Source organism: Colletotrichum destructivum, chromosome 1 (assembly GCF_034447905.1).
Source record: "Colletotrichum destructivum chromosome 1, complete sequence".
Taxonomy (NCBI): domain Eukaryota; kingdom Fungi; phylum Ascomycota; class Sordariomycetes; order Glomerellales; family Glomerellaceae; genus Colletotrichum; species Colletotrichum destructivum.
Window position 1 is genome coordinate 6,817,449 of NC_085896.1, and position 66,957 is coordinate 6,884,405.

At 52.2% G+C, this 66,957-nt stretch overlaps 13 protein-coding genes across 13 annotated transcripts; 9 read left to right on the forward strand and 4 right to left on the reverse strand.

The window, feature by feature from the left end:
• Nucleotides 1-7,727: 7,727 nt before the first annotated feature.
• Nucleotides 7,728-9,011, reverse strand: CDEST_02050 (uncharacterized protein; the record flags this gene model as incomplete). The annotated part of the gene is made up of 1 exon (XM_062918209.1): nucleotides 7,728-9,011. One exon carries the CDS (start codon nucleotides 9,009-9,011, stop codon nucleotides 7,728-7,730), a length of 1,284 nt encoding a protein of 427 aa, XP_062774260.1.
• A 2,990-nt stretch (nucleotides 9,012-12,001) lies between these two features.
• On the forward strand, nucleotides 12,002-12,578 carry CDEST_02051 (uncharacterized protein). Its single transcript, XM_062918210.1, has 2 exons — nucleotides 12,002-12,202; nucleotides 12,257-12,578. Exons 1-2 carry the CDS (start codon nucleotides 12,104-12,106, stop codon nucleotides 12,350-12,352), a joined length of 195 nt encoding a protein of 64 aa, XP_062774261.1. The 5' UTR covers nucleotides 12,002-12,103; the 3' UTR covers nucleotides 12,353-12,578.
• A 5,938-nt stretch (nucleotides 12,579-18,516) lies between these two features.
• Nucleotides 18,517-19,434, forward strand: CDEST_02052 (uncharacterized protein). The gene is made up of 3 exons (XM_062918211.1): nucleotides 18,517-18,705; nucleotides 18,792-18,921; nucleotides 19,011-19,434. Exons 1-3 carry the CDS (start codon nucleotides 18,641-18,643, stop codon nucleotides 19,116-19,118), a joined length of 303 nt encoding a protein of 100 aa, XP_062774262.1. The 5' UTR covers nucleotides 18,517-18,640; the 3' UTR covers nucleotides 19,119-19,434.
• Nucleotides 19,435-20,119: 685 nt separating this feature from the next.
• CDEST_02053 (uncharacterized protein) lies at nucleotides 20,120-21,188 on the forward strand. Its single transcript, XM_062918212.1, has 2 exons — nucleotides 20,120-20,698; nucleotides 20,798-21,188. Exon 1 carries the CDS (start codon nucleotides 20,141-20,143, stop codon nucleotides 20,687-20,689), a length of 549 nt encoding a protein of 182 aa, XP_062774263.1. The 5' UTR covers nucleotides 20,120-20,140; the 3' UTR covers nucleotides 20,690-20,698; nucleotides 20,798-21,188.
• An 8,111-nt stretch (nucleotides 21,189-29,299) lies between these two features.
• Nucleotides 29,300-30,261, reverse strand: CDEST_02054 (uncharacterized protein). The gene is made up of 3 exons (XM_062918213.1): nucleotides 29,793-30,261; nucleotides 29,554-29,740; nucleotides 29,300-29,491 (listed from the first exon to the last, which is right to left on the reverse strand). The coding sequence occupies exons 1-2, from the start codon at nucleotides 30,020-30,022 to the stop codon at nucleotides 29,614-29,616; spliced, it is 357 nt and encodes a 118-aa protein (XP_062774264.1). The 5' UTR covers nucleotides 30,023-30,261; the 3' UTR covers nucleotides 29,300-29,491; nucleotides 29,554-29,613.
• An 843-nt stretch (nucleotides 30,262-31,104) lies between these two features.
• Nucleotides 31,105-31,722, forward strand: CDEST_02055 (uncharacterized protein; the record flags this gene model as incomplete). The annotated part of the gene is made up of 1 exon (XM_062918214.1): nucleotides 31,105-31,722. The coding sequence occupies one exon, from the start codon at nucleotides 31,105-31,107 to the stop codon at nucleotides 31,720-31,722; it is 618 nt and encodes a 205-aa protein (XP_062774265.1).
• A 964-nt stretch (nucleotides 31,723-32,686) lies between these two features.
• CDEST_02056 (uncharacterized protein) lies at nucleotides 32,687-33,865 on the reverse strand (the record flags this gene model as incomplete). The annotated part of the gene is made up of 1 exon (XM_062918215.1): nucleotides 32,687-33,865. The coding sequence occupies one exon, from the start codon at nucleotides 33,863-33,865 to the stop codon at nucleotides 32,687-32,689; it is 1,179 nt and encodes a 392-aa protein (XP_062774266.1).
• An 846-nt stretch (nucleotides 33,866-34,711) lies between these two features.
• CDEST_02057 (uncharacterized protein) lies at nucleotides 34,712-34,987 on the forward strand (the record flags this gene model as incomplete). Its single annotated transcript, XM_062918216.1, has 1 exon — nucleotides 34,712-34,987. The coding sequence occupies one exon, from the start codon at nucleotides 34,712-34,714 to the stop codon at nucleotides 34,985-34,987; it is 276 nt and encodes a 91-aa protein (XP_062774267.1).
• A 5,315-nt stretch (nucleotides 34,988-40,302) lies between these two features.
• Nucleotides 40,303-42,111, reverse strand: CDEST_02058 (Putative major facilitator superfamily, MFS transporter superfamily; the record flags this gene model as incomplete). The annotated part of the gene is made up of 4 exons (XM_062918217.1): nucleotides 40,303-41,019; nucleotides 41,074-41,509; nucleotides 41,574-41,887; nucleotides 41,941-42,111. 4 exons carry the CDS (start codon nucleotides 42,109-42,111, stop codon nucleotides 40,303-40,305), a joined length of 1,638 nt encoding a protein of 545 aa, XP_062774268.1.
• Nucleotides 42,112-42,739: 628 nt separating this feature from the next.
• Nucleotides 42,740-44,482, forward strand: CDEST_02059 (uncharacterized protein; the record flags this gene model as incomplete). Its single annotated transcript, XM_062918218.1, has 1 exon — nucleotides 42,740-44,482. The coding sequence occupies one exon, from the start codon at nucleotides 42,740-42,742 to the stop codon at nucleotides 44,480-44,482; it is 1,743 nt and encodes a 580-aa protein (XP_062774269.1).
• A 2,525-nt stretch (nucleotides 44,483-47,007) lies between these two features.
• On the forward strand, nucleotides 47,008-48,094 carry CDEST_02060 (uncharacterized protein). The gene is made up of 2 exons (XM_062918219.1): nucleotides 47,008-47,184; nucleotides 47,274-48,094. The coding sequence occupies exons 1-2, from the start codon at nucleotides 47,035-47,037 to the stop codon at nucleotides 47,859-47,861; spliced, it is 738 nt and encodes a 245-aa protein (XP_062774270.1). The 5' UTR covers nucleotides 47,008-47,034; the 3' UTR covers nucleotides 47,862-48,094.
• A 113-nt stretch (nucleotides 48,095-48,207) lies between these two features.
• CDEST_02061 (uncharacterized protein) lies at nucleotides 48,208-48,864 on the forward strand (the record flags this gene model as incomplete). Its single annotated transcript, XM_062918220.1, has 1 exon — nucleotides 48,208-48,864. The coding sequence occupies one exon, from the start codon at nucleotides 48,208-48,210 to the stop codon at nucleotides 48,862-48,864; it is 657 nt and encodes a 218-aa protein (XP_062774271.1).
• An 11,128-nt stretch (nucleotides 48,865-59,992) lies between these two features.
• CDEST_02062 (Putative NmrA-like domain, NAD(P)-binding domain superfamily) lies at nucleotides 59,993-61,566 on the forward strand. The gene is made up of 5 exons (XM_062918221.1): nucleotides 59,993-60,147; nucleotides 60,196-60,427; nucleotides 60,520-60,792; nucleotides 60,866-61,201; nucleotides 61,263-61,566. The coding sequence occupies exons 2-5, from the start codon at nucleotides 60,329-60,331 to the stop codon at nucleotides 61,533-61,535; spliced, it is 981 nt and encodes a 326-aa protein (XP_062774272.1). The 5' UTR covers nucleotides 59,993-60,147; nucleotides 60,196-60,328; the 3' UTR covers nucleotides 61,536-61,566.
• The last annotated feature ends 5,391 nt before the right edge of the window (nucleotides 61,567-66,957 follow it).

Genomic DNA, 66,957 nt, shown 5'->3' on the forward strand with positions numbered 1-66,957 from the left:
CCTTTGTGGCTGCAGGATTGGCGCTGGCCAAAGGAGACTGAATAGTCCCAAGAGTTGCAACGCACTTGATCGATTGACGTTGTCTGAGTGACAAATCCTTGCCTCTTGGCTGAAGGGATCAATCAAGATGACAGTCGCTAGAGTCGACTGGGCTCATAACTGACGGTTTGTCAGGGTGGCCAGCGGAATATGCATATATGAGTGAGCAGAAAAGAGTGTCTGTTTGTGCTAAAGAGTGGATGGAATCACCACCGGCTTGTGGGCCTAGTGCTATCCTAATAAGTGTTACAGAGCTAGGGCCAGGTGGAAATGACAGGCTGGCCTGTTTAAGTACAGTCCGACCATTCTGGATGGGTTATGTCCATGACTCGCATAGAAGCATGCAAGGATTCTGTCACTAGACTACTGGAGGTTTTCAGTAGACGGTCTGTACCGCTAGCCTGCATATCCCATCGGGTGCGGATGGACGCCATTTTCGCCAAGGGCGGGGTGGAGCCAATAAGGGCCTGGAAACCCTTTGAGTTAACCAATAGATCTCTAGTACTTCCAATCTCTACAGATTTTGGGTGTGCCAGAGGTACCAGCAATCTCTATCTCAGTAAAGGAATCCTTACTTAGCTCTGATGGGGCTCTTCCGGCGTATCTCCATCGCGGTGGTAGGGTTTGACTGCTGTTGACCGGAAATTGACTGGGCCGTGAGGGAGCTCGAGGGTGCACCTCTCGCCGTCAACGGCGATCAGGCGATAGGGCCCTTGCCAGCCGTTGCTTTCGCGCCATACGCGGACCAGCGATTGCAAAGGGAGGTCCAAAGTACTCGTTGTGATAGGCCCATTCCGCGTCGCGAGCCCATCGGCTATTTGTCGTTGCGCGTAGAGCTTTTGCACTTCCCTGGTTGCCTTCCGAATCGCTTCAGCCCGCGCGGTGATATCTGGTGATGGGGGTGATTCCTCGGTCATTCTTGGATATGCCCCGAAGACCAGTAAAGTGGGCACTATGCCTTCCGGGCCTGCTGTATCGTTGATGGCCTTGAGGGCCGATTGTAGGGCTGCCTCTGGCGGTGTTGAAGGCGATTCGGCCCGGATAATCTCATATGCCCGGCGGAGGGCTGCGTGATATCTCTCGACCTTTCCTATGCTGTTATGGGCCTCCACGGGGACCTCCTTGATGGATATTCCCATTGACCTGGCCGATTGTCTGAATTCTTGGGCATGGAAGTTGCGGCCAGCGTCTGTTGTTATCCAATCAGGGGGCCCTTGGTCAGCGTTGCTGTTAAAGCAATCAATCAAATTTAGTCTCAATGTTGATTGGCTAGCGGAAGGACAGCCTCAAGTTTCATTGATCAAGTTGGTTAAGTTGATTGATTGATTTGCTTTACCGGCAACGCTGCCCTTGGTAGACATCAATCCAACACAACCGTAGGGCTTCCCACGTGTGCTTGGCGGAGACGTCTTTGAGAAATCGGGCTGCTTGGAAGGTTGTTGCAGTATCAACCACGTGAAGTACGGGCTTGTTGCCTTCGAGATACATCACATCGACCACTATCTCGTAGTTGAAGTGATGATCGTCGCGAAGGGTGAATTTGAAGCGATAGGGGGCCCGGCCGAGGAGTTGGCAGTGATGGCAGTATTTCGTCAAGTGCTCGATAGCTGCGATTTCGACGTCGTTGCCAGCCTGTGATAACACCCGATACAGCCGTTGAACAGAGGGGTGTCCGAATCGGCGATGGAGGCGGCGTAGCTCGACGTCTGTCAGATGGTTGTAGGCCAGGTTTTGCTCTTGTGACAACAGCCACCAAGGGTGCCCCCATTTGCGGATAATAGGGACGATCCTATCCCCTTGTTGGAGGATGTTGTCGATATTGTCGAATTTAACGCCCATCTCGTCCATGTCTCGTAAACAGAGGAGGAAAGGAGTTGTTGTTGTTGTTGTTGTTGTATTTAACGCCATGGCGGCAAGGTTGGAACCCTTGTCGCAGACCTCCCGAAGGGTATGTGGCGTGGAGAGCCGTGGGCTAGGACTATGTACTTCATACATCGCCCTTCCTTTCGTCCTCCAAATCCTGCCTGATGGCTACTATGCCTTCTATCTGTCCCTGGTTCCCGCTGGTTCCCCAGTTTCATTGCTTCCCGTCTATTTCCCTTTAGGGGTTGAGTTGGCTGTCTAGATCCCGTGCCGAAGCCCGTTCCCTAGTAGCGTGGACAGATCTTCCGGAAGAAGTTTGTCACGTGCAGGAAGGCCTCAAAGCCTTTTGGGTCAGTCATTAGTCCCTTGAAGTATCGTTCAAGAGACCCCATAGGTCCTATGGGGTCGAGCGGACCAGTTGGGTAGAGGGTGGGCCACTGCTGCCTCCTCGCCAGGGTCGCTGGGCAGTAGACCAGATGATCTACTTCCTTTGCCTCCCCGCAGGAGCAGGTTAGCAAAGCTTCGGTGTGGTTAAAGCGTCGGTGATAGTGTTCAAAGTCCCCGTGGCCCGACCGGGCCGCTAAGAGGTGGTGAAGGGTGCTCCGTGGTAGGGCGAGTTCGGGAGGGCAGGAGAAGTGTAAGCTCAGTCCAAGCTGGGTGTAGCGTTCTGTCGCCTCTTTACCCCACCACTGTCTGTACTGGTTTCGCAATCGTTCTCTACCAAGCCTCTTGATCCCGGAGAGTGTAGCTAGTTGGCCTAGCGGGACTGGCAGCGCTGTGCCCTCCTTGGCTAGCCGGTCCGCCTCTTCGTTGCCCTTAATCCCCTCGTGCCCTGGCGCCCAGTGGGTGTGGATGTTGTATATCCTAGCAGCAGCTTGGATCTCGAGAACCGCTGCTTGCGAGGTGTCTGGGGCCTCGCCCCGTATTCCTTGGATGACACTGGTGTTGTCGATGCAGATGTGTATGGGTTGGCCTTGGGAGGTTAAGAGGGCCCGCCGGAGTCCTATCCTCGCCCCTTCAGCCTCAGCGTCGAACACCTCTGCTAGACCGAGTCGGCCGCAGCCCTGGGCCACGCGCCTGTTGCTGCGGTAGATGACAAACCCATATCCTGTGGCTCCGTTCGTCGCTTTGGAGCCATCGGAAAAGACAACCATGTGGCTGTCTGGTACGGTCTTTAGCCAGGCCTGGAAAGCTTTGGCTGCTTCTTTCTTAGTCTGCAGGACTATGAGGTCTTGTGAGCCTGGGAGGTGCTGCGGTTGGATGAGTGCTGGTCTCGGGCATTTTGGTGCAAGGTCTGCAGTCCGTTGGAGCTTCGTCTGCTGCCGCCCTCGTTGGGAGAGCCTCGGGACAAGAGGGTGTTGTAGATCGACCTTCTTTAGACGTGCTGCAAAGCGTAGGCGGACTCCTTCTAGAGCCACCTTGCTTGGTGGTAGTCCAGCATCCCTAAGGAGGCTGCGCGTTGGGGTTGTTTTCCAGGCCGGCAGGATAGCCCTTGCTGCCGTCGTGATGACCCTTTCGAGCTTGATTGCAAGACCCTTCTGGCCTGTAGTGACTTCATCTATCGGGAGAGAAACATTGCGGCCGCTATCGATGGCTCTGCCAGGGGCTGGCTTGGTCATGCCTCCATACCAGGTCTCAGCCCCGTAGAGGGCGATTGGCAGGACGCAGGAGATCACAGCCTTGCGTACAGCAGCGGCTGGGAGCCCGCCTTTTGTGTTTGTCAGGTGTCTAAGATGTTGGGCCGCCTTCGTCGCCGCAGCCAGCTTTGTTTCAACATGGTGTCGGAAAGAAAGCCTCTTGTCGAACCAGACCCCTAGCCAACGTATGGGCTTCGTTGATGCTACGATTCTAAGGTGTCTCGCCTTGATCTCTGGCAGATCTCTTTGCTGATTATGTTTCCTTGTGAAGTGGATAGCCTCGGACTTCTTTGGGTCAAAAGCGACCTTGTTCTCCGTTCCCCAGTCGAGGATACGTGTGATCTCTTGGCCGAGGCTCGCAGCATTACTCTCAAGGGAAGGGCCCATAGCCAGAAGGCCGATGTCGTCTGCGTACCCGAACCGAAGCTTCGGGTCTTCTGCTAAGATGTCTGCGATGTAAAGCAGGAAGAGAATAGGAGACAGCGGGGAGCCCTGGGGCAGCCCGCAAGCCAGGGGGAAGTCCTCTGTTGTTGCGTCCTCCAGCCTGACTCTGGCTGTTCGGTTTGAAGCAAAGTGGAATATCAGTTTGGCCAGGCTGTGAGGCCAGCCTTGTTGGCGTAGCCGGACAATCAGCCGGTTCCGAAGGACAGAGTCAAAAGCCCCTTGGACGTCCATCGTCACCAATGTAGCTGTGAGCCCTTTGTCAAGGGCCATTTCGATGTCGTGGGCGAGGCAGGTGGTTAGGTCAACCGCTGACCTGCCAAGTAGAGCCCCTATTTGTTGTGGGCTGGTCACCCCTTCTAGGATGGTAAGGTAGGACATTCTTCTGGCTATCAGCCTCTCGAGACCTTTCCCAAGACAAGATAGCAGGGCTATTGGCCGCCAAGATCCGGCTTTTGAGAAGTCTGCTTTCCCTACTTTCTGGATCATAGCGACCTCTGCTCTGCGGAAAGGCTGGGGGAAGTAACCCGTCTGTATGCAGGCCTGGAACAGTTGTCTGACAGGCTCGGATACAAGGTTCCAGCAAGCCTGAAGCAGCCGTGTTGTGATCCCGTCGATGCCAGGGGTCGTGGTCTTTGTCAGGGTAGCCTCCCTCAGCTCTTCTTTACTGATGGCATCATGCCAGGGTATCCGTCGTCGAGAGACCGTAGGGACGTCGAACGGGTCTCCGGGCAGGTCATCCTGTGCACTGAACCTCTGTAGGAGGGCTCTTCGGAGTGCCTGGGCCTTAGCCTGAGTGTCGTTGATCGTCTGGCCCTCCACTACCAGAGGGGGGGCTTTGAGCCCTAGGCTAGCCTTTCGCCAGCCCATAATCTTGTAGAGTTCTTGGTCCGAGGTAACTCCTTCGATCTTAGCAGCCCAGTAGGCCCGCTTAGCTTTCCTGACTGTACTCAAGAAGACCTTCTGCTCTTCGAGGGTAGCGAGACGTGGGGTCTGCTCTAGTTCTTGGGCTTGTCGGCAGCAGGCCTCGCGGTACGTTCGGTGGGCTTCTGCGCACTCTTGTGTCCACCAAGGGGCCCCCTTCCCATGCTTTCCTCGATTCTTTCCTACAGCCTGGACAGCCGTGGAGAGAAGGTCGACTAGTCGTTCCGCTTGGGTGTCCAACTCGGCAGGGGTAGGTGCGTTCTGGAGGGTAGGTAAGACTAAGACTCCTGCTCTGATCAGGTCTCTAAACCGGGGTAGGGCCGAGTCTGGGACTGATAGTGACCGTGGTTGATCTGTCTGTTGTTGTCGGTGCCTATGAAGCGGGATTGTTGAGACAATTGCTTGATGATCGGCCCCTGGGTGAAGGTGTGGGCTGACCACTGCGTGTGCGAGCGGAATGTTCGAGAAGGTAAGGTCAAGTACATGGCCTTGGGCATGGGTCGCAGTCCCTGTCTCGCCGATGAAAGACAGGCCGTGGCCATCTGCCCAGTCTGCTATGTCGTCCCCCCTATTCCTGTTCCTCGATCCGGGCTCCCAGGAGTAGTGATGAGCGTTCACGTCCCCTGCCACAAGGACTCTTTCTGGCGGCCTGTATCCTAGGAGGGTTGTGGTCGTGTGACTGTGGGGATCTCCTGGTTGCCTGTATACGTTAACCACAGTAATTTCGTTGTTAACTGTGATCCATAAGATGTCCCTTGTCTGTGCGGGCCTCTGCTGCTGGGCCTTCCACTTCCTCCCTTTCCGTATGTAGGTCATTACCCTAGGTCTGGTCTCCCTGTCCTTCCAGGAATCCACTGGGACGTAGGAATCGAACCCTGGGTGTGTGTTGATTTGCATTTTGTCAACATAGCCTATCCAGGGTTCCTGGACCAGTATAATGTCGATCAGCTCAGCCCAGCAGAGCTCCAGGAAAGCTGTATGTGCTGGCGACTGCTTCCCTACGTTGCACTGAGCTATGCGTAGCACCTGTGGAGAGGCCTGCTTCGGCCTACGTCTCCGAGTCGAGTTCCAGGTGGGTGTAGGCATTAGCAACGTTGTAATCCGGTTTCTGGGCTACCCTCTGACTCCTGCTCAAGAGAGGTAGGATAGCGCGGTTAGTCTGGTTAGTCTGGGGAGGACCCTCGGCATCCTCGGGCTCATCCTCACTCATGCTGCTACTATCGGTGTCCCTGTCCCCGAGGCACACAATTGAGCTCTCGGAAGGTGTCCTTTTGCGTGGCCGCTTGGAGCCGGGCGGTTGATCCTGGTCGGTGGGAGGGAGATCCCCAGGCTGTTGGGTGCTGTTCCGAGAGGCGCTTAGGCCGGCCTCATAGAGGGCGTCATAGGCCTTCTGTCCAACCTTGCGGATCCGAGCCCGCTCCTTCCGGTCTGGGAGGGCAGGGATGCCGTTCATCGTCATAGGCCTAGCTGGGCAATTCTTGTGGCTAGCCTGGAACGGGCCGCAACAGTTCGCACACTTCGGTTTAGCTGTACAGGGCCCAGTCTCGTGCGAGTCTGAAGGTCTGCTGCAGTTGTTGCAGAGCGGCTGTCGGTTGCAGTAGCTGTTTGAGTGGTAGCCCTGGCAGCCGGGGTCGTGTCTGATGAGCGTCTTCCTCTTCTGAATGAGTTGGGACCTGCTGCTTTGGTTGAACAGTCTGAAGGGCTGTACCTCTGTTAGGAATGAGATGACCCAAGAGACTTCGTTCGTAATGGGGTTCGGCCCAAGGCGGGATTGCCGGGCCCGGGTGGGCTTCAGTCTTGTCTGGGCAAAGACCTCGTCTTCGATCAAGGTGGCTGGGTCCAGGGCGTCCCCATCAACGCTCCACAGTTTGGCTGGGCAGCGCGGGACGACGTAGGTAAACCACTTTATCGGGGTCTCTATCTTGTAAGCCCCTAAGCAGCCCGCTAGTTTTTGCTTGTCCGCGAGGAGGCCTTGCTGGATCTGCTTGTTTGACGGCCTCAGTGAGTATCCGGTCGCAATGTGGTAGATATGAGGGATATCTGCCAGTTGGAGGTCGAAGGTTCGGCAAACTGTCTGGCGGAGGGCAAAGGGAGCGTTCTTTCGGGCAGCCGACAGGCCCTCCTCCGGGATGCGGGCGAAGACCCGGAGGTCCTCTTTCGGTTGAGGTTGGGGCTGGGGTGGGGCCTGGGATCTTGTCTGGGGTCTGGCCTGCGGGCGGGTCGGAGCCCGGTGGGGGTCTGGAGCTGTACCTGGTGCCGAGGCCGTGACGGCGGCCCAGCTCCGGCTCAGTGGCGGAGCATGTTCCTTGTTGATGAGCTTCTTTAGGGCTTGGATCACATAGGCCGTAGCCTCTTTCGCGATCTGCTTCCTGGGGCCCTCAAAGCTGGAGACGACATTATCAACAGACTGCGCGATGGTTAAGAAGACGTCCTTGCGGGCCTCATAGTGCCTGGCCTCCTCGTCCAGGGCGGACAAGACAGAGCCAGTGGCGGTCCTACCAGTGGCTGGAGTTGAGATCGGAGTCCCCTTTGCCGTTGGGGGGGCTGGATTGAAGGTGTTAGGCTGGCTTCCCGCGAGACTGGGCCGGAGTGGCTGAGTCTCGGTATTGCGGCGGCGTTTAGCCCTTGGTGGAGAGGTTGGCTCTGGAGGTGGCCCAGAGCCCCGATCGGGGCCGGCCGGTGAGGCCGGCAGCGGTCCGATGCCCGCCGGAGGCTGTGAGGCCATCGCGGAAGGGCTCCGGAGCAGAGAAGTGAAGAGTTTTCGGCTGTTAAGGATTCTAGTGGTTCATCACCTGATTCACTAACAGCGGATGCCAAGAAAAATTAGGCGAGAGAGAAGTTGAGGAGGAAAGGAGTGTTCACGGGAACAACGTGAAATCGGATAATGCCGAAGGGGGACGGAACATCTGCTGTCCCAATTGATGCGATCGGATCGCCGCTGCCGAAGCGAATGTTGGCCTCGCCGGCAGTGGAGGTATCCAACGTTATCGAGGGGTCGATTTTGTTCAATGCCATATATTGAGGGTGGCCAGCAGTAGAGTAGTTCGAGGCCCCTGTGTCTGGCATTATACCCTGGAAGGTTGTTGACGAGTATCTCCCTTCGAGGGTGAATATGCCCTGCGATTCCGGTTGTTGGCCCTTGATAGCCTCCTTTGTTATCCCGTGACGAATTGACTGGTCGGCTAGGATGGATGTGAGGGTGTTGCCGTCAACGGTTGTGCCGAAATAACTGACAAAGAATTGGCTATCGTCGTTGTTGTTATCTTGAGCTAGAGGACTTGAGTGTGTCTGATCGTAGAGCTGGAGGTAATATTGGATATCCTCGTTGTCCTCATTATCATCGATATTGCTATCGAGCTCTTCGCATCCCTCATACTGGGCCAAGAAGTGATAATATCGTCCTCCTGAGGAGTCTTTCACAAGCTTATTGCTTTTGAAGCGGTTGTATGCCTGTTGGCGGTCCTCCTTCGAGTGTTTCGTTGACCAGCAGCCGGGCTGACCGCAGACGTAGCACTTCTTCAACGGCACTGTGGCTGAATGTGGCGTAGATGTCGTGGGATGTGGTCGCTGGCTGCTGCTACGATATCCTCCTTGTTGTCTCGGGAAGCGGTTGTTCCGACCGTTGCCGTTATATCTCCGGTCGGTCCAGAATTGGTCACCTTCAGCCTGATAGGTCTGATAAGCTCCTGTTGCTTGCAACCTTGTTGCAGTAGAAATCGCTGTGCGAAGTTGGTTGCAGACGCCTTCGTACGTTGCTGCTGGGTTGAAGAGGCTGAGCTCACACTCCCTCACATCGCGGCAGGCGTTGATAACCTGCTCGCGAAGTGAAAATTCAGCTTGACTTGACGATGATAAGGCTTCTTGCAACGTGGCGAGTTTTTCGAGCATTATCTCGAAGGCCTCCAATTTGGTCTTTCCTGGGTGCTGTTGGATAACCTTTATCAAGGCGATGTCTCGCCATTCTGAAAGATACGCCTGGCGGCTCTCTTCGGTCTCGAAGTGTTGTTTCATGAGGCGCACGATGGTGGGGAGGTCTCTGGGGATATCGCCAGTTGCCTTATCGCAGATTTCGCGAAAGTAGTGGGTTGCTGCCTTGCCCTTCAGCATGATTGAGAAGGCAGCTGCTGCTCTCGATTGGGGTATCCCGACTTTATAGCAGTTGTCTCCGAAACGGCGTAGCTTCGTGTCAAAGATATCGTACTTTTCACCACTGTATTTCATCTCCTCTGTATACAACTTCATGAGGTCGGTTAGTTGCTTTGATTGCAGAGGGTCAGTCAGAGTGGTGACTGATGGGGCAGCTGGCTGGGTTGCCGGAGGTGGATATCCCGTCGTTGCTGTTGTTGTTGGTTGCTCCGAAAGGGGGGTGTAGTTGCTTGAGGGGGTATCGCGTACGCTGATATCGCGAGGTTGCTGTGGCCTTTCACGTTGTTGTTGGATGCGCTGAATCGTTGTTTCTGGCAGCTCTTGCAAGTTGACGAGGAAATCTCGGTAATCTGTGCGTTGCCGGAAAATAGCACTTCTTGCTGCCGCTGCATTGACCTCTTGGTCGCTCCAAAAGTGGTAGTTTTCTTGTTGTAGGGCTTGGGCGATATTTCGGCTGATCAATGCGCCGTCGAGGGGTATATAAACACCACGATATAATAAGAAGTCCCGGAGGAGCCTCACAACGATAGGTTGTACTTCTTTGAGGTGCCCCTCGGACCATCCCTCAAAGTCTCTCTGGGCAGCACTCCAGAGGTCCCTGCCTAATAGGTCTTCTTGTTGGTATATGGCAAGGTGCCAGAGGATGAAGGTAGAGAGGTCTTTCTGTGGGATCTCGCCACTACCAGCGATATCGATGTTTGCAACATTGTCCCATAGGGCTGGGTTGACGTGGGGGAGGAATTTCTGAGGTATTGGTATCCCCTAGGTGGTAGTTGTTGTGTTGGTTGCGCTTGCCGTGCTTGTATCCGGGTTGCCTTCGGGCTCTTGAGTCCCGTTGTTGCTCATCGTAGTTATTGCAACAGTGTACCAGTCTAACTACACCTCGATCACAGGCGTTTCTCCTAGGCTGAGGTTTGTTGTTGTTTGATAGACGGGTTCTTGACTCGCGGAAGGCAGGTGTTGTGAAAAATAGTGTTCAACTCGACAGAAAACTTAGTTGGCTTGACTCAAAGCTGTCAATAACCTTGACTCGCAAGAAAGTATCACAAAAGAGGGGTAATTCGACGAGAAAGATGAAAACCAATTTGTAGGAGAAAAGGTGATGAAGTACGAGGTTTCTCGACGTTGCGAAGAGAGGGTTATTGATGGCGAAAGTGGGATAATCGCGGTTGTTGTTTTGTAGGGAAAAGAGAATAAAAGAGAGGGTGTTGTGCGAAGAAGTGGTCGAAAAGTAAAGAGAAAAATAGAGGGAGAGGCGAGGTTGTTGTTGGGTTAACCGGGCGGAAGTCTGCGGTGATCGAGGGTTGCGTGATGGACGCTCTTCTGGCTAGGCAACTCACCAGCTATTAGATAGCTGCGTTTACTTCTTCCGAAGATTTGAGGGTATCGCGAGGTCCTTTAGGCAACCTGGCCGAAACAGGTTAAATAGGTTCGCGATAGACTCATTAGCACGATTTAGACGATATGCGCTGTCCTTACGGGGAAGGCCTAATGGTACCGTCTTCGTCGTCTCTTCTGATATCCCTTGCTAATCTGCAGTGGTTAAACCAACCACTGATCAGTGTTGGTAACTATACCAGGTATCCGTATATACGGCGAGGTGAAGCAACGAAGACTCGTTATATTGGTCTACTTATGATATTGCTTAGTGTGTGGAATACAAAGGGAGGTTATTGCCACGGCCGTTAGAGGCCGATATGTAGCCTTCCGGGCACACGAGTCATCCGGCCGGCGGCCGGACAGCTAATGTTCCGACAGAAACTATTCACAGAGCTGGATAATGATGCCTCTACTCAACGCCTTCTATTTAGGAAGGTAAAAAAAGGCTTCAGCGAGCAGGCATATGAGCTGGCAACTGCACATCACAAGCTGGAGCTTCTGCAGGCCCAAGTAACCAATACTGCAGTGAGGAAAAGGAAGGCAGTCCAGCTGGATCCTAACACCAAGTTCGCCACTATCTCAGACGTGCAGAAGGCGCAGGTTGAAGCTGGTGAAAAAGAGGATACTGCAGGTGAATCCAGCGAGTCTGAATTACCTAGTGAAGCTGAAGACTGTATTGTGGTGGCATCTAGAAGAGGGCAGTGATTAATTGAAAATAGTGGTGATGCTGGAGATGCCTTCATTTTTGGGGTGTCCGCATGTGGGGGGTGTCCGAAAGTGGGTATGCTGACTTATATAGTCAGGTTGACGACATGTGATCCGTAAATAGGGACGGAGAGAGCAACGTGTCTATCTTACAATATCACTGTCTAGATCTGACGGCATTCAATCTCACGGAATGGTTGCTAGGCGAAGCTTAATTGATTGATCTATTCCTACACGGTTATCAGCCGCTCTTATGTCAGCAGCTAGGCGAAACTTGCCTACTCTGAGCCAAATAAGCATTGATTTAGTACGGAGACTAATACTGTAGACTTCGGGTGCGTTGTTCCTTCATCAATTAGAGTTCTGATGTTAAGATGCTCCCTGCTGGTTAAGAATTCATTCAACACAGACCAACTAACACCTCGAATGTTGAGGCACCAAAATTCTAACACTGTGTTTCGTCACTTTCTTGCTTCCCTAATAGGCAAGTCTCAATCTGGAAACTACCGCATTAGTTAAAAAAGGGTTGTGATTAGGTTGCCCACAGAATAAGATTACCTGCCTAATCTCGAGTGCGGATCATCTGCAGTCAAGCTCACATGATCCTGCTCCATCGAATTTAAAGCACGTCCTACGGGGACTTCAAACCTTACGTACATGCTAGGCCTGCTCGCACGTTCCTATGATCCAGCAAAATAGGAAAATGCAGGCAGCGGCTCATCGGTAATCACCGATTGAGGGCTTTTCTCAGATATCTACTTGTCGGCGATCGTGAACGTCGTTTATCGAAAGAGCATCCCTACAAAAGTCTCAGCGAGATATCCCTAGAAAGGTCTCCCGCAGAACTATATATTCAGCACTTTTCAACCGCGCGAACTTGGTATGTCGGCAGTTGTAAGCCACAACTATCCAAGACCACAAGCTCTTATTTTATTCTTTGCTCTAACCAAAGTACTCCACTCGATAAAATGAAGGTCGCCACCACTTTCATCACTATCATCTCCCTCGCCAGCACCGCCTTCGCTGGTGGCTGCTTTTTTTGTGCTGAGAGAAAGGGGGGCATAGTTGTTAGTGGTCTCCCGTCTTCTCAAGTATGTCGTAAACATGCTGACTTGACAAAGTGTACTACGCCTGGCCCTCAGAGCCACGGCTGCAACTGGTGCTGTGACACTGCAGAGCAATGTATTCGCCTCGTTGATACCGGAATCTGCAAATGATTCAACAGACAAGGGAATTCTGATAGAGAGAAAAGGAGGACAGTCTGTCAAGAAATCAAATAGTCGGGAGACTCGGTTCAGGCAACAGTTCAGCGATATCTCGTTTGGATCTATGACCACCAATCCGTTTTCAAACTTGATGCGGCTGTCGATAATAGAACCGTTGTTCTTATCCCATCGGGTGCTGCTTGACCCCATTTTCGCCAAGAGCGGGGTAGAGCCAATAAGGGGTTGTGAATCTATTGAGTTAACCAATAGGGTTAAAATACCTCTATTGCCTAACGTAAGTGTCGGGTCAGTCGTGCATGTGGGTCAGTCGTGCACTTTTCAGGACCTTCACATTGAATCAATCAATTACTCATCCACAACGCCTTGAATTTACTTGAACTAATCGAAATCTAAACCTCCAGATGCTTCTTTTGGGAGCGCTTAGCTGACTGGCACACAGCCCTGAGCATGGTCGGCTATGAACCTAGGAAGACCAAAGAAGAACTGGCCATCGCCTTTACAGACAGATTGGGAACATTCTCAAAGCGGGACATCGTTGTCTATACTGACGGTTCCCAAATGGTGGACGGTAGCAGAACCGCCGCCGGAGCAGGCTGGGTTGGGTACCAGGCCACACGGCAGATCTTCCGAGGATCAGAGCCGCTCGGTCACCAGACGGAGGTCTTTGACGCAGAGGCACAGGCCGTACATCGGGCTTTGTCGGAAGCCATAAGGTCTCCCACGGCCCGCATTGCGGATAATGTCCATATCTGCCTCGATAACCTCGCAGTCGCAGCTAGACTCTATACCCAGAGCGCTGGAAGCAGCCAGGCTAGGTTTAGGTCCTTTAGTAGGCTCTCCTTCTCTTGGACACAGAGAGAGCGGACAAGCTGGACGATCCCCGGCAGGGTATACATATGGTGGTGCCCTGGACACACGGGAATAGCAGGAAACGAGGAAGCAGACGCTCTTGCCAAGGAGGCCTGCAAACAAACCCCAGAATCACAGCCACAGCCCACACTGGCGCACTTGAAACGACAGGCCAAAGCAGTCGCTTTCCAAGCTTTCGCTAGGAGATGGCCGTCAATCTGCCCTCGGCAGTATGCCGACCTTGGGATAAGCCCTCATCCCAAGCCCCCCGAGCTTTGCCTTCCTCGGCATCTGCTGGGAAGGCTGTATGCAGCAAGATCCCACCATGGAGACTTCGCAGCATATCACGAAAGATTTGCTCATCAGGACGCACTGCTCAACTGCAGCTGCGGAAGACGCAAAAGCCCAGTACACTTTTACTTCTGCAAGCGTGGCCGGAAGGCCACGCCACACCATCTCCGCCAACGTATGGCGAAAGCAAGCATTGATTTTCTGCTAGGCTCTGCACAGGGAGCCTCCGTTCTATGCGAATGGATGGAGGCGACCAATTTCTTCTCGGAAATCTGCCCGAGTCATTGAACGATGAACAGGAACGTTAGGTGAAGACGGTGACCTGTAGAATAGTTTAGATTAGGATAGACCATGTCGGTATTGCCCGGCACGTCCCTTATCATTTTGGACGTTAAATATATCATCATCATCATCATCCAGATGCTTCTTTATCTTATCTCACAAGTGCGTGCATTGTGACCAATGTTTCCGCAGATGCTACAGTGCTTTCCGCGCGGTTGCGCCTTCCTCGCGCGGCTACTACCCGCACGCGTTTCCTCCTCTAATTGTGTATTGGCGTCTTTTTGGTCCAAAAGATCTTGTGCCTCGCCGATAGTAAGTGTGCCCCCTTGCCTCAGATTCGTTTTCTTTGCCCTACGACGTTTAGCGAGGCTGATGTTTGCCTCTCGAAGGGTGCGGTTCTCAGCCTTGAGGAGGGCGTTCTCGTGCATTATCGCCATCGCACCTTTCGCAAACTGGTCAACTGCTTAGATGATTGGTGTTGGAGAGCTCCCTTGGTGACGGCGGACTCGATTTTTAATAAAATCAGTATGTGAAGTCGCCTCGGTTGGGTTGTGTGGCGTCTGAGAGGCCCATGGGATGTTCGCGGCTGGAAGGCTCCCGGTCGGTGAAGGTGTTGATAACTTCACATCCAGCTTAGACATGACCTTATCTGGGTCAAGAGGAACTAAACCAGCCCCCTGAAATCCAGCCTTAATGTTGTATGGTGTAAAAACCTTTGAAACCGCAGTCTGGAAGGCTATAAAGAACTCGGTCTTCGTAATGTGGTTCACATGCGATCTCATGAACTGTTCGATTTCGCGACCGTACGCCCGCTTCAATGGACCAAAACACCCAACATCAAGTGGCTGGAGCAGATGCGACGAGTGAGGAGGCATAGCGACTGTGATGATGTCCTTCTCTTTGCAGAAAGCCTGGAAAACGGCCGAAACGTGGCTCTCGTGCCCATCGATCACCAACATCCGATAAAGGCCCTTTGTTGTTGTTGTTGTTGTATTTTACGCCATGGCGGCAAGAGCGCAACCGCCCTTGCGGCAGACCTCCCGAAGGGTATGTGGCGTGGAGAGCCGTAGGCCTATAACTACTACTAGATACAGTCCAAATCGTCCTCCAAGTCGTGCCTAGAGGCAACTATGTGTTCGAGCTGTCTCTGGGTGCCGCTGGCTTGCCCGAGACAGTGCTTTGGTCGTCCCTAAACCGCGATTCCGCCAGTATTTCCTCTCCTTCAACCCAAAGCCCGCAGGCTGCTGGTTTACACAACGTCCCAGTAGCCGTCCGAAGCATATCGTGATAGGTTATACCGCCACGAGGGAAACCACAAGGGGCGAAACCTCGTGAGGATAGATTGTAGGGTTTGCTGTTAGGCTCTGTAACAAGCACAGCCGTGTATTACCGTGGCTATACACAGCAACCCTAGTGTCTGTTTGTCTTTTCGAGGGGGTCTTCGATCGTTTGAGGGGAAAAGGTGTTGAGGGAGCGAAGTCGAAAAGTCGATCGGTGGTGTTCAATTTGGGCCCGGAAGTGCCGCTTGCGCCGGGAATGAAGTTCGCCCGGCTCCTTCGGGAGGCTAGATGGAACCTCTGCTTCCTGCCCTACCAGGAAGACTTCATCTAGCCTGCGGAAGGCGACGTCAAGTCGGCGGCGGCTCGTTAGGTTGAATAATCGTCGGCTCGAGTCGAGGGGAAAATGTGCGTTGTTAAGGGTTTGATTAGCGTATAACTCAACCCCCCTACTTGCGAGACACCCCCACATCCGAAACACTATCACCACCACTATCACCACCACTATCACCACTTATTTCACCACCACCACCACCCACCCATATGCAACTTCCGGCCTCACTGGGTAATTCGGATGCACTGGATTCATCCAGACTATCCATATTGCCGATATCCGGACTTTGCGCCCGCCGGATATCCCATATAGTGGCAAAGGTGCTGTTAGGCGATAGGGGGACCTTTTTCCTCTTGCGTTGCCGTAGGTCCTCTAACTTGCCCTCTAGCTGGCGGACCTGGTGCTCTAGAAGTGCCACTCTAGATGCCTGGTCATCATACCCCTTTTGCACCTTTCTAGATAGGTGACGAATAGTATAGGTATCTAACCTATCCTTGCCTATCTGGGTTAACTGGCGTAGTTGATGCCGTAGCTCGGTAGACCGACGAGGGGTTGACCATGGGACGATAGATAGGACTTCATCCCACTGTTGGCTGCTAGGCTGGTTAGTCTGCTGGCTGGTCTGGCTGGTCTGCTGGTCCTTAGTTACCATAGGGTTAGATAGAGGCCGCTGTATGCATATTGGCCATAGTCCAGCTGACCTCCAGCCACTTCTAACGTTCTGGGCTGTTATGGCTGCATCTCTGGCCCTTATATAACAGGCCAGAAATGCCCTCTTGCCAGCAACAGTTGAATCATTAACCCAGTCATCTAGATATCCAACCTCCCTACGATAGGCATGCTTCAATGGGCTGAAGACTGATATATCCAGTGGCTGGAGGACAGCAGAGGAGTGTGGCGGTAGATATAGTAGATATATCTTGTTCTGGAAGCATTCCCACATGAAGTCTGTAGATATATGACTGTAATGCCCATCCAAAACCAGCAGTCTGGCTGCCTCTGGTTCACTAGGCATAGTGCCTGGGATAAACACCTTCTTCAACCATTCAAGGGCAGTTTTTTCAGTCGTCCAGCCATTATCCGTATATGTGAAGTGCCATCCTTTATATCCAGATAGGTTGGATGGGAACCACTGGGCCTGGACTGACTTGCCCTTATATATAACCAGTGGGCATAGGGACCTCCCATCGGCAGCCACACACTCGATAATAGATACCCATGCCCGGGATCCTGGCTGCTTTTTCTGGATATGCTGAGATGCTGCAGAGCCCAGCACTAGCCCATTAGATCCCCTGCCTTCCATAATGCCAGTTTCATCCATATTCCATCGGTTGGATGGATGGATTCCCTGGATGGCAGGGATATTGGTCAGAGGATGGAAAAACCCCTGGATAACCTCGGAAGAATGGGCCTTCCATCGCCGGGCATCGATTGCTCTGGATCGCTGGGTCCTAATTGATGGGTTTCGCCGCAGGAACCGGCATACCCATCTCTTGCCCAGAGGTTGATGGGCATCATGGGTATCGCCCAGCATACGCTCTGCCAGGCCCTTTAGTTGTTGATGGGTAGGGCCAGCGCCTAAGGCATCCTGGATTTGAACCCATCCAGCCAGATAATCCTCCTGGGCTTGGGATAATCGCTGCATATGGGTATAGGCAGTATTTTTGCTTTGCCGCCCATGGAATCGGTGATGAAGTGATGCGACTGGTATACCCCATGCGCGAGCTGTTTCCCGGATACCCTTCCCAGCTGCTACCTCTAGAAGGGCCCGTTGGAGCTCATCTTCGGATTATTGCTTCATGATGGGTTGAAGAAGGTATTCTGAAAAAACGGCGTTGTTTGGTTATATATGGTAATTGTTATGATAGTTTAAAAAAGGTGGTGATGGTGGTGAAGGAGGAGAAATGGGGTGTTTCGGATGCGGGGGTGTTTCGGATGTGGGGGGGTTGAGTTAGCTAATCTGCCCCAGCGCGCGGCGGCAAACCGCGGGGACTGGGGCCCCTCCTTAGCATGACACTAACAGCCCGTGCCAAGCCGGAGAGATGTTTCGTGGAGGTTGAGCATATCCTGCTGGCCACCCTGACAAACCGTCACAATACAACCACACTTACCCATTCGTTATGCCGCTGCTGACCATACTGAAGATCTGTCACCTTCATAGCCCGGGACAGTTTCCATATACTCTCCCGCCGGCTCCGTATATTCAACACCTCTGAACCAGCAGACGCCGAAGAATCTGAGCCTGCGGATGAATCGTGGGTGAAGCCCATACTAGAGGCTAAGCTCGATATACGGCCCAAGAAGGGTAAGAAGGTCAATAGAGGTGGTCAACGTTAAAGCCTTCGCGATGGAATTGAGGCTGTCATTGTCGAGGCGAGACTGAATTGATTGAATTGGTGCACGGTCGTTCTACTTCAACAATAATGAAATGGCGGAGTTGGAGGTGGAGGCAACATTGATCGCCAGCCTGACCGTAGTAACTAGCTATGGTCTCAACGATAGGTTTCGCATAGCTCAAGCAGTCTTGGGGTTACAGATGTGCCGTGAGTCCAGATTTCGTTTTTAGGAAGTAGATGGCCATGGCTTGAGGCGAGACAGAACATGCTGTAAAGCTGTACAGAGATTGATACTATTACAACGAACTAGGACGAACATGGCCCACCGGGAAACTCGACAGCATCCAGTTCCATGCCAATTACTCGTCTTGAAAGCTCTCTCTCGGCCACTCCTCACCTACAAAGAAATCCAGCCCGCAAGTTCGGGGCGACAAGACAGGTCCAGAACCAAAGCCCCACCCGCAGGGGTCAAAGCATCGCCGAGTCTTCGGGTCAACAACGACAGACCTAACGCGCCTGAGCTGCGAGACAATGGCAAACACTTTTAATATTACATCGTATATCTCTCACAAATCTTCGGGTTTGACCGAATGCTTGGTTTCGGGGAGGTTAGAAGACCCCTGTTTCCATGGACAGGTGGACTAGGCGATTCAGAATCGGTTGCGCCCTTGAGTCTTGAATAGGAAGTTTCCTAGTTTGGACGTCTTACCTACTTCCACTCAAAGTATTAATTTAAACTGAGGGGGCAGAACATCGGTCGTTCTGATGGTCTGACTTAGTTCATACCTCTTTTGCTCATTCATTCAGTCATCGTCAAGTCGCCTCGGCGTGCCGATCGCTAAAAGGCAACCTTCTTTTGTGTCTTTACTGAATTTACTCTTCTTCTCCTCAGATTATTCTTTTAGCTAAAATGATCGTCTTTAACAACCTCATCATTCCCATTGTCTCCCTATCCCTCGGCGTCTCCGCCTTGCCGTAAATATTCCTTGCTCTTCACGCACTGCGCTTCTTCAATGGGAACGATTCGCTATTAAAGTTTGGTTCTGATGACACGTTCACAGGCAGGCTTTTACCGGAAGCGGCACGGATTTTGGCACGTACTTTTGCAAGACGCGGGGTGCCAATGGCCAGGTTGTCGCCAGCAACAACTTTTGCCAGGCTGCCGGTGGGAGTGTGCTTGTCTCGCAGGGTGTAAGTTTTCTAACCATCCATGGTCTTGCGTCTGTGTCAAGTCCTCTGTTTGTATCCTAGATCTTGAAGCTGATGTAATGAGGAATCAGTTTTGCTGTATCCGCAACAACAACATTAAGGTCCTCCAAGCCATGGCGAAGGGGTGCAACGATAACCAGCTGGTTTTTAGCCAGAATGATGTCCCTTGCTCTCCATAGGCGTTTCCATATGGAAATGATGACTTTGCGATCTAAGCAGTGGATGTCGAACCTCGGTGTTGTTGTTGTTGTTGTTGTTGTTGTTGTTGTTGTTGTTGTTGTTGTTGTTGTTGTTGTATTAACGCCATGGCGGCAAGGGTGGAACCCTTGTCGCAGACCTCCCGAGGGGTATGTGGCGTGGAGAGCCGTGGACTAGGACTATGTACTTCATACATCGATCGCCCTTCCTTTCGTCCTCCAAATCCTGCCTGATGGCCACTATGCTTTCTATCTGTCCCTGGTTCCCCAGTTTCATTGCTTCCTGTCTATTCCCTTTGGGGTTCAGTTGGCTGTCTAGATCCCGTGCCGAAGCCTGTTCCCTAGTAGAGTGGACAGATCTTCCGGAAGAAGTTTGTCACGCGGAGGAAGGCCTCAAGCCAGCGGGAAGTTCTCTGTTGTTGCGTCCTCAAGCCTGACTCTGGCAGTTCGGTTCGAAGCAAAGTGGATTATCAGTCTGATCAGGCTGTGAGGCCAGCCTTGTTGGTGTAGCCGGACAATCAGACAGTTCCGAAGGACAGAGTCAAAAGCCCCTTGGACGTCCATCGTCACCAATGTCGCTGTGAGCCCTTTGTCAAGGGCCATATCGATGTCGTGGGCGAGACATGTGGTCAGGTCAACCGCTGATCTGCCAAGTAGAGCCCCTATTTGCTGTGGGCTTGTCACCCCTTCTAGGATGGTAAGGTGGGACATTCTTCTGGCTATCAGTCTCTCGAGACCTTTCCCCAGGCAGGATAGCAGGGCTACTGGCTGCCAGGATCCGGCCTTTGAGAATAAAACCTAAAAGGAAAATTAAAATTGCAACGGGAACACCGAAACTCAGTGGCGGCATATTGTATGTAACTAAGTAATTAAAGAATTAGACTAAAGTTGAAAATCCAAAAAATTCTACAACTCTCTGGAATTCTTTAAAATGCTCGACTTGCCGTGCGCCATGGACAGAATCATTCCATCACTCACATCAACCCAGCTTCTTTTTTCTAACCATGTGGTTCCTCCTCCGCCTCTTTGTCTTCACTTTATCGCTCCTGTGCGTGTATGCCGGTCTCTTGGAGGACCATGGATACACTGTTGAGGAGTATACCAATGGTGTTTATTACGTCAAGTCCAGACATTACGCTGGAGGCAATGCCCCTATGAACAAGGTCAAAATCAATACGGATACCAAGGTTATGACCGTCTATCTGGCCTACAATGGCCTTGAGGAAGCTCATGAGGACAAGTTAAGATTATCGCAAGTTCTCGGAGCTCTTTGTACCAAGGAGGATCTGGACCCCGATGATCTAGAATGGGTTGTTATCGACGATGTTGAAAACCTAGAAACCAAGGATGCCATGAAGAAATACCGCCAGAAGCATGGTCTCAGATTCAAGGACGAGATCAGGATCGATCCCTCCAAAGAGGAGGATTGGGCAATATTCAGCTCTACTCCTTTCTACAAAGCCGTGTACTACATGCTTCCTAAAAAGGGTATTGATCAGATCATAGTCAAGAACTCGGGGGGTAATCAGGACATGTACTTCTCTGTTGCCTAAGTATACACAGTAAGTTCTATGTCATCCTAACTTTGAGTCGGGAAAAAACCGCCTCATAGTAAAGTTATTTGACTCGGCCAGAACTCCAAACCACTAACGACAAGCTAGTTGTTACAACATGTACCGCTAAGCCATATGTACAAAAGAGAGGACCCCTCATATTTATGAGGCTATTCTATGTACTTATGTAGTTCCGTCACCTCGGATGAAGGAACGCGTTTTCGGCCTCTGACGCGCCTGTGCCAATATACGGCATTTAGCTAACATCAACCCATACTGCCCATACTACCCACAACGCCTTCCTGTCGCTCACGACGCTAATGACGCTTGTTTCAATTTAATTGTACGCTTTTAAATGTATGGAGAACTTCCTGCCAGCCCTCAGGCGCGCGCGCACGGCGTCGACGCCTCGTTCGATCAATGCCCAGCTCCTTGCTGCGTCTGCTGCAAGTGACGCCTCGACCCTCGATCTCAACACCCGAGATACCTTCGACTCCCTTCCTGTTGCTGTATGGAGTGGCCGCCGCTTTGTCAACGCTGAGGCTGTGTCGAGGAAGGGGGCCAGGGGCCGCACAAGCTGGATCAGAGCTGAGGGCATCTTCGTCTTTGAAATCCTTACTAACAATACTCTCGGTAGGTCTCCTCTTGCCTACGACGTTACCAACATGCTAAACAGCACCCAGGCGATGCTTACTGGATCTGCCGTCACTGTGACGAAAGCGGTATGCTGAAGAAGCTGTTTGTAGCCTCAGCGACTACTGGTGCCAGCACCCACCTCAGGCTTGTTCATCGTATTACGTCAAGTTCCGAAGCCGAATCCGAGACCCCCCAAGACTCCGAAGACTCCGAACCGCCGTCGAAGCGTCAACGATCTTGCTTAGTTGCCATACCCAAAACCAAGGTCTCCAATGTCCAAGAACTGGCTATTGGATACCTCGTTGATGCCAGCAACCCCCTCACTACCTTTCAAACCCCATACCTACAGGCCCTGCTTCGTCAATTTGATTCTGACCTTTTTCAGCAAGTCAACTGGTCAGACAAGAGCCAGGCGCGCGAACTCCACCAACTCTATGAATCCAAAAGGGTTATAGTGAAGGAGGAGATGAGGCAGGCCCTCACTAAGGTCCATCTGTCCTTCGACCTATGGACCTCGCCCAATCGCTTGGCGATTATTGCAGTCTTTGACCACTTTATCAACCCTGCAGGCAATGACTCACGATACCTCCTCGCCTTGCGCCGCCAGCCTGGTGCTCATTCTGGTGAAAACATTGCTTCGACAATGTCTCAGGTAACAACCCGACCCCACAACCGAACCACCCCCACATCCGAACCACCTCCATCACCTGCCATCACCCATACTATCACCAGCTATTTCAACAGGTTTACCTCCCACCCATATGCAACTTTCGGCTTCAGTAGATAATTCGGATACGCTGAATGCGTCTGTTGTATCCGTATCGTCGCTAGGCGACCTTTGCGCCCGCTGGATATCCCATATACTTGCGAAGGTCCGGTTAGGGGATATAGGGACCTTTTTCCTCCTTCGGTGACGCTGTTCATCCAGCAGGGATTTCAGTGTATTATTTTCCCCCTCTAGAATAGTCAATTGAAATGCCTGGTTATCAAACCCCTTTTGCACTTTTCTAGATAGGTGACGAATAGTATGGGTATCCAGCCTATCCTTACATAGTTGACCCAATAGATGTAATTGATGCTGTAGGTCAGCAGACCGATGAGGTGTTGACCATGGAACGATAGATACAGCTTTATCCCACTGCTGGCTGCTTATTTGATCAGCTTGCTGGCTGGTCTGATGGCTGGATGATGCTGTAGATACCATAGAGTTAGATAGAGGGCGACGTACAGAGACTGGCCATAACCCAGCCCATTTCCAGCCACTTCTGATGTTCTTGGTCGTGATAGATGCTTCGCGGGCCTGGAAATAACAGTCTAGAAATGCCCTTTTTCCAGCTATAGTTGAATCACTTATCCAGTCATCAAGGAATCCAACTGCCTTACGATAGGCCAGCTTCAATGGGCTGAAGACAGCCACATCTAGAGGCTGAAGGACAGCAGACGAGTGCGGCGGTAGATATAATAGATAGATATGATGGATAAAGCATTCCCACATAAAGGCATCGGTTATATGGCTGTGATGCCCATCTAGAACCAGCAGTCTAGTTGTCCCTGGTTCGCTGGGCATAGTCCTTGGGATAAAGACCTCCTTCAGCCACGCCAGGGCAGTCTCGTCGTTCGTCCAGCCGTTTTCTGACGCCTTGAACTGCCACTGGGTATATCGATAGTGGTTATTGTCTGGGAACCACTGGGCCTGTAGGGATTTTCCCTTATATATAACTAGGGGATCTAAGGAGGTCCCAGTGGCATTGATGCATTCGATCAGAGTTATCCATTGACGGGATCCTGACTGTTTCTTTTGCATCTGCCGCGATGCCGCAGAGCCCAGCACTAGCCCATTAACTCCCTTACCCTCCATTATACCGGTTTCATCCATATTCCAGCGGTTAGAAGGATGGATATCCTTGACTGCTGGGTTATCCAGTCGCTGGAGGAATTGCTGGATAACCTCGGGCGAATGGGACCTCCATCGCTTGGCATCTATTGCCCTAGATCGCTTGGTTCGAATAGATGGGTTCAGGCTGGCGAATCTATCTACCGATGTAGATGAAATGTAGATGTAGATCTATGTGGGTCTACATCTATCTATCAACCAGAGGTCCATGTGGGTCATCTATCTATCTATCTGGACCTCTGGTAGATAGACGAAAAGTAGATAGATGCCAGGACATGGACCCATATTTACGGTAAGTAAAGGTACTTACTTTAGTACATTGCGTCCTCATATATCTCAGTACCGATACCTCTCCACCCAACACCAAAAAAATTCTCCTGGAACATGTCGGACTTTGATCCAGTTCCTCAATATGGCGTCCCGAGCCGATATTTTTGGTTCGCCATCCGATGCTTTCGATTCTCTAGAAACGCTTAACCAATCTGGTACTCCTGCATCATGCTCGTCGTCATCCAGCTACTCAGCGACGACGAAAGATTGGGACACAGTCCCCGAGTCCGTTCGGAGTCATTGGATCCTCTCGACTCGAACTGGGCAGGCTACCGGATGGTTTTGGGATCATGGTTATGACGTTCAGGCCAGAATTGCCGGCGGTCAGAATGGCTCATCACCTATGTGGCTGTGTTGTCATTGTGTTCGGCGAAAAGCCTACAAACCCAAAACCTACGTGTGCTCCAACACTCGGAACATTGAAGGCCACCTTGCCAAGGCGCATGGCATCTTTCACCCAAATCCGTTGAAAGCTAGGCGATACGTATCGGAACGAGCTTCGAATCAGCCAAGCCTTCATGAATTTTCTGCAAAGAAGCGGAAGAGAGACGACTTTCATGACGAACTGGTCCTTCGATTTGACAAGGGCAGATTTCAGAGACTGCTCGTCCACTGGATCGCAGACGCCAACTTATCTTTCCGCATCCCCGAGCACAAGGGTCTACAAAAGATCTTCCAATACCTCAATCCTTTGGTCCAGGAAACTTCTGCCATCCTTACACATGAGACGGTTCGCACTCGGATCGTCAATGAGTTCAACAACTACAAAGCGCACGTCATTGACACAATGCTACGAAGCCCGGGTCAGGTTCACATTGCGTTCGATGGCTGGACTTCTCGGAACAGGCATTCGTTCTTCTCAGTGAATGCCTTCTTCATCGACGAGGAAACATTTCAGCCCCGGAAAATCGTGCTCGGCCTTCCAAATATAACCATAGCTCACACCGGAGAGAACGTCTCCGCAGCTATCATGGAGGTGCTGAACGAGTTTGAGCTGATAGGGAACAAGAAAGTCGGATACCTTATTCTTGACAATGCCCCAAGTAATGATCGCGCAGTTGACGAGCTGGGTCCTACGGTTCAGTGGGAGAACCCCGAACGCAGAAGAGTCCGGTGCTTTGGACACATTCTCCACCTTGTTGCAAAGGCCATGCTTTTCGTCAGAGATGAAGAAATGCTTGAGGACCTTGACCCGGATGACTTCGACAAGTGGACGAAGAAAGGGCCTGTCGGAAAATTACACAACCTTGTGGTTTGGGCCCATCGATCCAACAAGGCTATTTCTATTCTGCGTAAACTACAGGAAGAAGATCCTGACAAGAGCTATCCCGGCACACTTGACGTGGTCCTCGATAACGGCACTCGTTGGCTCTCGCAATATTACATGATCGAGCGAGCGATCAGACTACGACGCTACCTTGAGGAGCTCATTGACATAACTTTACAATCGGGCAAAAAGTTTCCCCGATCTCGATCCAAATTGACGGAGCCGCCTAGCTCACTTCCGCCGTGTCTTGAGGAAGAAAATCTTCTTTCCGATGCAGATTGGGATGCGTTATGTTGGTTCAAAGATATACTCAGCATGTTCGAGTCTTGTCTTTTGCGGCTTGAAGGGGATGGTCAAACCAGGCTCCGCAAGAGAGGGATTGAGGCACAGTACGGGAGCATTTGGCAGGTAGCTATCGCCTACGAATTCCTTCTCGCAACGCTCGAGAAAGCCAAGATCGAGGCTATGGATCGGCCGGAACCCAGCTACTACGCGTCTTGTATCAATTCTGCCTGGGACAAGCTGAACAAGTATTACTCGAAGCTTGACGAAACGCCAATATATTATGCAGCCACGGTTCTTCATCCGGGGATACAATGGGCCTTCTTGACGAAGGCGTATAGCGAAAAGGAAGACTGGCTGCATACGGCTCGCCAGCTTGTCCAAAGGCTGTGGAATGAGGAGTATCGCGATCTTCCTACACAATGGGAGATGGCAAACAGTAGTCTTGCAGAAGCTGTGAGGGCTCGAGAGCACAATCCGTTCGATTCGTTTCAAGACGAGCTGATGTCGAGTACGAACCATGAACATGAGCTGGTTGAAGACGAGTTCGAGAGGTGGCTATCTACAAAGAACGACGTCCATTCAAAGCACGATAACCCGCTTGAATACTGGTCTGCGAAGCGATTTGAGTATCCTCGTGTAGCTAGAATGGCTATTGACGTCTTGTCAGTCCCCGCCATGGCTGCCGAGTGTGAGAGGACGTTTTCCTCAGCTGGTAGCATGGTCTCACATAAACGACACCGGCTGGATGCAAGCACTATTGCTGTTACTCAGACAGTTAGGTCATGGCTAAGAGCAGGGCTGTTGGAGGGATATGATGGGATGCTAAAGGAGATTGATGACGACGTGGTCGAGACTGTGGTGTAGTAACTGGGTCCGTGCACCATCTATCTACCGAAATCTATCTACATCTACATTTCGTCTACATATATCTATCTACATCGACCTTGCTTATTAAGCGTCTACATCTATCTACTTGAGGCCTTGGTAGATAGATGTAGATAGATTCGCCAGCCTGGATGGGTTACGCCGTAGAAATCGGCGTATCCATCGCTTCCCTATATGTTGATGATTACCCATCATACGCTCTGCCAGTCCTTTTACTTGTTGATGAGTAAGAGGGCTGCCAAGGGCTTCTTGGGTTAATATATAAGCAGCCAGTTTATCCTCCTGGGCCTGGGATAAATGCTGCATATGAACATAGGCAGCATTTTTGCTCTGCCTGCCGTGGAATCGATGTCGAAGGGTTGCGTATGGTATACCCCATTTGCGAGCAGCCTGGCGGATACTGTAACTATCTGCCACATCACGAAGTGCCCGTTGGAGCTCATCTTCCGTGTATTGCTTCATAATGGGTTGAAGAAGGTATTCTGGAAAAATGACATTATTTGGTTAAGAATGGAAAATGTTGTGATAGTTTGAAAAAGGTGATGAAGTTGATGGAAGGGGATGGATGCGGCATTTTCGGGTGGTTCGGATGTGGGGGTGGTTCGGTTGTGGGGTCGGGTTGTTACATTTCTTGGATCGGATCTCCTGAGCGATCGTGGGAGCCTGAGAGTCACATGATGCATTTCGCGCAGGCAATTGTGGAGGACTATTGGATTGCCATGGGCGGACGCGATAAGGTAGTGACATCGGTGGCTGGGAGGCCAAAAAGACATCGTCGCCGATTTCGAAACGCGGCAGCGGCTTTGGAGACAGCAGTTAACGCGCAGACGAGCGGAATGAGGCCAGAAAGGTCAACAGCATGGAAAAGAGACTATCATGGTCATCCGAGGCTTATTGAGGTGGCGGATGAGGTGGCGCTAGCGGCGTTGGAAGTCGAGACGAAGGCCCCGAGGACTGAGCGCGTCACACACGAAAGTGGACAGCCAGCGAACATCACCCACATACAGCCGCCAAGGAAGCGCCGTCGTTTATCATGAAATGGAAAACCCGCTGCGAAGTGTGGTCGTGCTTCTATCATACTGACGAGGCCTGGCATTCAGCGACGAGCGGCAGCGAGCATCGGATGTGTCTTCCTCTGGTTCAATAGTATCTTACCATGGCGGAAAAGGGATCCAGCCCCTACACACGATCGCATGATGAAATCGGACATTCGACTTGACGACCTGAATTAGCATGTAATACAGCTGGTGCCGGTATCTCATCAACAAGCAATGTTGATTTTGTATTGCACATTCATTCGGGGGCATCTAGTTCTCAATGCGTTTTATTTATTTATTTCCTTCGTGCGGCAATATGCAATCGAAATTGCTGTTATGTCCCGGAACTGCGAAGAAAGCTTTCTTGCTGCTATTGATGGGCTTCGGCCTTTGCGAATGAACCGACGGCAAGTACGACGTTCTCTCTCTCACTTGCCCCAGGGTATATGGCCTAAAGGCAGCAGTCCAATCTCAAAATCGGACAACAAAGGCCCAATGTTTCCCCTTCGAATGTCCCGAATGTCCCCGTCAGACATTCGTGCCAGTGCTGCGGACTGTGGGGCAACCGATGTCAAGAACGACACCATCACAGCGTCCCTTGCCGTATGCGAGACACAATGATGGTAAATGAGTCGAAACAAGTTGAAGGCATTTTCTTGTCGTGACAGCATCATCATGAGCCCCTGAAACGACCAGAATGTCGTGTTTTGTATGATCCAGTCAAATGAACGCGGCTGTAGCTTCGCCCCGCGCTTCATGAGCAATGCAGCCGTCGTGTGATCCTGGTGATTCTGCAACAATAGCCAACTCAGAGCTGTCCACCCAGAAGAATCCTGAATGTTGACATCTACGCCTGTGATGGCGAGGAGACGTTTTGTTGCGGAAGCCGACGTCAATGCCACATCCAAGAGAAGAGGCCTTTCGCCTATTTCTGCGTCCAGTGCTCGCACCATACCGTTCGGATTGGCTCCATGTTCGACAAGCTTCTCGATCAAGACCGTCTTCTGCGAGCTCGTCCGTCCCTGAAGCGACGTCGGCGAAGCCAGGAGAGTCAGTCGAAGGAGCTGTTGCAGGTCATCCCTACCCCCACGTTCGAGGAGGCTTGAGGCAAAAGCAAAGAGGCCCTCCTTGCAACAGTATGTCAAGAGTGGGACCATGCAGCCGTTCGACATGACTTTTTCGTTTGCGTCGGCGTTGTTGTTAAGAAGTAATTTGATGGTTGAATCAGCCGTAAGCGGACACCGTATTGCGTAGCAGAGTGGCGTGCGGCCATATGTGTCTAGCGAAGCCACCTCTTCTGGCGTCTCCTCGAGCATCCGCTTGACAACCTCATCAAGACCAGTGGCCGAGGCCACGTGGAGAGCAGTGGGATGACTCCCGGAGCGTGATCGGTCTCTCGTCAGTTTGTCCAGATACGTCGTGATTTCTGGAGCAAGCAACCTTTTCCTGTGCAGCCCTGCAGGGCCTTGTGCGTCAAGAAGCGACATGACAAGTCTATCTTTCCGCCTGAGGACAGCGGTGGCAAACAGTGAAAGCCTGGCAGCTGATAGGTGCAGTTGTCGTGGTATTCTCGGTATGTATCGCTGGGGGAAGATGTCTTTCACTGTGATGCTGAACTGTAAGGCCCAGACGTCCATTCCGGCACGAACCGATGCTTCGACTATACGTAGAACCGTGTCGTGTCTGCGACACCGGAGCACTGCCCACACAGCAGCGGAGCAGCCCTCTGAATGAACATTCCGCCGGTAGATTAGCGGTGCTAGGGCATGCCGAAACTTCCGGAGGCATGACGAGAGCCGCATCTGCGTTTGGCGGTCACCACAAGCCTCGAATATCATGAACAGAAGCTCAGGTGGCAGTCTGTCCAGCATGACTGTTTTTGCAATGATGGAAGGTATGGCGTGAAAAGAAAAAGAGGTATGATGACGAGGTGTCGAGGGACTGCTGGTCGTTGTCGACCACGTCCTGCTTATATATATGTATACTGTCTTTGGGAGCACGTGGGGGCATGTGGTGCATCAGATCTCGTGGGCCCATGTCGAGCAATACAGGCATATCAATTCAATCTATCACATTGCTACCGTGTCAATGCTGCGAAATCCTTGCTACTTGGTCACCGAGAATCAGCACCCCATTGAGTGTCTGCGGTTACATGGAGGCCCCATCGCCAGTAGGCTCGGCGTCCAGAATGCCCTGTCGTTGCATACGGAGGGGCATGTGCACATGATAGGTCGATTCTTGTCTCCATTTCTAGTAATCGATATGGACAGGTGTCTGGAGCCGTTCGTATGGCAGATGTCCCCATCCTCCCAAGCTCGGCTCGATTGTGTCTTGGCTAATAGTTGACGAGATTGGCCATGTCTCCCAGGTCCAGGTCGTCCGTCTCCAAGCCCTCCGGCACAACTGATGCTCCGGCTGACTCGAGTATCTTGAGGTAATCGTCCATCCTAGCAGACAAATGGCCGATTCTAAAAACATGTCAAACGTTACCATACATCACCAACAGCGACAGCTTTGCAAGTAGACATACTGTTCGTTGAGGTCGAACAGGGCGTGTTGGATGGCGCCGAATCCGTCGGAGATGTAGGTCCTAAGCCGCGTTTAGACATTGGCGAGCGGGTTCAACTTGATCATGAATATGAACATGGCTCGCGAAATAGAGATACCTCAATTCAGGATTGTCTTCTTGCGTCTCAGAGACTTTTCGAGAGCTTGATCTGGAAGTATTCGGTAAGCATGGAGCAGTTGGGGCAGGTCGGTTTTCCTGACATGGAGGACGCTGACAGCATTTGGGGGTTGATGGAACTGCTGTTGGGGTTGTCTTTGCCTTGCGCCGCAGACGTGACCGGACCTTGTCTCTGTGCTCTCACATCGCCACCAGCAGCTTGATGGTAGCCACTTTTATAGGGCACGCGCACATGGCGCAGCAGGTAAGGAGACTGGCGAGGTATCTGGCGCGACAGTCTAGGCGGAGCCCTCCCTGTTTGAGGCTGATACATCGTCGAAGGCGAAAATAACAAGAAGGGCACTGTGAGAGGGGCAGGGCAGAAGCGACAACGAGCGCGGCTATGGGGCGAGACTCATTCTGGAAACGTCTTACAACTGTTAGTCGGGGATGTCCTAAGTAGTCAACGCAGTTGGGAGAACAATCGGTCGTTGTGGCCGCAAGTCATGTTGGTTGCGAATTGGAGTTCATTTGGACGCAACGCGCACAAGGCACACTGATCCAGAAATGGAGTTGGGGATTGATTTGTGCTTCGGCCACCATTCTGGACCAACATCTGGTTGTGGCTCAACCTGTGCCGCAGATACGCACTGACACTTCCAGACGTGGTGAGTGGAGTGGCTGGAACGCCAGGAGATCTAGACCGATGGCCCAGAGCGGCATCTCCACAGCGTTGGAGCACTGGAAACGATCCTAGCCAAGAACGAGGTGGAGCTGTATGAAAAGCCTGCGGGGGTCACGATACGTCACAGCATCCAGGAGCCAGAATCGCCCGTCGATTGAAAAGAAACGACCACAGAGGCAGAAATAGCTCCGGATTGACTTCTTGTGCATGCCGGCGTGTTGATTTGGATCTATGCGCAGAGCCGATACAATAAAAGGCGTAACGGGCTTCGCCAGATTTTAAACTTAACATCTTTTGTAGTGGTGGTGTGGGGTCATGTCTAACATGGGATAGCAGATTACAGCTGTATTTGCCAAGTACTGGAGGAGCAGCCGCTATCAGAGTTAAGATGTAAAGGCCAGAAATGGCTTACTGGTAATCCGTCATTCTTATTATCTATTATGATTTCAGAGCCGGTTCAAATCGTGGTTTGTCGGGTTCGATTCTGGCTCTGTTAGCAAAGGCTCCACCAATAACCTAACAGCCGAAAAATGACCTTTTGCACCGAAACTTTCATCGCGTGTAAGTAAATCATCAGACCGCCTGAGTAGGCTGCGCTTCGCAAAGCCAGTTTCAGCTTCATCTGTTTCAGCTTCTTCCACCATCACGCAGAGGTAGTTATAAACCGGTGATCGGCCGACGGCTCCTACTGCTGAAGCTCCAAGAACAACCAAATCATCGTATCAACAACGATGGCCACCCCAACTGCGAGCAACGACAGCAAAGACAGCAAGGACTGGCTGAAGATGAAGCAGCTTATCTTCGCGAACGACACCTATCTCAGAACGCTCTCCAGCAACGGTCTCTTTCTGTTCCTGATCGGCATCGACCTATATGACATTCTCGATGGGGAAACCGGACGCGATTTCCACTTGCTTCTTACACTTGCACACGGCAAAGAGAGATTGTCGGAGCGGTTCCCGAAGACACTTGCGGCCGACGATGAGTTGATGCTTTCGCTCAAGACCTCGTTGAGAGATGGCGATAAAATTGACGAGACGAAAGCCGTGTTGAAGATCGATGCAGATGGTACCACAGTTCACTTGCATTTGCACGGCCTTCTTCACCCCGGCGCCGCCGAAGGAGAGATGTGCGTTTCTTCAGACGCTTTCGCCACCAACGAAGGGGAGCACCCAGAAACCGTGTTCTTGTCCACGCACGATATATCGAAGCCCGCCGATCAATTGGAGTTTTGTTGGACGTGCTCAAAGAGCGGGTCGGAGGATCGGAACTCGGTCGATGGACTTGTTGTAGATCTGTCGGCGGATGTTTGCCCCGACCACAACAGAACTTGGATTTCGAAAAAGTAGAATGTACGACGGAAAGCGCGTTGTCGCGAAGTAGACAGGAAGCATTGAAGACGGTGGTCCACTGCAGGAATGTGTGCATCCATTCTTAGGTAGATATAGGCATGGTCAGGTTCTCACAGTATGGTCTTTCAACTCGAGATACGCACGAAATGCACGAGACGATTGACAGGCCTTCATCATCTTTGCACTTGGCCGCCTTGACTTGGTGAATGATGAAACCATTGGGCTTTCTGTCCCAAATCAAGGCTGGATGTTCCGGCGTGCTGCGTCCACGAACCTGGTTTCATTTGTCATCTGGCAAAACGGTTTCCATCTCCGAACGGCTTCAAGTTATGGCTGACTCTAGAGCAACTTCTCGACTCACCGTTACATAGAGTTTCTATAGCATAACCTGCGGATTAGCTGCTACATTAACAATATGATCCATGATAGACCACCCCGAGCTCGCGGAATCTGTATGCTCGCTCGCTCAAGGCTGTTTTTTTCTTCCTTTTTTCTTTTTCTCTTTTTCTTTTTTTTCTTTTTCTTTTCTTCTTTTCTTTTTGGTTAGTCTACAGCTACACGTGTCATAAGCGGTCGCAGGCGAATGTTCATGAAGTGGAGCAATAATCAGCGCATCGGTGCCGAGTGAGTGGTCAACAACGACCGATGATTCAAATGCATTTGAGCCGTTGCACTCGTACGTGATACGTGATCTATGTCGATGCCTCAGCACTCGAAGCAGCGTTCAGTCATCCCGGTAGTCTACGCCCTGCCAGAATTTGGTGCACATGATCGGCTAGGCATAGCTGCTGCAAGTTTGGAAACGCAGTCTCGCAATCTGAATCAATTCTACCGTGACTAACAAGCTAAAGCAACGAAAACAAAGACACAAAAAAATCAGCTGACTGAGAATGAGTTGCATCTAGCGAGAAACCAAGCTTCATCAAGTACATTCCGGCCTTCTTGAGTCGCGGCCGTCTCTTCATTTCCTGGCTGCTCGTTTCGGACCGCGCATGGTGGTTGTCGTGGTCCGGAGGTCTTCATCCGGAGTAGGACTACGGTCCCTTCCTGTGCTAGGGTCATTTTTCCACTTCTCGTGACGGTCCCACGAAATAATGGCTGCAGCAAAAATTGCAAAATCTGCAGCCGCCATCGTCGTTCCCTTTTCAAGAACCACTCGATCGCCAATCTTGTAGGTCTTTGGGACGACCTTGAGCTGTTTGCCGTAAATGGAGCGCACTGTGGACCTCGTCTCGAAGGTCTTCTCGACAGTTGTTTTGCCATCGTCATGTGTAGTCACCCATTTCAACTTGATCGAGGTGAAGGGGAACGTCTTAGGTCGCTTTTGGCTCTTGGAGTCCCTTTCAGAGTTTTTTTGCTCCCAATGTCGTGGATCCATCAGGGTGATCGGGTCTTCAGGGCATTCGGATGCGACCCAAGCGACGCCTTGTATGTCCACTCGCACCTTGACGCCGTCCACTCTGATTTTGTCTCCCTTTTCATCTTGAAGAACTTTCCTATTCCCGGTGAGGTTATTGGGCGATTTTTTTTCTCCGGCCCTGTGTGATAGGACAAGTTCCAGCTTTTCAGCGTTGCGTGGTCCCCGACCCATGACGTCGTAGGTTCGGTTTAATCCTGCGCAGAGAAACCCATAGTACTTGGTATTCTCTTCTGTTTGGTCGTCTCCGGAGTGTCCAGACATGTCCTCCCACGTAATTAAGCTGGCTTCATCATCCTCATCATCGTTTGCGACAAGAAGGGTGGTCACCTCCGTGCTTTGCAAGACGAAGAGGCCCTCATCTTGTGCTACTTTCTTGACGTTTCTTCCTACTTCGCCGTCGCTCTCGTCCATGGATATATCGTCTAGCTCCGACCCATCATCATCATCTCCTTCGTTCGATACGGCTTTCTTTGACAGATTTCTGTAGGCTTGCGCGTCGGCTTCGTTCTGTTCAACACGCTGCGCCATCTGGGCGATGACCTGCTGCACGTCCTCAGAGTATTTTTGCATGTTTCTTTGCATGTCCTGAGCCACTACCTGTTGTTTTCTGACATACGACTTCCTGGCCTTTCGTATTGGGGCTGGGGCTTCTTTAACCCGCGTTTGGGCGGCTCCTTTGTCTTGGAGGTCTTGGACCCTCCGGCTTCTGCGTGGTTCCATGTTGTTTGCGAAGTGGCACGACCTACCGAAACTTGGAGGCTATGAAGGGGATCGTGTTCCTCTGGCTTAAATACTTTTTCTTTTGCACGAGAGAAAGCTGCTGTCTTCGTGAAATCTTGAAATGGCTTTTGATCGATGCCAGAAACGGCGGCAGCGGATATCGATTCCATGAAGGCAGCAGCAGGAACGTGACATGTGTACGCGGCACATTGATGAAGACCGTAGAGCGTCAACCAGTTGCACTCTGTGAGACGAGAAAAGCTCCATCGCCATCTATGGAAGAGGAAGACGAGGCTGCATTGGAAGAAGCGCACCAAGCGACAGAAATGGCCGAGACATTGCAGGCGAGATAGTGCTGTGTCTGATGAGACGTTTGCGGATTCGCACAAGAGACAGAATGCTGCGTTGCAGAGCTCGCGTAGCACCAGTCACGGACTGAGTCCTGTGAAGGATGTTGACCGCCAATTGACTGCATCGTACAAGCCGATTATTGTTGCGTTTTCACTGGCTCTTAGTGATCAGAAAGCCACAAGTGACACCGACTACGCAAAGGCGGATGACTTTCACTACCGATGTGCACCACTGCAGTATGTACGTACAGGACATTATGCTCGTCTTTTGTCCGTAGTCTTGGGTGAGCGAGACTCTTGCGGAGGCCAGTATGAGCTTTCGACAGCTAAAATGGTGCCACTGTTGACATTCATCCTATATAGATGCATAGATCGCATCGCTTTGGGTCCTACATACGCGTGCACGCCACAGTACGATACACGACTTGACATCTATAGTTCCCAGCTCGAAGCTCAACAGTTTATATATCTCTCATGCGGTCGACAGAAACACAACATGTCCGCCGCATCATCAAGCCATGAATGGGTCGCGCAGTATAACGCTGTTCAACAAGAGATGTTAGAGGCACGAAACAAGAGACGAAAAGTTCAAACACCAGAGTTCCGGGCCCAAGTTGCCAAAGCAGAAGGCAATCTGCAGTTGATCAACATGGTCCTGATGAGCTTCTCGGCTGAGCAGAACGCCTGCGTTGATCAGCGGGTGAGCCTCAGCCATCACCAGCATAGGACAGAGGAGGCTTTACGCGCCATAGTATATGAAATGAGACAGTAGGGATGCGAGCATGAACGCCGTCTCTGGTCTGCCTGCCGTTCTCAACAAGATATCTTTCAACCATCAGACCCATCCCAGCGTGTGGTGAGTGGTCCCGACAGCATCATCACAGCGTGAACAAGATCGTGCTATTCCACAATCAACGAAGCTTTCCTAGGGGTGGCATCGCTTCAATGGGATACTATGGATGCCGAAGACAGGCTTGTCAGCATCGAATCGTGGTTCTATCGCTTTATAAGGCCATCTATTGCGCGTTGCTGTTCAGTTGGTTCGTTATACCGTATTTAGTAAATAAAAATGCTTCCTTCCAGGATGTAAAGACACCTTGACGCACATGGCTTTGTAGTTGCGCTACAAGCGTGCCACCATACGTCGGATTCGTGCAGGTTCATCATATTTGATGCCCCATTTACTCACATCGTGTATCCTTATTTAAAACTACACATGGATTCACAAATCCTGTAGACTCGCGGGTCCAATTCACCGTTTTCCATGACACGTTTCATCTCTTCCAAGCTTTTTCCCTCATCCTCTACTGTCTCTTGTGGCTTGATCAGAGTGACTTCCCAAAGAAGATGGCCTTCCGACACGTGGAAGGAGCTGAATTGCAGCGGCACTTGATATGTCGACTTCACAAACACCCGTGATCTTTTATCTCCAACATTTGCACCGACAGCTTCCCTTCCATGTATACAAGAGCCATTGTTGTCAAAACGGAATTGCTAAGATGGAACAGCCAGCCAAAGCCGGTGACTTGTGTAACGCCGTGCTTGGTGAGGCATCCCGAGATGTTGATGGTCACATCGCCAACGCGGTGTTCTTTGCTGTTGCGGTCGAACTTCTGATCCGGACTTGTGAGGCATTCGTGTAGTTCGTAATGTGAATGATTGTCCGAGAACTCCAAAGACCGCAGAGCCACGTAGCTTGGCGCGTTTCCGTTTTTGAGCAGACCCTCGAGAGCCTTACCAAGGAGGGCAAATCCGTTTCTTTTTGCTTCGGGGCATGAGAATAGAAAGGATATAAAGTCCATCACTGCTATTTCCTGTTTCTTCGTCAAATTTCGGGAAGTCATTGATACAGTACTGTATACAAATAATGATTTGTATTTTGTGGATTTCGCGAGCAACAGCCAGCCGGAATCTTTCTTACTTACATCAGCTTATGCCGCTCGTGCATCGTATGCATCCAGAAGAAGCTCTCCGCATAGGTTCAGCGAGGCGGGCATTTTACAGCTGCCTTCTATTCAACCAAGCATCATTCGCTCGACTTTCTTCGTTTGAGAAAACTCTGGTATGTGGAAAAGTCTGAGGTGCCTATGGTTTTTTGGACCCGGACATGAGTTTCTGTCATGGCACCGTCACGGTGCTGATGATGGAGTCGATTTTTCAGGCCCTGGTTCCTCGTCGCAGTCTTCAGTAGAATTTTGCAACCGAAATCCGATTCTGGTTATTGACTTTTGGGGACTGGACAACGGCAGCCGTTTGTGGATCTTCTTGCTGACAAGCAATGTTGAAAAACATGGAGCCCCTGCTGTATGGCTGACAGTACCTTCTCCCAAAGCAACAATCAGTCTTTGGCACAATTCGACTTGGGCGACCAGAGTGATGATGAAGCTGTTTCTGGCTTTCACGGAGGAGTAGAGTCAGCTTCCAGCGAGTAATGCACGCTCGTCTTTGCGTACTATGTCAGCAGCAGCAGCCAGAAATTGCGGCGTCAAAAGATTTGTTGATTCAATTCAAGGGCTAGAACCCGGCTTTGGGGTTGTAGTCATAGTAGTAGTCGCCAGGTTTACCCCGCAACGAATGTCCTTCTTCTTTACATCGTTGGAGGTACAGTAAAAGGCGTATTGGGCGTCGCCAAATCCTACAGTTAACACTTTTAGTAGTGGTGGTGTGGAGTTGCTACTCACATGGGTAAGTAGACGCCTCTTGTAAAGTGCAAGTCATTAGTGGAGCCTTTGCTAACAGAGCTAGAATTGAACCCAACAAACGACGGTTTAAACCGGCTTTGAAAACCATAATAGAAAAGAGAAATGCCGGATTACCAGTAAGCCATTTCTAGCCTTTGCATCTTAACTCTGATAGCGGCTGCTCTTTCAGTACTTGGCAAGTACAGCCTTAATCTGCTATCCCATGTTAGACATGACCCCACACCACCACTACAAAAGATGTTAAGTTTGAAATCTGGCGAAGCCCGTTACGCTTTTTACTGTAGTTGAGTGCTTGATCGTAATGAAAGCGCATTTCAGCCATCAGGCCTGCAGACCAGCTTCCAATTGTGGCCAAGCTGCCATTTCTTGCATCCTGCTGGTATATTCTTGTTCGCTCTCGCTGGGATGACGCTGTCGATCCTCTTCGTCTTCTTTATCATCTCCACTGGTTTGCCGGTTTGCAAGATGAATATTGTGGTCAGGCCAGTTCCGATCACTAGGAATATCTGCCATGACGGTCTGCATCGCGTTTGCTGTATCTTCTGCTCCTTCGAGGTTCAAGCAGGACGTCGTCAAGCCTCATGTACGACTTTGGTGGGCGTGTTAGGTGCATTAGCAGCGTAGCCACATCTGCATCCATAGTTGAAATTGATTGAAGCTGGTGATTGAGATGGCTGATCCTGTAGTAAAAGTTGGGTCTTGATCAAAGGGGGAAGAGCAGTGTTATACTTGTGCCGGCTCCGTGGGTGGGAGGTTTTTGGAGAGCCAAAAACCGTCATGTGCGCTTCACACGTCTGCAGTCAGGTGCCCACACTTCAGGCGGCTCGACCTCATACATGCAACACAGGTCAAGGGCTGTGTATCTCGTTTATGCAGTGCAGCTTAAGGCTGATTGATGAGAAACATCACGACTCGTACCCTCGGCTTTGCAAACAAAGCTTGATAGCCCAGACCACTTCAAACGTCGCCAGTTCCGTGCACCCCCACGCGGCATCCGGTCCTGCCAAGTGCTAGACAAATAGGAATCAAGATATCTAGTAATAATCAGGGTAATGCGGTGTGGGCCCAACCATGGCACGACTCACAGCATAGGCCGTGGGATGACCACGCTTTTGTTCTCTCCTGATGCTGCAAACGCTGCATAACAACACAGTCAGAAGAAACAGTATGCCTGCGAGTCCTCCAATGATGCCAACTTCGACTGGTGTCATTGCGAAGAAGGTGCTTTGAAGTGTGGCAAAGAAGAGTTGACAGACACTGGCCATAGTGTTTTTAAACATTGACACAAAGTCCAGGTTTGGCTTCCTGCCCTCCCGCACATAGACGCGCTTCGGCTCAGCTCAATACTCAGCAGAGAAAAAGCCGGATTCGACTTTATGGTGGTTCATGTATCTTCCTTGCTTTAGGACTCATTCCGCGTACGCGGACGGCACATGGCAGGTCTGCTGTGGCTGAAAAGTATGCCAAATTGGGCCCCTTGAGTCGTCATGCGAGAGGTCAGTGCTGTACCAAGATACCCATCAAAGTACATGCACAATACATGCTCTGCACCCGTAAGGGTGGTCAGAGTCAAAAAGGGACCACGGACGGGCACCGCTGTGATGTAGCACGTATCCGCCGTGCTCATTGTCACAGTCAATATCGGCTGATGTTCAAGGTATAAAGACGTTGCCGTCTCTGACGCGGATGTGTCTGTCTTCGTCAAAAAGTCAATCATTGTGCGTGAGATGGCCTTTTCAGTTACTAAAGCTCTGAGCCGCTTGGCTATTGTATGCAGTCTCTTGGGACACGCAAGAGGAGAATGGACTGCAGCCCAACTTATAGGAAGAGGGGGCTTCCTCCCACCACGCGGTTTTCTATCTTCTTGCGTTGACTGGGGTACCCTCAGGAACTAAAAGAACAAGATGGCCGCGTACTGCAGGACCACAAAAGGCACCTGGCGCTGGTCTGTCCTCGATCTGAACCATTGCCTGGTCAATGATGACGGTAATTTGATGGCACAAGACCAGTGAGTACATCCCCGATAGCCTGTGGCAAAACACCAATCACTTCTAGGGGATACTTTTCTCGGTCGGCGGGCTCTTGCTCGTCCGACAACTTGACAACATCGTGGGCCAACTACAAGTGCAGTACGGAGGCTGAAGCCGGCGGCGGACATACTGCTGATCACGGCATAGACCTGAGTAGGATGCACGATCTACCGTGTAGTCGCAAACAACTGACGTTTCTCAGACGACGGTGTCGGGAACGATAGTGGTGTTTTGTTCTGTGGCCGCCAAGGCTTTCACGGAAACGTGGTCAACACAGAGCAAGTCAGCTGGTGGGGTTTTGACATTGTGATTCGTGAGCTTTCCACTTGAGAGGTGTTGATGTGTGATGTGCTTCGAGCGCCAATAGTCAAGCTTCAGGAGAAAAGCATTGGAAAAAACAAATGCAAGAAATGAGAGAAAGGGGGGAGAAAAGAGAAAAAAAGGCGGGGAAGGGGAGGGGACAGCAATAGCCACGAGCGAGTGAGAAGCTCGTCTCGATCTACTTATTGTCTCTGGTGCCCCGCGTTGACGAGCTGCGTTTCATGGCGTAGCGGCATCTTTCTTATGATCATAGCAGCTAAGATGGTTGGCGGACAGCGGAATGGCCCGTCGCATACTTGATCCGTTTGTGACCTTCTGCGATGTCTATTTACAATCACACGTCCTGTTGTGGCTTGCGATTGGGGGGTGTTGTTGGCGCACGCCCTGAGTCTCTGGGAATGTATCACAGTAATCCAATCATGAAATCAAGTACGGCAGGTACGACACTGCGGAACTGAAGACCTAACACTTGTTTGCCAACGCGACCCTTGATAATTGGCTTGCGGCCGATGCGGTTGGAATTGTGCCATTCTATTGGTCAAGTTAGCCCGTCAACAATGTGGATGTCTGCACGGCTGACTCAGCTCGGCGGAAGCCAATCGCATACGTCAACATTTCCAAATGCGTACACCTTGCCATGGGGTATGGAAACAGTGTGAAAGGATGCCCCGTCCCTGGGCATGGATCACCTTAAAGTCATCGAACTATGCTCCGACTTGTTTTGATGGGGCGCTTCCTGATTGCGACGGCCGCCAGTAGAATGCATGAGAGGTAGCACCGTCAATAGCACAGTTCTGCGATGCTGGAAACCCACGACGGCGCCGGACAAGCATGTTACTTGAAACCTTTGTGTGCAAGATTCCCACCAACCGTGCATTGCTTTTCACAAGACTGCCATTGCCATTTCCTCTTCAGATCGTACGGGGATGCTTGGTATCTAAGAATTGTTTTTGATACATAGAATCTTAGCTTCAGCTTCACAATAACCTTGTGGCACTGCAGGTGTGGGCATAAACACCGGATTAGAAGCACGTTCAATCCTGGGCTTGCTGGACTTCTCCATGCCCCGTCTCCTCAACACGTGTCCCACGTTCGGACTGAAGATCTTTGTTCATTGATACACCTCTGATCAAGAGGCTCATCAAAAGCGCCGCTCCTGACATGCCAACGTACAGGCCGTAGACGCCTCGCAAGCCGTAGACGTACGCATCCAAGATCTTGGGCCGCAGCTCGGGATCGTTGGAAGCGCTCAAAATGGCCGCGACAGCGTCGGCACCTCCGTGTACACCGGCGGCCGACAACCCGTTTTTCTCCAGCTTGAGCAGCATGACGTTCTGAAAGGTGGAGCCGCCAACGCCGACCCCGAGTGCCATGCCAAACTGTCTGAGAAAGGCATACATCGCGGCGGCAATGCCCTCGTCGCCTTCGTTGCAGATGGCATGCGAGGCCATGTTTTGCGCGTTCAGAATGGCGCCGTGGCCGAGACCAAGCAGAACGAGCGTCGGCGCCCATACCTTCGATGGCGTGTCGGCATCCCAGAGCAGCATCAGACCGGATGCAACACTGGCCAGAGTCCAGCCGACCCAGATCGGATACCGGTAGTTGTTCGTTCTTGTCACGAGTCGGCCGGTGATGATGGACGCCGGCACCAGCGTAAACATCACCGGGAAGAGTGCAATGCCGGTCTGGACCGGCGTGAAGGTCCTGACATCCATGAAATAAAGAGGCACGTAGTACAGCTGCCCGTACATCTGTGTTCATCGTTAGCACTCTATCTCGCGCACGCGACGCCATGTCAACCGTACCACAAGCCCCTGGATCATGCCGCAAGCATACGTTGCGATAGAGCTGGCATTTTGGAAAAGTCGCCGACGCAGGAACGGATATGTTGCGAAGCGCGACTCGTAGATCATCGTCCAGACCATGCCAACCGCACCGAGAAACAGAGGCAGGAGACTGCCGACGCTCCTCCAACTGTAGCGCAAGCCGCCCCAAGAGACAGCCACCAACAACAACGTTGCCGAGCCGACGAACAGGGCGTTACCGAGCCAGTCAATCTTCTTCAGTTTCTCACGTATTGCAGCAGCGGGGGGTTCGATGTTGATCAGCCAGGGCACAAGAACCAAGCCGGCGGCGCAGAACGGAAACATGATGTAAAATATCCAACGCCAAGACGTTTTCTGGGCAATGACGCCGCCCAGTATAGGGCCGATACAGTTGCCCAACGCCCACGCCCCCAGACTGTGGATGACCTGCGTGTTAGCGGACCGAAGCAAAAAAAAAGAGTTCGCCAGAAGCTGCTCACACTAGACCATACCACTTGGGCCGAAGTCGCAGGGGAACAATATCGGTGAAAATGATCAAGCACAAGACGATGATACCAGCACCGCCGACGCCCTGGAAAGATCGCCCAACCAGCATCAAGCCGATCGAGTTGGACACGCAGCAGAATATGGTACCGAGAGCGAAGGAAGCGACGGAAACGGTCAAGCACGGCCGTCGGCCAAACACATGGCTAAGGTCTGCGATGAAAGGCATCATCACGGCGTTGGCCAGCAGGTAAGCCGTGCCGATCCAGAAGCCGTCGTATGTGCTGAGACCGAGGTCCTCGATGATAACCTGCGGCTGTAAGCTTGGTATGTGATGGGAGCGGCCCTGGAGACACAACTGACATGCAACGAGGTGACAATGACACAGGCGTCGAGAGCAACCATGAGCGATAGCAAAGCCAGTGTTGCCATGATGGAGAGCTGGCGTCTCGAAGGCTTCCATTCGACTATAGAGTCTCTGCCGAGGCCAACATCTTCTGGCGCATCAAAGTGAATAGTCTGCTGGCGATGCATATTGAGAGGTGGATTCAAAAGTAAAAAGCAAAGCAAGGTTTCCCACGATGTGTACTGCAAAGAGGCACTGCACTAGCTCTAGGTCTGAGCTTGAAGGACGATACCGTCTTTATATAGCTGGGATTCATGTCATGGCACTCGCTTAGAAACCCACCTTCATTCGGCCTTATGGGCATTTTAGGCAAACAGGCACCAAATTCATCTACTGCCCCTGGACGTGAACATGAAATCATTTGAGTCCGGCCATTGGCTCCTCCAGTCGGCGGTCGACGGTCGACAGTCGACTTATGCTGTCCTGTTGTCCCGTTCTCGGGGCGGATGACTGCCAGAACTGCTGTTGGAGATCCGCCCTTTGACACCGTTCCGCTGTTGCCCTGTTTCTTTTCTTGAACTGTCGTTTGTCGCCGTCACTATTGACAGGAGACAAAAGCTGCGGTTCACGTTGTGTCCCTACGCCAAAAGCCAATTTCAGCTATGATGCAATCGTCGCGTTCGAGGGTCCTCGAATTTTCTCCGAGCAAGCCTTGGGAATCCCAGCTTGTACACAGTCCTACCGCCTGAATATAAAACTCGTCAACACTTCTGAGAGGTTGGTTGAACTGAGGTCTCACCGCGCATTCAATTCAACATGGACGAGTACGAAGTTTTCCGTCGTCTTGCTACACACCCTTTCTGCTCTGCAACGATGGAGATGCTGCAATGCGCTTTGCGGCTCATTCGAAGTCGCTACCCGCTGGCGTTCTGCCACGACGCAGAACGGACAGCTGTAGAGTTCCCACCAAGGGAAAGTTTCTCCCAGCAGGAAAACATGCCATTCCATATTACCGACGAATGGATCAACTACATGCAGACTGTGGGATGTTCTATCAATACCGCAAAACTAGGCGTCACTCCATCGTTGTGGCGTCTTGCCCAAGATGATCACGTAGATGCCGATGTAATCACCGATTATCTCCGGCTACTGCGGTCATCTTACCCCTCTTTCCGCTTTCAAGATCCCATCCATATTACGTCCAGCACCATTGAAAACCTACCAGGGCTTTGGGGAACGCCAGACGTCACAACGCTCGTTCCATGCAGCTACAACAGGACATGGTTTGCCGCCATTGTCTACACAGATTGTGTGCAGTTGTACGGCCTAGACGTTGAAAATGGCTCAAAATTAGAGCAGCAGCTCCAAGTCTTGTTTCCTCGTCGTTTGATTCGTTTCTCCCAGCCTCTCCTTGGGGCGCGTCTCGAAGATTCGGGGGTGCTGATGCTGTTGAGTATGCGAATTCTGGCCGACGGAGGGGTGCCGGTGCAGCTTGTCGACCCCATATTTCTCCGGAACGCGAGAGCACGACTGTTCATGGAAACGTTGATGGAAAGCCTGAACGTGAAGGATTCTGATGTTGTCACCCGCATTCAGGAAGCACAAGCAGAGAATTCTGTCTTCTTCGACGATGCTTTCATATGCGAAGGCAACGATCTCTCACCGGCAGGCTCGGGCTTCACAGCTGACATGGAAGACGGCGGCGATTTTACGTTCGATGCCTCTCCTGGGCCAGCAAGCCGGTCTTCTCTATCGGCCGAGGAACGCCCCTTGTCCAGAGAACGGACTTGTGAAGCGGGGACAATTGCGTCGGCACAAGCCCCGCACAATCCATCGTCGTCCTCGCATCCAACCGGCCCCCCCAATGAAAAGGTCACGTCGCTGCGCAGCGGTCGGGTCCTCGACATGACGATGCCGATGATGCCGATGATGCCGCCAGAAATGTCCCAGCAGTGCAGGACCATTCTTGACATATTGAGCGAGGCCGTGGCTTTTTACCGAAGTGTTCGCACGTCAGAAAGCTCTGAACTGTCAGTGATATGGTCTGCCATCAAGAACGGCTTCAAGAGCGAGTTCTACCGCCGTTACAGTGGCGTGCTGTTTTACCGGCAGATGGCCCGTCTCGGTAGTGACAAAGACGTCAAGATCAGCATTTCCAAGCCCGAAATAAAAGAAATGAGGTCTCTCCAGTCACGGTTTGAAATCTGGCACGATATCTGCCAGCTGCGCCACGAGTGGGGGTCCGCTCAGTATGTGCTTCTTTGTGTTCTACCAGAAAAGCCAAATTTAGAGCGTATGAGAAAAAAAGAGCGGCAAGATCAGCTCCAGCAGGTCCGCGAGCGGCTCGATAATACGCACAACGAGCTCTCGAGCTACGTAGAAGCTGCGAAAGCGCTATGCACAGCTTTGGTTCAAGGCAGTCTCCCAAGATACCGACTGATGATTGAAAACTATCATCTGAAGGCAGACCAAGAGTTAACACAGCCCGAATTTGTTGCTTACGCAGGCCTCCATCCGCGGCCAGCCATTCCAATCTCAAGGTTGGTGGGCTCTGGCTAGAGTACACGAGCTAGCCGTCTGCGAGCTGGGATGGATAGGTTACAAGTTGGGCCGAACAGTGCAATTACAATGCAAAGCAGTCACCTCAGACGGTCGTTGATGACGCATAGCGTAGAGTACTATTTGGATTAGAAGAGCTTTCATAATGATCAACTTATTGTCATAGTGCAGTCGATGCAACCTCGTGAAAGTTCATTGGTGGGGTATCACTCACAGTTCTTCATCATCTCGGCCGTTCGTGCGTCGTACAGCAATGAAAAAGACGGCACTTGCATTCTGGCCGTTCCCAATCCATTTTCCTCTCTTGTTCCAGGAACTTCATCGACACAGCCATTCATGGCTACTCTAGCTGGCGTGGTACGCAGAAGTCAAAGAGCAGTAACCGCCGGAAGCTGACGTTACTTCGTTGGGAGTTACAAAAAGTCCGCACCGTTTGTTTGCTAGGTTGGCTTTATGTCCAAAGCCGTTTATCGCTTTCCGAAAGTGATAACCCACCCACCCTATTTACGAACCACCCCCACATCCGAACCACCATCACCACCCATATGCCACTATTCCCATCCTCTATTCCTCCACCCTACCACCTACCCAGATGCAGCTTTCGGCTTCACTAGGCATTTCTGATGCGCTGGATTCGTCTAGACTATCCTCTGCTTCGCTGGAGGACAATAGAGCCTGTTGGATCTGCTCTATCCTTGCGAACTTGCTGTTAGGCGACATAGGGACCTTTTTCCTCCTACGTTAGCGTTGTTCCTGCACCTGGCCCTGCAGTTGCTGGACCTATTGCTCTAGTATTACTAGTCTAGTTGCCTGTTCATCATAGCCCTTTTGCACCTTTCTAGATAGGTGACGAATAGTATGGGTATCTAGGTCATCCTTACCTAACTAGGTTAATAGGTGTAATTGATGTCGCAGATCAGCTGGGCGACGAGGAGTTGACCATAGGGCAACAGATACAGCTTCGTCCCACTGCTGGCTGGACTGTTGGCTGGACTGTTGGCTGGACTGCTGGCTGGAGGTTGCCTTAATAACCATGGTGTTAGATAGGGGATGCCTTAAGGAGACAGGCCATAACCCAGCCCACTTCCAGCCTGTTTTTATATTCTAGCTGGTTATAGCTGCTCTTCTAGCCTTATAATAACAGCCTAGAAAGATCCTCTTGCCAATAACTGTTGAGTTACTACACCAGTCAAAGACATCTCCAACCTCCTTCCTATAGGCCTGCTTTAATGGTCCAAAGACTGACACATCTAGAGGCTGGAGGACAGCAGAGGTATAGGGGGGCAGATATAACAGATAGATGTTATGCTGGAAGCACTGCCACATGAAATCTGTTGTTGTATGGCTGTGATGCCCATCCATAACTAACAGTCTGGCCTCATCTGGCTGGGCAGGTCTAGTCCTTGGGATAAAGACCTTCTCCAGCCAGTCAAGGGCAGTCTGGTCGTTTGTCCAGCCATTGTCTGAATAGGTGAAGTGCCAGCCATCATAGGGGGATAGATCTGATGGAAACCACTGGGCCTGGACTGACCTGCCCTTATAGATGACTATAGGAGGCAAGGAGCTTCCAGCAGCCGAGATGCATTCGATTAGTGACACCCATGCCCTGGATCCAGGCTGTTTTTTCTGGATGGCCCGTGATGCTGAAGATCCCAGTACTAACCCATTGCTTCCCCTGCCCACTATAATACCAGTCTCATCCATATTCCATCTATTAGATAGATGGATGCCCTAGATGGCAGGGATGTTATCTAGGCGTAGGAACCAAGCCTAGATAACGTCAGCAGAGTGTGCTTTATATCGCCTAGAGTCCATGGCCTTAGGTCTCTTAGTGATGATGGATGGGTTTCTCTGCTTAAATCGATGTATCCATCTCTTTCCTAGTGGCTGTTGGGCATCCCTAGTGCTGCCCAGCAGACGCTCTGCTAGACCCTTCACTTGTTGATGGGTAAGGGAGCAGCCAAGGGATTCTTGAGTAGTTATATAGGCAGCTAGGCTGCTCTCCTGGGCCTGGGATAATCGCTGATAATTAACCCAGGCTGTATTTCTGCTTTGCCTGCCACTGCATAGACGATGTCGAAGTGAAGGGTATGGTATGCCCCATGCGCGAGCAGCCTGGCGAATAGGGCGCCCATCTGCCACATCTGCAAGGGCTTGTTGGAGCTGATCTTCGGTATATTGCTTCATTGTATAAGAAGGAAGGTATCTTGAAAAAAGGGCGTTGTTTAGTTAAAAACTGCAATTGTTGTGATAGTCTGAAAAAGGTGGTGATGTTGATGAAGGAGGAGAAATGCAGGGTTTTCGGATGGTTCGGATGTGGGGGTGGTTCGTAAGCGGGGTAGGTAGGTTAGCGTCAACCTTGTAGCAGGGGGCCCCGTCCTTCACAGCACCTCCTGTCAGCCAAAAAGATCCATAAACAGCGGTGACGGTGACGAATGCATGCATTTCGGTGTTGTGTACTTTTCAATGTACCCGATGCTGTCAGAAGTAGCTCTAGTCTGTCTACCTGTGCGCGCTGAGGGAGACGATGGACCATACGCGTCACGCTATTTATGCGCTCGCTTCTTAGAGGTCTCCTGTTCGCTTCTCTAGATCGCCCAAGCAAGTCTACTGGCCTTCTTTGTCACAATGATTTCCAGAGTAGCCACAGCCCTCCACGTCATCTTGGCGGTAGCGATACTTGCAGTCACCGTCAGGGTCCTGTAAGATGAACCGAACGAGAAAAAGGGCATAGTGCAGATTTTGGTGCGTTCCCCGTCGACATGAGAAGCCGTGACTAACAGTTTTTAAGCTGCATGAACAAGCTCGACGCTTCGTCCAGGTTCCCGATGTGGTTGGGTCTATTGCTACGGCGGTAAAGAGCGCGGCGTCCAGCGTGGTCACCGCCGCAGTCGCGTCAGGAGAGTCTTTGGTGGCCGCGAGTTTGCCGTCAAGCGTGTCCGTGGGAACAAAGTACGCATGTGTGGATTCTCGGTGCGCCGCCATCCCTGGCTCTGCCCTGCGTCTGGTCCAAGACCTTGCCCCGTTCCTCCCTTCGCCCCAGGAAATCGAAAAGTTGCAAGGACTGGTGGACAAATGTCCGAACTTGGAGACCGTTCTGTCCGCCGGGCTCGCGTTGGTGTTAGTTTCGGCTATACTCTTGCTTGCCGGCCTCAAGTTTAGGCTGCTCAGCTTTGTCTCGTTCGGGTTGAACGTTGTTGCTGTCGTGCTCTTCGCGGTAGTGACGGGTTTTGTGGTTTCGCTGCATACAACGTCTCAAGCTGTCGCAGACTTGCTCGGCGTCGAAGCAAGCAAGGGGGATGTTTTTGGAGCATCGATTGGTGATTTGGTGGCGAGTTTGGTTATGTGTGCGTTGGCCCTCGTCCAGATCTTCCTCTAGAAAGGGAATCGGCGGGTTGGAAGCGTTCCAATGGGTGAAGTGCAGCTTTCTTTTATCATCAATCCAGCCATTTACGACGGCAGCAGTAGCCAACTGGTAGACTAGATGCACACCTATCCTTGTGGTCGGTCCAAAGGTGTATGGCGGGGTCGGCTACTTGCTTGCAGTCATATGCCGCAGCAATCACGTCTCAAGAGGAAATACACATGCGGAAGGCTGCTTTCCATACAATTGGACATCGCTTTCCGATTACACTCCAAGCCTATAATGACTGTCGAGAAGACACATCAGGCGAGTGGCGCATTTAACCTGCTTGCCGGACAAGGATCGTGTCGCGGAGGGTGCCATGGGTACGCCACCGAGCGAAGTATTTCATCAGTCCGCCCTCCCGCCCTTTTTGAACGTCATCGTACTACACCTCCCTACTCTCCATGTAAGGCGTTTGACAACGCATCCTGCCAGAATGGAAATTCATGGCGTCGTGTCTCTCAACATCACGATCATATTCACTTCAGGAGGGAGTGGGCTGAGCGGCAAGAACTTCGATCACCTGAAAAATTTCGTGTGCCGCAACACGGACATTCGCCCATCAGAGATCGAGAACGATGCTCCCGTGGTGGTCAGTCAGCAGGCTCTAGAGAAGACGTTGACTCGCCTCGGCATCTCGGCTGAACGGGTGCGCTCTGCAAGTCATTCGAGAGGCAAGCTTGCGACTCTCGTAGACTGTCAAGCTGCGGGCTCAGCCGAGCAACACGGCAGCACCAAAAGAGATACCATCGAGGCATCAAAGTGGAGGAACACAGCGAATGAACTGCAGCCAGTCATCGATCGCATCGGTTCAAGCATCCAGAGGCTCAACCATCAATGGCAGATCTTGGACGACACACAAAAGCGACTGGAAAAATTGTTCATCTTAACCTCAGATGAGGTAGACTGGGACGATCCAGTCAGAAGGATTCAATCGGAGCTGGATCTCTTTGAATGTGAAGAGACGGATCCATGACTCTCGAGTAACTTTCATTGACGACAGCAGGGTCTTTATTACTTGGGTCCTTGTAAAAGCATCAACCACTAGTTATCGGGACCATTCTCGGTGTTTTACATATCTAGGTCTAGGTCAAGGTTACTACAATAGAAATCGTACTTGGAATGTCACTGGTCGTCTGAGCCCGTCCTTGCATGGACAACCTGTGCTTCCTCACTGCTGTGCTATGACTATCCGTGTCATTACCATGTGTCGAGCAACGAAGCTGCTCGACATCCGACATGACCCCACACAGATGCCACCCTTTTTCCTGATGAAAGACGCACTACTTGCAGCGGTCCTGCTCGCAGGAGTCCCGAGGCGAAAAACACGGAGTGTTTCCTTCGCACATGGTACACACACACACACACACAATTTATTACGCCCGGCGGCGGAGCCGAAAGGGCCACTAAAGCTGACTATCTGATGATTGCTGAGTTTGTGTCTCTGTCTCCTTGAAGCCCATAAGAGATGTCTCCATTTCTTGCTTACTCCTCCATATCTGCCGTCTCGCTTCGGATTCCCGTGGTTTAGTTGTATTATTAGCATCCCACCTTGAAGCCTATTCTCCAAGTGTTCAACGTCCTATCTACAGCGGCTGAAGCAGTGCGTGCTGTCTGTGGCACGGGTTGTTGGGTGGTTAGGATTTTGTCGGGTTTGATGTGTTTTAGGGGGGTCCTTCTGTTCCGTCTCTCATCGCCTTGTGTCCAGCCGGCCTGTTGCCAGCGCAAATCGAATCGTCGCTCGAACCGCTTGCATGTTTGGCATCCATTTGTCGTTGTCCGATGGGCTCTTGCCTCCTAGATAGAAGGATGGATTGCTTCTCTGTGTCTCTGTGCACTGGAGCATCTCGCTTCTGAACGTTGTCCATTGTGTGCATCGGAAGAGGAAGTGCTCAACCGTCTCTGCTGCCTGTCCGCAACCACACATGCTTGAAGGTGCTGCGTCGATTCGATGTAAATATCCATTCAGTCTTGCCATTCCGGTCCTGAGCTGCGCAAGTGTGGTCGCTTCTTTCCGAGTGAGCTTGTCATAGAGTTGGCGGGTATGCTTCCCTGGCAGGGCCGCGTCGACCCTCTTGGAGTATCTTCCGACCTTTTCGGGAAGCACTCGTTCCGGTGAGCATTTTGATCGTGCCAAGTTGAGTGTCGTTGACTTCATCGCTGGAAACTGTGCTTGCGGGGTGGCTCCCTCTTTAGTGGCTTCGCGCGCTTGGGTCTTCGCTTGCTTAAGCAGTTCGTCTTCCTCGCTTGCGGTCTTCCAGTGTACTGTAATGGTGTTGTGGCCCTTTCGAAGTCCCTCCACCGAGTCGTAGATGCTTCGTAGATATGCCTGTCCAGACTGTTGACGGGGTCGTTTTAGCGTGAGCACCGCCGCCTTGTTGCATGTCACTATCGTGATCCTCTCGCCAGTGACGCCCGGCAACGACCTACGCAACGCATACGCCATCGCTGCCAGTTGTCCACTATAAGGGTTCTGTTCCGACCTCGGACCGAGAGTGAAGGAAAACGACTCGGGCTCCGGGTCGTCTCCCACCGCAGCGGGTTTCTGGACGACACCTCCAACACCCACTATGCCGTTTCTCGCCGAGCTGCTGACAGCGATGCGGACTGTCTCAGCCACGCCGGTCTCGCTCGTTTCTGACCCGTCCACTACGACCTTGACTCTCTCTTCCCAGGGTGACAGAGTAAGCGGGTCGATGGTTTCGAGCTGTTCCATCGGCATCTTCCTCAGTGCCTCTGCTACTTGAAGGAGCGGTGAGCAGTATTTCTTGAACCGTCGTATGCGGGCTGTAATTCTGCGGACGGGATTGGTATCTGGCAGTGTGTGAATGTCCGACCACATCTTGATTGCTTTCCTCCAAAAGCGCTCCTTCGCAGTGCGTATGTGCGCCTCCGCTTCCGACACACTCGTTGCCACTGTAAGGAACGTGCCGACAATCGCCTTTGCCGCTATCCTTTGTACCCTGTTGATGAGTCCTATGAGCTTGTCCTTGTACGCGTGCATCCATACGTTGGAAGCGTAGTCCACCACTGGCGCAACCGTGGCTGTGAAGAGTTGCCGCGCCGTCGCCGGTGATAGGCCCCTAAGTCGTTGCAGCTCGAGTGCCGCTTTCAACCCCTTGGACGACGCCCTCGCGATGTGCTCTTTGTACTTGAGTCCCGAGTCCATAACGACGCCCAGAATCCTGGTGTGTTTCTGAGGCTGTACGATTTGCCCCTTAATGGTGAAAGCTTCCGGGTCTGACTTGTACTCTTTCCGGGTAAAGTGGATAATTGCCGTCTTTTCCGCCTCGAACGTGGCCCCGCTCCTTCTCTCCCAGTCAAGAGCATCGCTGATGATGGCCTCGATGCCCTCGCGGTTGTCTCGAGCCGTCCGTCCCGTCACCCATGCGGTGAAGTCGTCAACAAAGGCCATCGCTCCCCCGTTGCTGTCGATCCTTCGCTGAACTAGGTCCGCGTTGAAAAAGAGGAACAAGATAGGAGACAACGGCGAGCCCTGAGGCAAGCTTGCCTGGGGTAAACTTTTCCTCTCCGACGATTGTCCGTTGACTTGGATCGTGGCCGTCCGGTCGGAGCAGAAAGCAGATACCCATCGGAGGAGCTTCTCGGGGATCCCTCGTGCCCTCATCCTCTGGATCAGTCTTTCCTTACACACTCCATTATACGCTCCTTTCACATCGAAGCTGACCAGACTGAGAACTCGGCGGCCTCGCCAAGCATTGTACACCTGCTCTTGGAGGAGCAGGAGCGCTTGTTCGGCCGATCGTTGCTTTCGTGCTCCGAAGTGGTTGGTCGGTAGCAGGCCATGGGATTCAACTGCATGCGATAAACTTCCCTCTCGCCTAATTTTTCTTGGCATCCGCTGTTAGTGAATCAGGTGATGAACCACTAGAATCCTTAACAGCCGAAAACTCTTCACTTCTCTGCTCCGGAGCCCTTCCGCGATGGCCTCACAGCCTCCGGCGGGCATCGGACCGCTGCCGGCCTCACCGGCCGGCCCCGATCGGGGCCCTGGGCCACCTCCAGAGCCAACCTCTCCATCAAGGGCTAAACGCCGCCGCAATACCGAGACTCAGCCACTCCGGCCCAGTCTCGCGGGAAGCCAGCCTAACACCTTCAATCCAGCTCCCCCAACGGCAAAGGGGCCTCCGACCTTAACTCCAGCCACTGGTATGACCGCCACTGGGTCTGTCTTGTCCGCCCTGGACGAGGAGGCCAGGCACTATGAGGCCCGCAAGGACGTCTTCTTAACCATTGCGCAATCTGTTGATAATGTCGTCTCCAGCTTTGAGGGCCCCAGGAAGCAGATCGCGAAAGAGGCTACGGCCTATGTGATCCAAGCCCTAAAGAAGCTCATCAACAGGGAACATGCTCCGACACTGACTCGGAGCTGGGCCGCCGTCACGGCCTCGGCACCAGCCACAGCTCCGGACCCCCACCCGGCTCCGACCCGCCTGCAGGCCAGACCCCAGACAAAATCCCAGGCCCAACCCCAGCCCCAACCTCAACCGCAAGAGGACCTCAGGGTCTTCGCCCGCATCCCGGAGGAGGGCCTGTCAGCTGCCCGAAAGAACGCCCCTTTTGCCCTACGCCAGACAGTTTGCCGGACCTTTGGCCTCCAACTGGCAGATATCCCTCACATCTACCACATTGCGACCGGATACTCACTGAGGCCATCAAACAAGCAGATCCAGCAAGGCCTCCTGGCGGACAAGCAAAAACTAGCGGCCTGTCTAGGAGCTTACAAGATAGAGACTCCTATAAAGTGGTTTACCTACGTCGTCCCGCGCTGCCCAGCCAAACTGTGGAGCGTTGATGGGGACGCCCTGGACCCAGCCACCTTGATCGAAGACGAGGTCTTTGCCCAGACAAGACTGAAGCCCACCCGGGCCCGGCAATCCCGCCTTGGGCCGAACCCCATTACGAACGAAGTCTCTTGGGTCATCTCATTCCTAACAGAGGTACAGCCCTTCAGACTGTTCAACCAAAGCAGCAGGTCCCAACTCATTCAGAAGAGGAAGACGCTCATCAGACACGACCCCGGCTGCCAGGGCTACCACTCAAACAGCTACTGCAACCGACAGCCGCTCTGCAACAACTGCAGCAGACCTTCAGACTCGCACGAGACTGGGCCCTGTACAGCTAAACCTAAGTGTGCGAACTGTTGCGGTCCATTCCAGGCTAGCCACAAGAATTGTCCAGCAAGGCCTATGACGATGAACGGCATCCCTGCTCTCCCGGACCGGAAGGAGCGGGCCCGGATCCGCAAGGTTGGACAGAAGGCCTTTGACGCCCTATATGAGGCCGGCCTAAGCGCCTCTCGGAACAGCACCCAACAGCCTGGGGATCTCCCTCCCCCCGACCAGGATCAACCGCCCGGCTCCAAGCGGCCACGCAAAAGGACACCTTCCGAGAGCTCAATTGTGTGCCTCGGGGACAGGGACACTGATAGTAGCAGCACGAGTGAGGACGAGCCCGAGGATGCTGAGGACCCTCCCCAGACTAACCAGACTAACCGCGCTATCCTACCTCTCTTGAGCAGGAGTCAGAGGGTAGCCCAGAAACCGGATTACAACGTTGCTAATGCCTACACCCACCTGGAACTCGACTCGGAGACGTAGGCCGAAGCAGGCCTCTCCACAGGTGCTACGCATAGCTCAGTGCAACGTAGGGAAGCAGTCGCCAGCACATACAGCTTTCCTGGAGCTCTGCTGGGCTGAGCTGATCGACATTATACTGGTCCAGGAACCCTGGATAGGCTATGTTGACAAAATGCAAATCAACACACACCCAGGGTTTGATTCCTACGTCCCAGTGGATTCCTGGAAGGACAGGGAGACCAGACCTAGGGTAATGACCTACATACGGAAAGGGAGGAAGTGGAAGGCCCAGCAGCAGAGGCCCGCACAGACAAGGGACATCTTATGGATCACAGTTAACAACGAAATTACTGTGGTTAACGTATACAGGCAACCAGGAGATCCCCACAGTCACACGACCACAACCCTCCTAGGATACAGGCCGCCAGAAAGAGTCCTTGTGGCAGGGGACCTGAACGCTCATCACTACTCCTGGGAGCCCGGATCGAGGAACAGGAATAGGGGGGACGACATAGCAGACTGGGCAGATGGCCACGGCCTGTCATTCATCGGCGAGACAGGGACTGCGACCCATGCCCAAGGCCATGTACTTGACCTTACCTTCTCGAACATTCCGCTCGCACACGCAGTGGTCAGCCCACACCTTCACCCAGGGGCCGATCATCAAGCAATTGTCTCAACAATCCCGCTTCATAAGCAACGACAACAACAGACAGATCAACCACGGTCACTATCAGTCCCAGACTCGGCCCTACCCCGGTCCAGAGACCTGATCAGAGCAGGAGCCTCGGTCTTACCCACTCTCCAGGACGAACCTACCCCTGCCGAGTTGGACACCCAAGCTGGGAGAATAGCCGACCTTCTCTCCACGGCTGTCCAGGCTGTAGGGAAGAAACGAGGAAAGCATGGGAAGGGGGCCCCTTGGTGGACAGAGGAGTGCGCAGTAGCCCACCGAACGTACCGCGAGGCCTGCTGCCGACAAGCCCAAGAGCTAGAGCAGACCCTACGCCTTCTTACCCCACGCCTTGCTATCCTCGAAGAGCAGAAGGTCTTCTTGAGGACAGTCAGGAAAGCGAAGCGGGCCTACTGGGCTGATAAGATCGAAGGAGTTTCCTCGGACCAAGATCTCTACAAGATTATGGGCTGGCGAAAGGCTAGCCTAGGGGTCAAAGCACCCCCTTTGGTAGTGGAGGGTCAGACGATCGACGACACTCAGGGTAAGGCCCAGGCACTCCGAAGAGCCCTCCTAGAGAGGTTCAGTGCACAGGATGACTTGCCAGGAGACCCGTTCGACGTCCCTACGGTCTCTCGACGACGGATACCCTGGCATGATGCCATCAGTAGAGAAGAGCTGAGAGAGGCTACTCTGACAAAGACCACGACCCCTGGCATCGACGGGATCACAACACGGCTGCTTCAGGCTTGCTGGGACCTTGTATCTGAGCCTGTCAGACAACTGTTCCAAGCCTGCATACAGACGGGCTACTTCCCCCAGCCTTTCCGCAGAGCGGAGGTCGCTATGATCCAGAAAGCGGGGAAAACAGACTTCTCAAAAGCCGGATCCTGGCGGCCAATAGCCCTACTATCTTGTCTTGGGAAAGGTCTCGAGAGGCTGATAGCAAGAAGAATGTCCTACCTTACCATCCTAGAAGGGGTGACCAGCCCACAGCAAATAGGGGCTCTACTTGGCAGATCAGCGGTTGACCTAACCACCTGCCTCGCCCACGACATCGAAATGGCCCTTGACAAAGGGCTCACAGCTACATTGGTGACGATGGACGTCCAAGGGGCTTTTGACTCTGTCCTTCGGAACCGTCTGATTGTCCGGCTACGCCAACAAGGCTGGCCTCACAGCCTGATCAGACTGGTATTCCACTTTGCTTCGAACCGAACTGCCAGAGTCAGGCTGGAGGACGCAACAACAGAGGACTTCCCGCTGGCTTGCGGGCTGCCCCAGGGCTCCCCGCTGTCCCCTATTCTCTTCCTGCTTTACATCGCAGACATCTTAGCAGAAGATCCGAGGCTCCGGTTCGGATACGCAGACGACATCGGCCTTCTGGCCATGGGCCCCTCCCTTGAGAGTAATGCTGCGATCCTCGGCCAGGAGATCACACGCATCCTCGACTGGGGAGCTGAGAACAAGGTCGCTTTCGACCACAACAAGTCCGAAGCTATCCACTTCACAAGAAAACACAAGCAGCAAAGAGATCTGCCAGAGGTCAAGGCAAGACACCTTAGAATCGTAGCATCAACGAAGCCCATCCGTTGGCTAGGGGTCTGGTTCGACAAGAGGCTTTCTTTCCGACACCATGTTGAAACAAAGCTGGCTGCGGCGACGAAGGCGGCCCAACATCTTAGACACCTGACAAACACAAAAGGCGGGCTCCCGGCCGCTGCTGTACGCAAGGCTGTGATCTCCTGCGTCCTGCCAATCGCCCTGTACGGGGCCGAGACCTGGTATGGAGGCATGACCAAGCCAGCCCCTGGCAGAGCCGCCGATACCGGCCGCAATCTTTCCCGCCAGACAGGCGCAGTCAGCACAGGCCAGAAGAGCCTTGCGCGTAAGGTCGAAAGCGTCATCACGGCAGCAGCAAGGGCTATCCTGCCGGCCTGGAAAACAACCCCAACGCGCAGCCTCCTTAGGGATGCTGGACTACCACCAAGCAAGGTGGCTCTAGAAGGAGTCCGCCTACGCTTTGCAGCACGTCTAAAGAAGGTTGATCTACAACACCCTCTTGTCCCGAGGCTCTCCCAACGAGGGCGGCAGCAGACGAAGCTCCAACGGACTGCAGACCTTGCACCAAAATGCCCGAGACCAGCACTCATCCAACCGCAGTACCTCCCAGGCTCACAAGACCTGATAGTCCTGCAGACTAAGAAAGAAGCAGCCAAAGCTTTCCAGGCCTGGCTAAAGACCGTACCAGACAGCCACATGGTTGTCTTCTCAGATGGCTCCAAAGCGACGAACGGAGCCACAGGATATGGATTTGTTATCTACCGCAGCAACAGGCGCGTGGCCCAGGGCTGCGGCCGACTCGGTCTAGCAGAGGTGTTCGACGCTGAGGCTGAAGGGGCGAGGATAGGACTCCGGCGGGCCCTCTTAACCTCCCAAGGCCAACCCATACACATCTGCATCGACAACACCAGTGTCATCCGAGGAATACGGGGCGAGGCACCAGACACCTCGCAAGCAGCGGTGCTCGAGATCCAAGCTGCTGCTAGGATATACAACATCCACACCCACTGGGCGCCAGGGCACCAGGGGATTAAGGGCAACGAAGAGGCGGACCGGCTAGCCAAGGAGGGCACAGCGCTGCCGGTCCCTCTAGGCCAACTAGCTACGCTCTCCGGGATCAAACGGCTTGGCAGAGAGCGATTGCGAAACCAGTACAGACAGTGGTGGGGTAAAGAGGCGACCGAACGGTACACCCAGCTTGGACTGAGGCTACACTTCTCCTGCCCTCCCGAACTCGCCCTACCACGGAGCACCCTTCACCACCTCTTAGCGGCCCGGTCGGGTCACGGGGACTTTGAACACTATCACCGACGCTTTAACCACACCGAAGCTTTGCTAACCTGCTCCTGCGGAGAGGCAAAAGACGTAGACCATCTGGTCTACTGCCCAGCGACCCTGGCGAGGAGGCAGCAGTGGCCCACCCTCTACCCAACTGGTCCGCTCGACCCCATAGGACCTATGGGGTCTCTTGAACGATACTTCAAGGGACTAATGACTGACCCAAAAGGCTTTGAGGCCTTCCTGCACGTGACAAACTTCTTCCGGAAAATATGTCCACGCTACTAGGGAACGGGCTTCAGCACGGGATCTAGACAGCCTACTGAACCCTCATAGGGAGTAGACGGGAAGCAATGAATCTGGGGAACCAGCGGGAACCAGGGACAGACAGAACACATAGTAGCCATCAGGCAGGATTTGGAGGACGAAAGGAAGGGCGATGTACGAAGTACATAGTCCTAGCCCGCGGCTCTCCACGCCACATACCCCTCGGGAGGTCTGCGACAAGGGTTCTACCCTTGCCGCCATGGCGTTAAATACAACAACAACAACAACAACAACTGCATGCGATATCCTTTCTGCGACCACCGACTCTAGTACCTTGCCGAGTGTAGCCAGCAGCGAGATCGGTCTCCATGCCTTTGCCAGCGTGTAGTCGTCCTTTCCTGGCTTCTTGAGCGGTATGATCTTGGCGTGTCTCCATTGATCGGGCAGCGTTCCTTCTTCCAAAGATGCCTTGAAAATCGCCAGGACCCGGTCCCGGACCGCCGGCCATGTCTGCTTCCAGACCACCACAGGAAGTCCGTCTTCCCCAGGTGCCTTCCACGACTTTGTCGCAAATAGCTGGCGTTCCACTTCCTCCATCGTAATCGGGGGCATAGTCACGGCGGCTCTCTGCGGTCTGTCGCCTTCCTCTTCAATGTCATCAGGCAGGGCAGGGAAAAAGGTGGTTAGTAGCTCTTCCGCTTGCTCTGTCTGGTTCGTCGTTGTCGTTTTGTCTGTCCTGACCAGCTGCGGCACCTTGCCGAATGCCTCCTCGTCTCCTGCTTTCAGGTACCTCGCTGCTTTCCAGATGTTGTCGTTGTCGGCCAGAAACTCGTTCCAATGTTTCCTCTTCTGTTGACAAATCGCGTCGTGGTATTGCTTGGACGCGCGCTTTGCCTTTTCCTCCAGGTCCGCCCTCGGCAGTCCAGCTCGCCTCTCTGCGCGGGCTCGGTTTCTCCAGTATGTGTAGATTCGACGAAGCTGCGTCAGGTCGGCCGTCCACCATCGTTTTGAGTACGGCGACGCCTTGGCCTTCGGTGTCAGGGTGTGGATCGCCTCCAATACTGCTGACATGAGTCTGTCCGTCTGTTGCTGCACCGTTCCTTGGCAGGGTGTCCTTTCCAGTGCGCTTGTGATCCTGGCATTGATCTCCTTCCAGGGTGCGTTCTTGAAGAGTAGGCGCTCTCGTGGTGCTGGTACCGGAACCGAGACGTCGTAAACCGTCTCGATCGCCCGGTGATCCGATCTGTGTTCCGTCTCGTGTAGCGCACACTTGACCAGCGCATTCGTCAGATCCTCGGTCGCCAACACGAGATCGATGGTCGTCTTGTGTTCTCCTCTCTGCCAATGCCAGCCCAAAATGGCATCCTCGTTGGTGCCTTACATCCTTGCACCAAGAAGTCCGCCCTTGCAACCAGGCTTATCCACAGCCAAAAATGGAGCTCCACGCTTCACAGGCTTCACAGGCAGCACGTTCGTGAAGGTCAACACCCCCAGCGTTTCCAGAACCCTCAGTGTCCAATACAAGTGTGTCGGTGCCTCTCTCCAATAACAGCAGTGATTAGGTGCAGGGAACCCCGGTCCGCTCAAAATTGCTCTGCGTTGGTGTCAATGGCCCAGAACTGGCGATTGTCCAAAAGAGGCACTCGATGCATCACTCATCAAACGGGCACAGTCGACGACATGTGAGGAGATGACGATCCGGATCCTTGCTGAGCCGAATTCATCGGTTGAACGTTTTCTCCGGTCACCCGCCGGAGAGCAAACCCTAGATAGGCTGCAAGGATGATCTGGCTGGAATGTCTTTCTGGACGATAGCCACAACGGTTAACTGAGTCAGCGTCATCACAGTCTTCAACCGACGCCAATCAGTAATTGATTATTTCTCCGTTTTCTGCTCTGGACCGCACACTAGACCATGGGATTTGCTACCCATGCGGTAAAGCTCTTTTCGCGACCCTGGGGGTGCCTCCTGCCTTCCGTTTTCAAAAATTTCGGCGCTTTCTGGCGCTGTTCGAGGGTGCTGATGGACAACACCATCCAACTGCGCGGTTCTCGAGTGCACGTGACGCACCACACCACACAAGCCGCAGCGCTGCCGTAAAACCAAACAACCAAATTTGACCTCGATTCTTCAGTGAAGTGACTTGATTCTTCTTAGTTACGAAGCGCCGGCTATGCTATCTGGTGCTGACTAGTGTCAAGTTGGATATATTGTTGTGTGTCAAATGGTTTTTTACTATGCCCCTGCATTCTGACAGAGTTACAAGATAGAATCCCGCTTCGACCGGGATGGGGAAAATCCCTCAATCAAGCACAACAATCACTCTTTGATGAATGAAACCCAGGTGTGTTGAAGTAGGTATCCGGAAAGAACAAGCAGGTGCCTGGGACTGGACGTCATAACATGCGTATCAGATATGGTGTCAAGTACATGCTACCTCACGGCGGACTTTTACTCGTCGGCGGACTTTGCTGCTTTCCTCCGCATTCTCAAGACCCACCCCGCTAGGAATAAGTGGAGGACTCGGTGTTGCGAGGCCAAGAACGCCAATACCAGCCATGTACTACTCCCGGACAGAGCGGAGTACTTGTTTCAGTGTCCGTAAGTCCGTCAATGGCAAGGATACCCCATTAGAAAGCCGTTGAGCCTGGGGCATGGGAAAATGACAATATAAAACACATCCCACAGTCGGGGAGATATTTAAATCGAAGTGCAAACATCACTAACTGCTCATTTCTTAGTTTGTCGGAATAGGATACCACTGGGTATCAGCTATCCAGCGCGGTTCGGCCGATCGGGACAATTCGGGCCCGGGATAGCTACGGCCGCAAGGGAGGACCTCAGCTCGTCTATCTCACCTCAGCTGCCAGCCCCTAGGTAGCTTCCTCCCCTCTTCACGCAGAAACAGGATGATAACAACAACAGTATTAGTCCTTCGTCACCCACGTTACCTTATACGGTGTATCGAATCCCCTGTGATTCCAACAAAAATATCTCGCATTACTTACTCAGCCGTCTCCGTCAAATTACCATTACTTTGGGAGCTCGAAAGTTCACAATGACATCGAAAGTTATCAATGTTGCTATTTTTGGCGCCACAGGCGAGTCTGCTGGCGCTATCTTGGATGGGTTGCTAGAGTCTACAAACCCGCGCTTTGTTAGTGGTTTATGACCTCTTTTCCTGTCGTGGCCCTATTCAGTACCTGTAGTCCCTCTGGCTTACGTTGAAAGCTAACGAAACCAATACAGGAAGTGACAGCTTTGGCGCGTCTTTCGACAACCTCGAAGCCAGCCTATCAGAAATTGGCCTTGAAGGGCGTCAAAGTTGTTGCAGTTGACTTCGAAGGACCCGTAACTGAAGTCTCAAAGGCTTTGGAAGGACACGATATCGTCGTGGCCTCAGTCCCCCCAACCGCTGTGGAAGCTCAACTGGTCTTAGTGCACGCTGCTAAGCTTGCAGGCATCAAGCGGTTCGTCCCTAGCGCTTTCGCTATGGCCATTGCTCCAAGCGGTGTTTCCAGCGTACAAACCGCGGCAAGTACATTTTCTTTCTTCGATTCTGTTTGTTTGTACTAACAACTTCGAACGCTTGCAGAAGGATAAGATTTACGCTGAGCTTTTTGCCATCGGTTTATCCTTTACTATCATTGACGTCGGTTGGTGGTACAACGGCTTCGTTCCTAAACTGCCTTCCGGACGGACAGACTACATGATGGTTCTTCCCGAATTCATGTGCAATCTGATTCCAGGTAATGGTGACACAAAAACACACGTGGTCGCCTATAACGATATTGGAAGGTTGGTAGCACGCATCATTGCAGATCCCAAGACGATCAATAAGAAAATATTGGCTTCCGGAGCGGTCATGTCTTTTAACGAGATGTTCGATATTGCCGAAGAACTGTCAAGAGAGAAGACAAAAAGAAAATATGTACGTATCTAGCACATCACTCACTGTGGCGGCAAACACTGAACTGCCTGGAATTAAACAGGCTCCAGCCGAACATCTTCGATCTATGATCAACCATTTCGACACACAGCTCACATTGAGTCCGGAGGATCGCACTCTTCACATGGGGAAAATTTGCATGGAGTACTACTATTCGTCTTTTGTGGATGGAGACAATAGCCCGGATGGAGTCGCACGCTTAGGGTATGTTCTTGCTACGGAGTTGTACCATGATTTTCAGCCGACTACCTTTCGACAATTCTTTCAAGACGTACTGGAGAGCAAGGCAAGAGTGCCGTACTCCGATAGGCAGTAGAAACGAAAGAAGCAAATTGAAATACATCGACATAAATGGCCACAAGAGTTTGCTCTAGCTTTCTCAACAATCTTTTGAGACCAAGTAAAGCACCGCGTGGCCTTGAGTAAAAGCCAGACTTCTTTTCATTTTGATGCCATTGACCCAACTCGAGAGATGTGCCAGTGACCGAGTAATACATCTCCGGCGCAGCGCAGAATCTAGCAAAATCGAGCATAGCATCATCATACAGCGCTGCCGTCAAAGCAAACAAATCAAATCCAATGGTCCTATTTGTTTATTTGATGCCCTCCGAGCGTCCGATTTGCTTGTTTGCCTCATATCGAGCGCTTTGTTTGATTTGCTTGGTTCGATTTGAACCTTCTAACGTTGAATCTATGGAATGCTCGGTTTTGCAGCCACTCGCCTTCCCGTCACCCACTTTGCAGCCGCCAACCTATATATCGGTCTCTGGAGGCGTTGTGTATCCCTTAAACTCGGTCGCCATCTCTAAGGGCAGCGGTAAGGCTGATCCAAGGGAAATTGCGCCCCGACGGAGCCAGTTTTTGAGGCACTGGAGATGTTCGAGCGTTGCCGGCGACATAGAGAGCCTCTGGGTTGAGAGCGTCAGCTTCGCAAGGCTGAAAGCTCTCTCGCAGTCTGCGGCTATTGCGGGTATAGCGAAGACGTCAAGAGCAAACTGGCTAACCGTTGGATACTCCTTACGCTGCGAGATCCACCAAGCAACTGGATCAGTAACCTTTCCTGGTCTTGCTGCGATATACCGATCGATCTCCAACTCAGTCGACGGCTCGTTCTGATGGCAGGCGTTCATCCAGTCGTCAAATTCGCTGCCAGCCCCAGGGCCAGCTACAGCTTGTAGCTCAAGTGCCTGACTCTTTCTATTGATGAAGGGTCATCCTGCTGGTACCATCTCTTCCAGTATACCCGTACAGACTCGTGCGCCTCGCGAACCCAGTGTATCAGCCCATCAGTCCAGTGCTTTTCCAACCACGAGAGCCCGAAGCCTGGGTGTAGAATGATTGCTGCTGTGTAGAGAGAAGATTCTCCAAGCTTAGTATAGTAGTCATTCAGCTTCTTCCAGCCTGTAGTCAGCGAGAGTCGGAAGTAACGTCGGCTTTGGTCATTCATCTCGTCGAAGCGACGACGGGCCTGGAGCCTTGCTGCCAGCGACGATGGCTGTTGCCTGCCTCGCTTCGTTGTCCTCTTCTCTGGGGCTGTAGCTGACGGCGGCTGAGGGCCCCCTCCAGCTTCTGAATCCTCGTCGAAGAAAGTCTTTCACATCTCCATCTTCTCCAGGAGGTACTCCACGCCGCCCATAATCTCCCAGAGAGTCCCATGCGACCCCTTCTCGGCCCAGCCTTGCGTGCGAAGCGTCTGCTGGTATAGCGGGGTAAGAATATCCTGCAGCTCAACAAGCAGACGCCAATCCTCAAACGTCAGTACATCTTCCTCCGGAATGCGTTTGCTGTAATCGGGGTCTTGCTGGTTCTTCGCGAGAAAGGTCTGTATCTGGCTCTGCTTCATGATGGCGCGCTTAATCATGAGGTACGTGGAGTTCCATCGCGTCTCGTTATTAAGTATCAGCTGCAGCTCGAAGGTTGTTGCTTCGTGGAGTAGATACTTGTCACCTTCATCGACAGCCTCGGCTATTGTTCGTTTGAAGTATTCGCTGCGCTGGGGAGATGCCTTCACCCACTTGACGATATTGTGGAGCTTGCCAACAGGCCCCTTCTTCCGCCAGAGGGCCAGCTCTTTGCTCACATCGCCAGTGACCTCGAACGCTTGTGACTCTTGTTCAATGCTCTCGCTGTCATCGCCATACAAGAAGGCCCTGCCCACAAGGTTGAGAATGTGACCGTAGCAGCGAATGCGCCGGTGAGAGACGTCTTCGCTTGCAAGTAGAGGGTTAATGTGGGCAAACAGCGCTTGTCCGCAGCTGTCATTGTTGGAGGCGTTGTCTGATATCAATACGCCAAGCCGGTCTGCAATACCCCAGTCTCGTACAACGGCGGCCAGCGTCATGGCGATATTATCGCCAGTATGAGCCCCTTGTTGTTGACTGAGGGCATTTTCTACGACGAGGGCCAAGGAAAAGGAGCCTGGAATCAGTTCAAAGGTGGAAGCAACGGGCAAAGTTCTCTATTCCAGTTCCTTTACATAGTCCTGGGAGTGCAACACGGCCCAGTACGAACCAAATCCGGCGACTACTCTCATAAGGAGCCATCCAAATGCTTCTTTCACGAAATGCGAGAGTACATGCCTGGGCCTCGTCGCCGATTTCTCAGCCTATTTGCCGACCATCTCAGTCTCCGCGACCTCATCGCCTTGTCCGAAGATGAAAACCACCAAGAGCTATGGGAAGCATATAAATGAACCACGAGAAGCTTGACTAGACTAAGGGACAAGCATTTGGGTGTTGCGGCTCGTTACATCATTCAGCCATCCAAACAGGCTCTAAAACATACAGATAGAGCGGAGGAACTCCGTGGTACAGGGGCTACGCTACTGGTTCCTTTTCTGAAACAGACCAGGAATGATACAAGTCAGGCAGGAATGAGGAAACCGGAAATTTCGAAATAGCTTTGGACGTGAGTCTCAGTCAAGGCGACATAGTTTCGAAAGTCTTTAAGGAACCAAAAGGAAGGTCCCAACCAGTAACTTTGAAACAGCCAGGGCTCATCTCAAAGCAATCAATCAAATTTGACGTCAGATTTGATTGGCTAGTGGAAGGGCAGACTCGATTTTGATTGGTCCAAGTTGACTAATTTGATTGATTGATTGCTTTAAGATGAGCCCTGGAAACAGCTGCCTCCCTTGATACCAAGATGATTCCCCGATACCTCTTCAGTTTCCGACCATCGCACCGATTGAACGCGCTCACCCGTCTTTGTTGCAAGGACAGAGTAGAGAGGGTTGATACATATCCTCAAGAATTTAGCTCTGCCTAACTTGACGGCTGGTGTTCATGACACATACTCCACATGCATCGGTCTCCACCGACTTGACACTAGCGAGGACTGCGATGGGTCGCGCGACAGTTGGTCATACATTAGGGGATAGCAAAGCGCCAGAAAGCGCGGAATCTAGTCAAAAGCGGAAGTAGTAGACACCCCCGGGGTCGCAGAAAAGGCTCGGTCAGCCTGATGGGAATACTGTCAGAGTGGGTTCCGAAGGACATGCGTAACAAAGTGCTGTCGTGGTGCCGACATGTGGCCGCATGCGTGCGAGTTCCGCGGTTTAGTGCGCGGTCCAGAGCAGAAAAATGGGTAAATCAATCAACTTTGATGACCGGTGTCGACTCGGCTGGAGGACCCTGGTGTCTCTGACTCGGTCAGCTGTTGTGAACATCGTCCGGAAGGATATCCCAGCCGGGAACATCCTGGCGAAACAAAACTGCTCTCCGAGGGAGAGAGGACGGAACGGCTCAACAATCGGAGTTGGCACAGCAGGGGTCAGCATCGTCTTCTCCTCACGTGACGACTGTGCCTGTTTGATTGAGTGATGCCGTCAATAGCCTCTTTAGGAGAGTCTCCAGGTCCGGACCTTTGGTCAACTCAAAAAAAATCTGGAACGCACCGGGATACCTTGAAACTGACGGAAGCTCTGACGAACTCATATCGGACGCTGAGGTTCCGGAGACGCCAGGGACGTTGATTTTTCACGAACGTGCGGCCCTTGAAGCCACCGTCACCCGTCAAACGCCAATTCTGGCTGTGGACAAGCCTGGTTGTAGAGGTGAACTTGATAGTGCAAGAATGGCCAGCAACGAGGTGAGAGCCATCTCGGGCTTCCGTTGTTCCATATGGCACACTTTGCGATGGCGCGCAGAGCCTGAAACGGCTTTGAAGCCACATAGAGATTGCTGACGCCACAAGACGGCGAACATGAGTACGGCTCGGAGATCTTCGAAGGATCTCATGCTCGATACTCTGTCGTGCTGTACTGAAGATCGTTTATCTGCTGTGCTTTGCCGGGCGAGGGGAAGACGCCAAAACTGGCTCTAAAAGCCGACGGACAGACTGCGGAATAAGTCTGGAGTCCCTGGTCAGCAAACAAACAACCCACACACCCCAGCGACACACGGATCCCAGGCCCCTAGTCCGAGGCCAAGGATGGCGACATTTGTTATCCATACCCACACTAACGTATCGGCGCCTCAGGGAAGCGCCAGCCGAAACTGCCATCCGGTGTCTTTTGTTGACCCGCAGAGCCACAACAGGCTTCGATGTGGATACAAGCGCCCGTTGATACTTTCAACATCCCGGCCCCACTGGCAATAACCAACATTGTCCACAAGGAAACTACAGCCGAGAGCTAAGCCGGTTTCCGCTGTTTTCCCTCGGGGATTCCGAGCCTTGGATGTTTTTGGACCCTCTTGCTGACGAGCTACATGACAGCATACGTGCACCAGAGAATTCGGCAAATCGCTGAAGACACACAAGCGTCTCCGCCGCCGAAATTGGCACATTTAGTATTGCTTTCGGCCTGTTTCGGTAGAGAAAGGACCTCAGCCAGCCGCCAACTGTATGGTGGTCTGGGTGCAGGTTGCCACTTGCGGCTTCCATACCAACTGATAGATCGATGGGCACTTCAACATGGCCAGTTCTTTTCCAGGTCCATGAACGACTTTGGAGTGGTATCCACTTGCAGGGGTCAGATTTCTCTCCACACACCTCAGCGAATGACTTACGTCGTCCTTGTTGTACGCTGTTTAGGTGGAAGCCCATATACTGGGAGGCGGGTGGGAGCCGGAATTCTGCGTCAACAAGGGGATAACGCCAGGGCAAACCAACAGCGGCGCCAGGCTTGGTCCGAATGCAAGATCAGCCTGCATAGAAGACATCGCGCCGGAGACAGTTCATCCCCGGCCTCTCCCTGTTGAACAGCGGCAGATTGGGGAGTAGGGCCAGTGGAAACGTACGGGCTGGCCCTAAAGTCATTGTGGGATTGTGACGGTTAGTCAGGGTGGCCAGCGGAATATGCATATATGAGTGAGCAGAAAAGAGTGTCTTATTCGTGCTAAATAGTGGATGGTATCACCACAGGCTTGTGGGCCTAATGCTATCCTAATAAGTGTTACAGAGCTAGGGCCAGGTGGAAATGACAGGCTGGCCTGTTTAAGTACAGTCAGACCATCCTGGATGGGTTATGTCCATGACTCGCATAGAAGCATGCATGGATTCTGTCAAAACCATACCCAGGTTTTCAAAGGTAGCAGAGTTGTTTTTAAAAGTTTTGTTGTTGCTGTTGTTGATGATTTTCATCTGTTGCATTTAAATTTACCTCCTCCTAATCTGCTAGAACCAACTAGAGCTCCTTAAATGCTGTCCTAGATTAACGATGCTCCCTTCTGGTTGGTCCGGTCTGGTGCTCCCCTCCGGACCCTGACACTATCCAGCAATATCCTATTCCAATAAGG

Excerpts from the sequence above, each read along its gene's own strand:
- CDEST_02051 (XM_062918210.1), top strand. The coding sequence starts at position 12,104 with ATGAAGGTCGCCACCACTTTCATCACTATCATCTCCCTCGCCAGCACC. Across the intron at positions 12,203-12,256 it reads AGAGAAAGGGGGGCATAGTT|TGTACTACGCCTGGCCCTCA; the intron begins GTTAGTGGTCTC and ends GACTTGACAAAG.
- CDEST_02052 (XM_062918211.1), top strand. The coding sequence starts at position 18,641 with ATGATCGTCTTTAACAACCTCATCATTCCCATTGTCTCCCTATCCCTC. Across the intron at positions 18,706-18,791 it reads CTCGGCGTCTCCGCCTTGCC|GCAGGCTTTTACCGGAAGCG; the intron begins GTAAATATTCCT and ends ACACGTTCACAG. Across the intron at positions 18,922-19,010 it reads GTGTGCTTGTCTCGCAGGGT|TTTTGCTGTATCCGCAACAA; the intron begins GTAAGTTTTCTA and ends ATGAGGAATCAG.
- CDEST_02053 (XM_062918212.1), top strand. The coding sequence starts at position 20,141 with ATGTGGTTCCTCCTCCGCCTCTTTGTCTTCACTTTATCGCTCCTGTGC.
- CDEST_02054 (XM_062918213.1), bottom strand. The coding sequence starts at position 30,022 with ATGTATCAGCCTCAAACAGGGAGGGCTCCGCCTAGACTGTCGCGCCAG. Across the intron at positions 29,741-29,792 it reads ATGCTGTCAGCGTCCTCCAT|ATCAAGCTCTCGAAAAGTCT; the intron begins GTCAGGAAAACC and ends GAATACTTCCAG.
- CDEST_02060 (XM_062918219.1), top strand. The coding sequence starts at position 47,035 with ATGCGCTCGCTTCTTAGAGGTCTCCTGTTCGCTTCTCTAGATCGCCCA. Across the intron at positions 47,185-47,273 it reads GCAGTCACCGTCAGGGTCCT|CTGCATGAACAAGCTCGACG; the intron begins GTAAGATGAACC and ends ACAGTTTTTAAG.
- CDEST_02062 (XM_062918221.1), top strand. The coding sequence starts at position 60,329 with ATGACATCGAAAGTTATCAATGTTGCTATTTTTGGCGCCACAGGCGAG. Across the intron at positions 60,793-60,865 it reads CTCCAAGCGGTGTTTCCAGC|AAGGATAAGATTTACGCTGA; the intron begins GTACAAACCGCG and ends GAACGCTTGCAG. Across the intron at positions 61,202-61,262 it reads AGAAGACAAAAAGAAAATAT|GCTCCAGCCGAACATCTTCG; the intron begins GTACGTATCTAG and ends GGAATTAAACAG.